This window comes from Somniosus microcephalus, chromosome 15, assembly GCF_052327205.1.
Source record: "Somniosus microcephalus isolate GS21.2 chromosome 15, FLI_Smic_1.0, whole genome shotgun sequence".
Lineage (NCBI taxonomy): Eukaryota > Metazoa > Chordata > Chondrichthyes > Squaliformes > Somniosidae > Somniosus > Somniosus microcephalus.
In genome coordinates, this window is record NC_141001.1 from 103,052,407 (window position 1) to 103,124,495 (window position 72,089).

Here is a 72,089-nt window from a genome sequence, read left to right on the forward strand (position 1 = left end):
TGATGCACAGGGCAGAGGGCGTCAGCGTAGGGCTGCACCTCCCCGCAGGAGATACCCCCAACACCGGGTTTACAAGCCGAGGATAAGCTTCCTCAACATGAGTGACCAGCAGTGCCAAAGGAGGCTGAGACTTCCACGAGAGGTAGTCGCTGACATCTGCACAATGCTGCACCAACACCTGGAGCCCAGAGGAGCGGGTGGACACTCCTTACCAGTGGCTGTCAACGTCACCACCGCACTCAACTTCTTTGCTTTGGGCTCCTTCCAGGGTCAGCTGCAGAAATCAGCGGCATCTCCCAGTCAGCCACACACACTTGCATCACGCAGGCTACCGATGCCCTCTTTGCAAAGGCGCACAATTACATCCACTTCTCCACGGATGAAGCAAGTGTAACCGTGCATACGGTTGGCTTTGCAAATATGGCAGGCTTCCTAAGGGTGCGGGGTGTCATAGACTGCACACATGTGGCCATTAGGGCAGCCCATCACAACCCAGCTGTATTTGTCAACTGGAAGGGAATCCACTCACTTAACGTCCAGCTGGTGTGTAACCACAGGAAGATCATCCTGCATGTTTGCGCAAAGTTCCCTGGCAGTTGCCATGACTCCTTCATCCTGCTGCAGTCTACTGTGCCTCAGCTCTTCAATCCGCCAACCCAACTTTCGGGCTGGCTACTTTGCGACAAGGGCAGTCCCCTGAAGACGTGGCTAATGACACTGATAAGGAGGCCATCAAACGAAGCTGAGGAGCGCTACAATGTGAGCCACATTTCCACCAGAAGCATCATAGAGCAAACTATCGGCTTGCTCAAAATGAGATTCCGATGCCCCGACAGATCTGGTGGAGCCCTGCAGTATGCACCAGCCAGGGTGTCCAGAATCATCATCACCTGCTGTGTCCTGCACAACATCGTACAGCAGCATGGCTTAGCGCTGCCTGAGGAACAAGTGGTTCAGCGCAGGGCCTCCTCGGAAGAAGAAGAGGACAAGGAGGAGGATGAGGAGGAGGCTGAGGAGTACAAGGATGAGGAGGAGGAGGCATGCCTTGTGGGGCCGGATGTGGCCAATGCAGCAGCACTCGAGCACATTGCTGGCCGTCACGCAAGGGATGCACTCATCCATGCCAGATTCGCGTAAGCTAACACTTCAACCACAGGTGGCTGGCACATGGCTATGAATGTGTGGACGACCTTCTTAACATGCCATACATCATCTCTCCAATAAACAGTGCTTTCCTATCAGTCTCATCACCATCATTACAAATGCAAGTCACCCTGGGCCCTCAATGTGCAACTTCCATTTCCCAGAACACATAGGCCAGAACTTCGACTGTTTGCCATCACTTTTGTTTAATATCATCACAAAAGGGCAGCACGGTGGCATAGTGGTTAGCACTGTTGCCTCACAGCGCCAGGGACCCGGGTTCGAATCCGGCCTCGGGCGACTGTCTGTGTGGAGTTTGCACATTCTCCCCGTGTTTGCGTGGGTTTCCTCCGGGTGCTCCGGTTTCCTCCCACAGTCCAAAGATGTGCAAGTTAGGTTGATTGGCTATGATAAATTGACCCTTAGTGTTAGGGGGATTAAATACGTGGGGTTACAGGATAGGGTGGGATATGTGTTGGTGTAGGGGTTACAGGGATCGGGTGGGATATGTGTCGGTGCAGGCTCGATGGGCCGAAATGGCCTCTATCTGCACTGTGGGGTTTCTGTGATTCTGTGATTCTGTGAAAAGGATGACAATTGAAAATATACAACAGAACAAAACACTCAAGTGACTACCCTCGTGACTATTTGTGTGTTAGCTTCCTCTTATGTGTGCTTCCCCTGTGGCTTCAGCAGATGTAGAGGCACCTTGCTCACTATCATTAAGGAAATAGTACTCGGTGAAATAATGGGATTAAAAGACAACAAGTCCCCTGGACCAGATGGCCTGCATCCCAGGGTCTTAAAAGAAGTGACTGCAAAGATAGTGGATGCATTGGTTGCAATATACCAAAATTCCCTGGACTCTGGAGAGGTCCCAGAGGATTGGAAAACCGCAAATGTAACGCCCCTATTTAAGAAAGGAAGGAGACAGAAAGCAGGAAACTATAGACCAGTTAGCCTAACATCTGTCGTTGGGAAAATGCTGGAGTCCTTCATTAAGGAAGCAGTAGCAGGGCATTTGGAAAATCATAATGAAGTCACGCAGAGCCAGCATTGTTTTATGAAAGGGAAATCATGTTTAACAAATTTGCTGGAGTTCTTTGAGGATGTAACAAGCAGGGTGGACAAAGGTGAACCAGTGGGTGTGGTGTATTTGGATTTCCAGAAGGCATTCGATAAGGTAAGAGCTTAAAGTAAGACTCCACATGAAATCTAAATGCGAGGGTTGAAAATCTATTCTGTCACCAGCTTCGTCTAATGCGCCTGTCTTTCCATCCTCCACTTCCAGCTCCTCACCACCTCCCACGATCTTGTGTGCAGCCTCCTCAGCACTTGTCAATGTCACAAGGGATGGTGTGCCTCCTCCTGTCTTCCCTCTCTTATTGTGGGCTATCTTTTCCTGCAAGGAGGGACACAAGTGGAGTTTCAGCGCGAGTGATGGAGTGACTGGGAAGAATCTATAACATTGAAGCTTAGAGGGAGACCAAGATGGAGTGCGGTGCCAAGAGGAAGCTGCCTCCCTGTGCGTTGTTAGTTGTTGTCATTGCATAACAGCGAGAGCAAGTGTAAGGGGTGTATAGTAGGATGGTGAAGTGATTCAGTACAGAGAGAGAGATTGATAGGTAAGGGTGCAAGGGAAGTAAGGGTAAGGTGGGATGTGGAGGAGCAGGCTTACAAAGCAGAGTGCTGGTGATGAGAAGAGAAGGGAAGCAGATTGAAGGTAAGTGTGATGTGGTACTCACTTTTGATGATCGTAGAAGATCATTAAACCGTTTCCGGCACTGGACCCATGAGCGTGAACAGAAAGACCTTGCGCTGACCTCCTCAGCAATGTGCAGCCAGGCTGCCTTTGTTTGCTGAGGAGGCTTCCTCCGGCCATTGGGAGGGAGCAGAATCTTCCTGCGCCCTCTTACTCCCTCCACAAGAGCATGGAGGGAGTCCTCATTAAACCGTGGAGCAGCCTTGAATCTTGCAGCACTCATAGTAGCCCGGGCCCATTCAAAGACAAGCAGAAATGAGAAATGAAAGGCTGAGGCTGCATGGGCCCCTTAAAAACAACTGCAGCAATGACGTCATCAGAGGCGACTAACAGACCCGATCCCACTGAATGGACTGGGCAGCACGCACAACGGGACTTAATAGGCCACTTAAATTAAAATCTGAACTTGAGAGCGGCTGAAACTGAAAGCGGGACCAGAACCCACCCACTAGGCAACGCGACTCCAACCCGCCTCCCCTATTAAATTCGCGGCCATTGATTCACACAGCGCAGAAGGAGGCCATTCGGCCCATCATGTCTGTGCTGGCTCTCTGAAAGAGGTATCTAACTAGTCCCACTCCACTTGCTTTTTCCTCATAGCCCTGCACATTTTTCCTTTTCCTTTTTGAAACTTACTATTGAATCTGCTTGGGCAGAGAGAAGAAAGCAAAATCTGGTGAGAAGGATCACACGCTCCTTACAGAACCCAATTTAATCGGAACAAAAATCAGTCGGGTTCTGTTACCGATGTGCAATCCTCCCTGCCAGATTTTCCTTTCTGCACTCTGCTCAAGCAATGCTTAACATCCAGATGCTAAAGATGAAAATCTACCCCCATTTGTTTAGTTTGTTGAGGATTGTTGGTGAAAGTCACCTATCACTGATAGTGACAATCATGGGATAATTTAAAGGGCAGTCGTAAGTCCCACTCCAGAGACTTGAGCACAAAATCTAACCTGACAGTCCAGTTCAGTACTGAGGGAGCGCTGCACTGTCGGAGGTGCCGTGTTTTGGATAAGACTTTAAACCAAGGCCTCGTCTTCCCCCTCAGGTGGATGTAAAAGATCCCACAGCATAATTTCGAAGAAGAATTCTCCCAGGTGTCCCTGGCCATTATTTATCCCTCAACCAACATCACTAAAATAATATAGGTTATCTGATCGCGATCACGCTTCTGTTTGTGGGAGCTTGCTGTATGCAAACTGGCTGCCGCGTTTCCTACATTACAACAGCGACTACACTTCAAAAAATACTTCATTGGCTGTAAAGGCTGGGACGTCCTGAGGTCATGAAAGAGGCTACATAAATGTAAGTTCTTTCTTTGTTTACTGCCCACTTTGCTGCCTTCAATTCGTTCCTCTGTTAGCTGCAGGATCACGCTGCGGCTGCAAAGCTAACATTGTAAACTACATTTTTACGCTGCAGTTGAACAGCATACAGTATTAGAAAGGGGCCATCCAGTGGATATAATTTATTCCAATAATTAGGAGATGTTTAAAGATGAGAAGAGCTCAGTGGAATTAACTGGCTTGCGTACCAGTTTGAAATTAGAGAGCAGATGGTGGTAACAAATTATAAGCATTTATCAGAGGAGAAGTGGCTTAAACTCTACCGTGGTCGGGTTACGAGTTCCTGGTCCTGCTGGCTACACCATTTTTAACTTCCTAATGTTTTTCTAATGAGCGAACAGGACAGCTGGGTCGTCACAAACAATAACAACAACAACAACTTGTATTTATATAGCATCATTAACATAGTAAAACGTCCTAAGGCACTTCACTTGAGTATTATAAGACCAACAATTTGACACCGAGCCACATAAGGAGAGATTAGGACAGGAAAGAGGTGGGTTTTAAGGAGTGTCTTAAAGGAGGAAAGAGAGGTAGCGAGGCGGAGAGGTTTAGGGAGGGAATTCCAGAGCTTAGGGCCTTGGCAACAGAAGGCACGGCCACCAATGGTTGAGCGATTATAATCAGCGATGCTCAAGAGGCTAGAATTAGAGGAGCGCGGATCTCTCGGGGGGTTTTGGGGCTGGAGGAGATTACAGAGATAGGGAGGGGTGAGGCCATGGAGGGATTTGAAAACCAGGATGAGAATTTTGAAATCAAGGCGCTGCTTAACCGGGAGCCAATGTAGGTCAGCAAGTACAGGGGAGATGGGTGAACGGGACTTGGTGCGAGTTAGGACACGGGCAGCCGAGTTTTGGATGACCTCAAGTTTATGTAGGGTAGAATGTGGGAGGCCAGCCAGGAGTGCGTTGGAATAGAGGTAACAAAGGCATGGATGAGGGTTTCAGCAGCAGATGAGCTGAGGCAGGGGAGGAGATGGGCACTTTTACAGAGGTGGAAATAGGCGGTCTTAGTTACGGCATGGCTATGTGGTCGGAAGCTCATTTCAGGGTCAAATATGACACCAAGGTTGCGAACAGTCTGGCTCAGCCTCAGACATGGAGAGGGATGGACTGCTAGGGAATGGAGTTTGTGGCGGGGACCAAAGACAATGGCTTCGATCTTCGCAATGTTTAAATGAAAAAAATTTCTGCTCATCCAATACTGGATGTCGGACAAGCAGTGTGTCAATTTCGAGACAGTGGAAGTGTCGAGAGAAATGGTGGTGAGGTAGAGCTGTGTGTCGTCAGAGTACATGTGGAAACTGACGCTGTGTTTTTGGATGATGTCGCTGAGGGGCAGCATGCAGATGAGAAATAGGAGGGGGCCAAGGATAGGTCCTTGGGGGACACCAGAGGTAACGATGCGGGAGCAGGAAGAGAAGCCATTGCAGGTGATTCTCTGGCTACGATTAGATAGATAAGAATGGAACCAAGCGAGTGCAGTCCCTCCCAGCTCGACAATGGTGGAGAGGCGTTGGAGGAGGATGGAGTGGTCAACCATGTCAAAGCCTGCAGACAAGTCGAGAAGGATGAGGAGGGATAGTTTACCTTGGTCACTGTCACAAAGGGTGTCATTTGTGATTGTGATGAGAGCCATTTCAGTACTGTGGCGGGGGTGGAAACCTGATTGGAGGGAGTCAAATGCCACAGGCAGCTACCTACTGAGTGACAGCTGATACCTGTGATGTATAAATATCAGAAGCAGGTTGGCTGTATGTGGGTGGAGCGAGGGCTGGGTGGAAGTGAGCAGCCTTGTACCGGGCATGGTGAGAGTGGCACAAGGACAGAAACATACGCACCTTGCAATACTAAAGAGGAGAGCGTGAAGATTGGATCTTGGCAGATCTGAAAAGGAGAGGGTAATAGAGTGTAATAGGAGAGTGCTCTGTTTTGTTTGATCTGAGGAGCAAAAGCAGGATAGTATAACTCAGTGCTACCACTTACATGCAGCACTCTAGAGTAAAGGCCAGTCAAACTGGCACCTGCAGATCTACAAAGCGGTATAACGGCAGCAATCATTTTTAATAAGCGGGTACTTTATTCAGTGTTTAGAAACAAGATCAGATCTGTTATGAACCTTACATCTGATGTGCGCCTGTTACTATGTTGTTCTCCCATTTAGGAGAGAACTGCCGATGGGAAAGAATAAAAGGAAGAAACCAGGAAATCTGTTTAGCAGAAAAGGGATTACCTGAGCTATGTTTAAAGATAAATATTGAAAAACTCTGTATAAATGTTTTTATTCATTCTTGGGATAGAGTACAAAAGGCAGGAAGTTATGATGAACCTCTATAAAACACTGGTTCGGCTACAACTGGAGTGTTGTGTCCATTTCTGGGCACCGCACTTTGGGAAGGATGTGAAGGCCTCAGAGAGGGTGCAGAAAAGATTTACAAGAACGGTTCCAGTGATGAGAGACTTCAGTTACATGGATAGACTGGAGAAGCTGGGGCTGTTCTCCTTAGAGCAGAGAAGGTTGAGAGGAGATTTGATAGAGGTGTTCAAAATCATGAGGTGTCTGGACAGAGTAGAGAGAAACTGTTCCCATTGGTGGAAGGGTCCAGAACCAGAGGACACAGATTTAAGGTGATTGGCAGAAGATCCAAAGGCAACATGAGGAAAAACTTTTTTACTCAATGAGTGGTTAGGATCTGGAATGCACTGCCTGAAAGAGTGGTGGAGGCAGACTCAATCATGGCTTTCAAAAGGAATTGAGTACCTGAAAGAAAAGAAATTTCAGGGCTTCAGGGAAAGGGCAGGGGAGTGGGACTAGCCTAATTGCTCTTGCATAGGGCTCGATGGGCCAAATGGCCTCCTGCTGTGCTGTAATGATTCTATGAGATGGGCCTCGCTAGCTAGGTCAGCATTTATTGCCCATGCCTAGTTGCCCTTGAGAATGTTGTGGTGAGCAACCTTCTAGAACCATTGCAGTCCATGTGGTGAAGGTTCACCCACAGTACTGTTAGGTAGGGAATTCCAGGATTTTGACACCGCGATGATGAGGGAGCAGTGATATACATCCAAGTCGGGATAGTGTGTAACTTGGAGGGGAACTTGGAGGTGCTGGTGTTCCCATGCACCTGCTGCCCATGTCCTTCTAGATGGTGGTGGTGGTGGTGGGTTTGGAAGATGCTGTCGAAGAAGCCTTGGTGAGTTGCTGTAGATAGAATGTACTGCAGTCATGTATATATATATATAAAGGAATGTAAATAAAGGAATGTAGACAAAATGTTATGGGATGTTATGTACATTTTATTTTAATTCACAAAAACATACATTTCTTATTGTTTAGTCACAATATGGAAGTATAAAATGAAACCTATGGAGGAAATGGCAGATTGATTCCATCAGCTGACACCAGCAATCACTTGTCTATTAAAACTGTTCATTAAGTACAGACTCGTCAAACCTTCACATGTAACTGCAAGTGATTTGTTTGCTTTTATTTATTAATCATTCAAGCAAAAAAAATACAACTTTAGTCCTCTATGAACACAGGTTCACTTAACTGAATTACACAAAACTGGAAAAAATGTATAAATATATGTACATAAATATAGTAACAAAATAGAAGGAAACACTGTATTCAATAAGTTAATGATAAATACCTTAGTAATGGTCAAGTGCTTTTTTGGGTGAATTCACAATCTCTTTCTTTCATGCTAAACTCCTTCAGATTCAACTCGTATATTTTACAACATCAGATATTTTGTGCATATATAATGTTACAGTTCCAGTTTGTGAGGTTTTTGTTATTAAAGTTGTTCCACGCTTGTCCCGGGGATGCGGCCTTTAAGTCCCTCTCTCACAACAGTAAGTTTCAACTGCACAATTCCTCCCCACTATTTTCCTCAGAAAGGTAATTTTAACTAGGTGAGGAGATTTAAACTGCACTCTCCATCTCCTCCAGTAGGAGACACAGGTTAAACTGCACTCACCATCTGGCAGAGAGAGTTTAAATTGCACCTTCCATCCTTCCTCCTAGGGTAGAGGTTTAAATTGGTGCCTTCTATCCCTGTTCCTCGGATAGAAGGTTTAAACTACACCCTCTCATAGAAGAGATGGTTTAAATTGCTCCCTCTATCCTCTCTTATAGGAGATGGCTTAAACTGAACCTACAATCCCTCTTCCGAGTACAGGAATTTTAAACAGTAGACTTCATCCCCATTCTTACAATAGGGGTTTACACTGCACCCTCGATATCCTATTGTACGATGAGAGTTTACACTGCATCCTCTATTCCTTTTCCCAGCAGAGGTGCACTTTACATGTGACTATAACATTGCAAACCCCAATGCTGCCGGCACATGCACTCATTCAGTCCTTCACTCTTATTGGAGTCAGACATTCATGATAAGAATCCCTTCTAAAATGAAGGGCTCAGGCACCAGAGTTACCCGCTTTAAAAGCTTGAAAGTGGCCAAACAGACTCTTGATAATCAAGACGCAGCACAGCACAGTACCTCTTCAGCTGGCGTGCAGAGCAAGGTAACAACGCCGCAGGCAGTCCCAGATTTAGTATCAAAAAGGTGCAGTGCAATCGTGGGTCGAAGAAAACGTATTCATCTGGCTTCATATGTGAAATCCAGAGGGTCCATGCTGTTGGTCTGAATGACTGAAGACGGGACCGAGTCGAGTTCGGAAGTTTGGCCGGAATCGTCGACGGGGACCGGTAGGAGTGGGAGCGTGTTCCGTATGGGCAGGAACTGAGAGAGCGGGGGGAATGCCCTGCCCCTTGCCTGGGCTCGCTGTCTCCTGCTGCTTAAGGACACGGCGGCCCCATGCCTTTCCGACCAATACAGGTTGTAGGTGCCAGACAGCAAGCGCTCTTTAAATGAACAGTCACCTTCATTGTATGAGAGCTATATATATATAAAAAAAGGAAGAGGGAGAAAATACAGAGAGAGTGATCAGCCAAAGCGTTTCCATTTATTCTCCACTGACAGCTGACAAAAGTGGCGCCCAGGGGCTGCCATGTGGCAGGTCAGTGAACCCTGAGGTCAGTAACCCACAATAGAGCTGCTGCTGGTGCTGGGATGCTCAGATAAGGAGTCATTGCTCCAGACCATTAGGTAATTGTTTGGAGAAATCATTGGTAAAGTGAGCGACAACCTCCTCCCCACCCCCCAGCACTGCAATTGCTTATCTCGGTGCAGGGTCGGTGAATTTGCAGCATTTTTTATGGTCAAACAGAAGCAAGCTCAGATAGAAGTGAGGACTTACCGAGCCGAGGAGCCTGCCGTCGCTTCCCATGCACAGATAGCGGCCGCTGTGATAGCCTTTAATCGCCACCACTCCCGGGGCCACTGCCCTGATCTCAAGAAGACCTGGAACACAAACGCAACCGGTCAACGCAGGCGAACACTCGGTGCAAATTCCTTAATTCCTGCAGCTTCCGAAGCTCCGGTTTCAAAAAGTGATTTTGGTCGATTCCCGGTGTAAAACCGATTCTTATTTCTGAACGGTATCGTTTTAACTTTTTAGTTTTCTAATTCGAAGTGTAAAACTGAAGCTGAACCTTTCGCGGTCATATTCAAACATGCTGGGAGAGGGGGAGGGGTTGTTACAAAGTTGGATTTAAAAAAAATTAAGTCATAAAAAAGAACCGATAGGAAAGAAACTTTCTGATTTTACAGATCTTGGGGGAAAGTTAAGCAGTTCTGTGACAATCCTCACCTGCTCCCCTCCCCAGCATGTTAAAGTTAGCATGCATATCATTAAAACTTGGGAACAGCCCCACACACACACACACTTACAAAGGTACCGCCCTTTAACTGTGAAATTAAGGAGCAATTTAGCCCAACAAATTTCAAATGAACAACAATCTGAGAGACACCTTTTCAACACAGCACATCGAAAGCCAACCCCGTTGCTCATCCCCCACACCGCTCTCTCTTCCCCCTTTCAAGAACTCACCTTGAAAGTTGTCAACAGCAAAATAAAATGTAAAACAAATCGTCACGTGTGGCCGCTGCCTGGGTTATTTTGTAAATATCTGATTGCAGCTGCTTGCTAAAAGCGCCGATATTTGTGCGATCCACGCCAGTTCGCTTCCTGAAGCCAGATTTCATTCATTGTAGAGGTGGAAATCTTAATATTCCCTTTCCCCCTCCCCCCCCCCCTAATCTGTGTACTCTTTTGATAGGACCAAAAAACAAATTGACTGTAAATTAACAAAACTTCAAATAAAACTTAACAAATCCCCAGTCTGTGTAACACTAAATAACCCCCCCCCCCCATGATAATCCAATTTGTTGAAAAGCTACCAACCAGTCTTTTAACAGAACACATATGACTTACTGTGTGAGCTCCGTTGGCCGCTGCCGTCCACCGTGCCATCCTCATTGATCCGCAGGTGGTAGCTGAGAAAGCTGCCTTTGCCGGATTTGGTGTACAAGTGCGTGAACCTCACGGTTTGATCCCAGCCAGAGTTCACATGCGGCCCGGCATCTGGCAAAGGCATCGAGTGCCCCACCATTGCAAAGGGCAGCCCGGCCAGCAGCACAGCGGTGTACAGCCTGCTCACCGCCGCCCACATCTTGAAACGGTCCAGCAGGTCGAGGGACATCTCCCGGCGACTCCTGACAAGAAAGAGACTTTCAGTGGCAGCGACAGGCGAAACCCGCTTTCTCTGATCTCTTCCCCCTAATGCACTGACTTACAGACCTGGGACTCAGCCTTTTAAAGGTTCCAATCGTTATCAGTAAAATCGATACGCCTGCTCCCAAAAGAATTATTTCAAATTCAGTCACAATAGTATTTTTTTTAAACAAAACGCCCGCCCACGCAAGTATTGTACATTGATTGCATCATAGAGTGCCAGGGATATCCCAACCTTGAGCAACTTTTTTTTTTAGCATTACCAACACCTGCGCTGTAGTTTATCTAAAGAAAAAAGTAACGGTCGTAAATGCTGCGACCTGCGGCAAAATCCCAATTTATCGAGACACTTGCGGGAGAGAATAAAAACGACACAACCCATTGCAATAATCAAGAGTTTGTGTGTTAATATTTTGTGGGGCATGTGTGTTATGAAACTAGTATAATAATCCGAATGCTTCATTCTAACGAGTGGGTTTCGTGAGGTTACTATTGGACAAGAAAACACTGTGAAAGTTTAATTTCTGCAAGGGGTGGGGAGTGAGAATTGTTGATTTAGTGGAAAGCAAAAAAAAAGATGCAATAGTTTTATATATTTCTATTTTTTTTCCTTCCAAATATGAACACAAAATGATCCGGAAAGAAATCTGTAAATCCTTCCCGATTTTGTTCGTAAGTCGTTGCACTTTGTGGAGAGTAAGACACACACACACACTCTGGGCACTTTGTGAAAGACTCTTGTCAGACTCTTATTTCTCAACACAGCCTCCTGAGGGCGCTGTGTCACCACTCTGACAAAGTGGTGAAAGATGCACAGGTTAAAGAGGCAACGACCTCGGTGTGTGGAGCAATGTTGATACATTCTGACCAGGCTTTTCCTGTAGACAAAATTGTTTCTCCACCCCGTACTGTCCTTTTTTTTTTTGGTGCGGGGGAGGTGCTCCATTTCATCATATATATATATATATATATATATGTTCCATTGTTCTCAAGGATCGAAGACACTAAGGAAATTATGGCAAACATTAAACTTGAGATTTTCGTGCAAATTGTGTGTGTACCAAAAAAAAACCACACCGGTGAATACAAGCAGTGTAAAAGAAAAGCAAGTCACGTTATACGGTTTAAGCTTCTTCTCTTCCCTTGTCTCTGGTTTGCCTTTGATTCTTCTGTGTTCCTCTTTGATTTTTGTCTCTTCTCTTTGATTCTTAGTCTCTTTGCTTTTCTCCTTCTTTGTTTTGGTTTTCTTAGTCTCTGTCTCTTTGTTGGAGTCTCTTTTATCTTGCTGGCAGCCTTCTCTGTTTACATAGATCATCTTGTTCACTCAATGCCATTGATTTCCCCTTTCCTTCCGCTTGACCACTCTGTGCATCTGTCTCCCAAACCTGTGCCTCCCACTTGCCCACTCAGTACTTCTCCCTCGGATTCCCCCTCCCGAGTCCTGCCTCCTGCATCCATAATTGGTCTCACTCCTCTCCCCGGGCCTTTGTTCACTTCTTGACGATCCGGTCTGCCTGGGCATAAGGTGGATATTTCTCTCTCCATATGTATTAATGCTTTTGAAGGGCCCATCCTTTTCCCACCAGCAGCAGACTGAGATTTCTACCTCAGGAGATCTTTTCTCCAGCAACTTTCTCTATCCCTAACACATTTCCTGTAATTCCCCCACTTCTTCTGGTTCCAGAAGAGTTCATTGATAATCAGGACAGACTTCATTAATATTTTGGACATGTTCTGCCTAGGATGCATGGCAATGCATGATATCCATTTAATTTTTAAAATATTTGTTCACAGGATGGCAAGGCCAGCATTTATTTCTCATCGCTATAACTGAATGGCTTGGTAGGCCATTTCAGAGGATGGTTAAGAGTCACCCACAGTGCTGTGGGTCTGGAGTCTGGTTAAGGGCAGCATATTTCCTCCCTAAAGGACATTAGTGAACCAGATGGGTTTTTATGACATAACAACAGAAAACGCTCCAGCGGATTTCCAGCATCCGCAGTATTTTGCTATCGTATATGGGTTTTTATGACTATTAGCTTTTTATTCCAGTTAATGTAACTGAATTTAAATTCCCAAGCTGCCGTGGTGGGATTTTAACTCATGTTCCAACACCAAATCATTAGTCCAGGCCTCTGGATTACTAGTCCAGTAACATAACCACTATGCTACCGTACCCTTAATATGACAGCATGTTCATATTAGACAACTTTAGCTTGACAGCACTTGTAAACTTGCACCAAAACATCCAGCTCATTTTCACTCATTTTAAAAATATCTCTCTCTAATTTCACCCCCCCCCCCCCCCCGCTTCACTTGAAACCTCTTGCTGGGGTGTGGTTCCACAGGTGCTGCCCATCCTTAGGTACATGGCCCACCTGGTCATGCTTCATGTTTGAGTCTAGGTAGTACATAGAAATTCATTGAGGTTACAACACAGAAACAGGCCATTCTGCTCAACCAGTCGGCATGGACTGGTTGGGCCGAACGGCCTGTTTCTGTGCCGTATATCCTATGTAGTTCATGTCAGAGTTAACCTCCATGCACGCAAACAGTTTTAATCACATTTACCCACTCTGCTCCCATATCCCTTTTCATTCATCCACCTATTCAATCTAATCTTGAATTGTGATTACTGTCAGATTATTTGACTTGAAAGTGTTCAGTTTGAAAGAAAGAAAGACTTGCAATTATATACTGCCTTTCATGACGTCCCACAGCACTTTACAGCCAATGAAGTACTTCTGAAGTGTAGTCACTGTTGTAATGTAGGAAACGCAGCAGCCACTTTGCACACAGCAAGCTCCCACGAACAGCAATGTGATAATGACCAGATAAACTGTTTTTTGTGATGTTGATTGAGGGATAAATATTGGCCAGGACACCAGGGATAACTCCCCTGCTCTTCTTCAAAATAGTGCCATGGGATCTTCTATGTCCACCTGAGAGGGCAGAGCCTCGGTTTAACATCTCATCCGAAAGATGGCATCGCTGACAGTGCAGCACTCCCTCAGTACTGTACTAGGGTGTCAGCCTAGAATTTTGGTTACAACCTTTTGACTCAGAGGCAAGAGGGCTACCAACTGAGCCAAGACTGATGCACTTTGGCTCAGCATTCCTGTCTCTGAATCAGAAGATGGTAGGTAGAAACCCCAGTCCAGGATGTGAGAATTTAATCTCAGCTGGCAATTGAGTGCAGTACTAGGGGAGTGCTGCACTGTTGGAGGTGCCATCTTTTGGATGAGATACTAAACCAAAGCTCTGTCTGCCTGTTCAGGTGGATGTCAAAGACTTTATGGCCAGGAGCTCTACCACTGTCCCAGCCAAAATCCCTATCCCAGGGAACTGAAGCCGATAGTAGTGCTCCAGATTAGTCATACATCAGGTGTGGACAAAATTGGCTTTGGCTGTGATACCCCTAAAATCCAATAACCTAATAACACTCATTGTCTAGGCTCATGCTCATGAGGCGACAGGCACTCATGCAGTCTTATTCCAGCATGGGACAGCAACTTTAGGAAAGGAGGGAAGAAAAAACTCTGTAAATACTATTTGATGTTAAACTTTGAGAGAAGCTATCACTACAAGGGCCCTAGGTTCATCTTGTGAGTGAATGACACATCAACCACTGATGCATTTGAGGCCAAGCAACAAATTCATTCCTATTGATTATGTGAGACAGCTAGAACGTCTGACTGATGATGTCTGCGAGCATAGAAGGTGGTGATTGTGAACTTTGTAAGTAGCAGTTGATAATAGACCTAACGTAAGCTAACTGCTCAGCCAAGTTACGTTCTATGATGATAGCAAAATAAAGGGTTTCGACCTGAAACGTTGACTCTATTTCTCTCTCCACGGATGTTGCCTGGCCTGCTGAGTTTTCCCAGCATTTTCTGTTGTTATTACGTTCTATGATGCTAGGATGTAATATTGCTAGGCAGGTGGTGTAAGCCACCTACATGATATTGAAAAGAATTTCAGGGGCCTTAGAACTCTAGGCAATCTTCTGCTGTCCCAAAGTGTAGAGCGAGACAGGCTGAGAGGATAACTTCTGATCCAAATGATTGCTATGTCGATTCATGTTTTACAGGTACAATAACAGGCAACATCATCCTGTTGTGAGTTGCTGCTAGAGGATCCTGCAACTGATTCAATAGCCTTCTGGTCTTTTTTCCTGGCTATACTATTGCCTTGGATGTAAGATGTTGAGTCTTCTTCTTTCTCTGCATCTTCTTCATCGCCTTTGTTTCCCTCCTCAGTTAATAGATGGCATCTTCTTCAGAGAAAGAACTGCGAATGAATCATTGCTGTAAATATGAAAATATGATTTTGGAACATATGACTGATGAATAAGTCGCGCAAGTGGACCACACCTGGTTATACTATTGCCTTGGATGTAAGATGTTGAGTTTTCTTCTTTCTCTGCATCTTCTGCACCTGGGTGGGCATCCAGGCCAGGGAAATGGCCTGGACCTCTGAATATGGGTGAATATTGTAGGGGCTGGGCACCCTGTCCACCCCCAGATAGCTGGTGGGTGCTGAGTTTCTGGCAGGCTGGAGCAGGCAGATGCCTGAGATACACCCATAGTAGCATGTGGTCTGCCAATACAACAACAACAACAACAACTTGTATTTATATCAGTCAAAAGAAATGCGGTGGGGTCAGCACTGGTGTGCGTGATCTCGATGTAACTGCCAGGAGGCAGGCCTGAAGATTCCAGGGCCTTTTTATTTTGGTGCGCGAGCAACACCACAGCAGGTGACCTAATTTAGAAATAAATATAAGTTACTAAATCGTTTATAGAGATGGACAATGAAAATGTGTTCATCACTAAACAATTTAGTAATTAATTTTCATTTCTAATTTATTTCATCTGCTGTGTGCTGCTTATGAACAAATTACCAGTTAGAATCAGATTTAACGATTCCTTTGGCATGCAATACTTGTGGGAGAATTAACAGCATTCGCTGTTATTACCCCTTTGAAACTGACGGCAACTTCAGGATGGAGCGCATGCGCATCTAAACGCAGAAATCCTGAGGTTGCAGTCAGTCATTCACTGCTTCAACACTGGCTGCGCTGTGCCATCCCCCCCGCCCCCCCCCCCCACCCACCCCCCCACTCCATCATAGCTGACAATCAGTGTTAGCAGTGAAATCAGTGAAGCTGATGAAAACGTGGGCGTTTCCACGGTAATATCACTGTTAAATACCCCACTAAATCTTAAGCCTTGTTGGAATAGGTGTAACTAGGGTTTTAACAGCGTATTGACTGCTAAACATTATGTCCCCGAAAAACTAATTTAAATTTTGTAAAGTGTCCAGTCTCTCCATTATGATTAAAATTATAATTTTTTAAGAAACTTTATAAACAAGTTTGTTCATGATTATTTTAGGTTCTAGCCTATCCCCACATGAGAGCCCCAATCTTTGTTTTGCTCTCTGTAACATTTTTAGAACGTCAGGATAAAAGCAGGTTCTCGTTTCCTGCTCCCCTGTCTGTGAAAATTCTGCATTGTGATTGGCTGCTTAGCCAGCTTGTTGACGTTGCAGCTGATCGCGGTAGGGAATACCCACTGTCAAATGCTGCGATCTCCTATGCGTCAAAAAAAAAGCAAACTTCTCGCCGCAGAGATCGCGAGACCTCCGTGGGCAGCTTTGGTCAGGGCCAGTGGCAAAAGCCTTTGCTTCGCAAATTCCGTGCCAAAATCTTTATCTGCGGAACAACAGATAAATGTAACCCCACTATTTAAAAAAGGTGGTAGAGAGAAAACGGGGAATTAGAGACCGACCTCGGTAGTGGGGAAAATGCTAGAGTCCATTATAAAAGATGTAATAGCAGAGCATTTGGAAAACAGTGACAGGATCGGACAAAGTCAACATGGATTTACAAAAGGTAAATCGTGCTTGACTAATCTACTGGAATTTTTTGAGGATGTAACTGGTAGGGTAGATAAGGGAGAACCAGTGGATGTGGTGTATTTGGACTTTCAGAAGGCTTTCGATAAGGTACTGCATAAGAGATTAACGTACAAAGTTAAAGCCCATTGGATAGAGAACTGGTTGGCAGACAGGAAGGAAAGAGTTGGAATAAACGGGTCTTTTTCCAAGTGGCAGGCAGTGACTAGTGGGGTACCGCAGGGATCGGTGCTAGGACCCCAGCTATTCAAAATATATATAAATGATCTAGACAAGGGAACTAGATGTAATATCTCCAAGTTTGCAGACGACACAAAGCTGAGTGGGCGTGTGTGCTGTGAGGAGGATGCAGAGAAACCCCAGTATGATTTGGACAGGTTGGGTGATTGGGCAGATGCAGTATAATGTGGATAAATGCGAGGTTATCCACTTTGGTGGCAAAAACAGGAAGACAGATTATTATCTGAACGGCAATAGATTGGGAAATGAGACCTGGGTGTCCTTGTGCACCAGTCGCTGAAGCTAAGCATGCAGGTGCAGCAGGCGGTTAAGAAGGCAAATGGTATGTTGGCCTTCGTAGCGAGAGGGTTTGATTACAGGAACAAGGATGTCTTGCTGCAGTTGTACAGGGCCTTGCTGAGACCACACCTTGAGTACTGTGTGCAGTTTTGGTCGCCTTATCTGAGGAAGGATGTTCTTGCCATGGAGGGAGTGCAGCGAAGATTCACCAGACTGATACCTGGGATGGCAGGAATGATGTATGAAGAGAAATTGGGTCGATTAGGCTTATACTCGCTAGAGTTTAGAAGAATGAGAGGGGATCTCATTGAAACTTATAAAATTCTAACAGGACTAGACAGACTAGATGCCAGAAGGATGTTCCCGATGGCCGGGGAGTCCAGAACCAGGGGTCACAGTCTAAGGATAAGGGGTAAGCCATTTAGGACTGAGATAAGGAGGAATTTCTTCACCCAGAGAGTGGTGAACCTATGGAATTCTCTACCACACAAGGCAGTTGAGGCCAATTCATTAAATATATTCAAGAAGGAGTTAGATATTTCTTAAGGCTAAAGGGATCAAGGGATATGGGGAGAAAGCAGGGACGGGGTACTGAATTTGGATGATCAGCCATGATCTCATTAAATGGCGGAACAGGCTCGAGGGGCCAAATGGCCTACTCCTGCTCCTATCTTCTATGTTTCTATGTAACATGGACACCAGAATAATTTTAAAGAACTCTCTTGAACACCCAAGTGAATGGAATCTCCTGTGTCACCGGTTAAGGTTTCCGTCCAGTAAAGTCTGCTCCTCAGTAAAGTTGAAGCTGTTCCCTCTGCGCCAGTGCTTATTCCAGTCCATGGTTCCATTCCTTTTGGGAAAATAGTTGCAGTTTCTTACTCTCCTTATGTGTGAGTCACTGATGCTAAGTCGTGCACCTTGATTTTGGGAATAATTCGGTTCGATATTTTTCGCAACATGCAACAAATTTCCAAAGTCGTTTTGTGTCACACGAGTTTATGCGTCAACAGTTGATTTAGCTACATGTCGCCACTACAGCACTCTAAAGGGGCTTGGCAGTAATAAAAGCACGAAGCTGGATTCAGCAAAGAGCTTGCTCTGTAATACCCTCTCTACAATATAAACACCTTAGCATGAAACATTGCCATCACATTTCCGTTTCCGTTACCAATCTGTTTGGGAAGCAGCTAAAGTAAAGCAGCTTTCCTGAATAGAACAAAAAAGGAGCTTATCTTAATTCCTATTCTATTTTTCCCCAATTAAGAATCTACCATTAAAACAAGAAAGACTTGCATTTATATAGTGCCTTTCACAACCTCAGGATGTCCCAAAGCGATTTACAGCTATTGAAATACTTTTGAAGTTTAGTCACATTTGTACATGTGTACAGATTTTCTGTTGCATGATTTCTTCAAGCTTTTAGTTGTAATGGAGAATTTTTCAAAATACAAAGTAATTGGTTCACTCACTTTTGTTTGGTATAGACAGTTAATAGGCCAGAAGTCATACTCTGTACTAGAGCAAGTACTTTCGTGTAGTGGTTATGGTGCTAAAATAGCTACTTGGAAGTCATAAGTTCATATCGCAGGCTACGACATTACATTTAGCAAATCTAGTAATTGTGGGCTGCCACCAACAAGAATAACTATGAAAGCTGTTGGTTTGTTGTAAAATCCCGACTGGTTCACTAAAGTCCTTCAGGGAAGGAAATCTGCTACTCCTCTACCTGGTTTGGCTTGCATGTGATTCCAATCCACACTTAGTGGCTGTCTTCTAATGCCCTTTAAAGTGGTCTAGCATCCACCACTTTCTCCAAGCAATTAGGAATGGGCAATAAATATGGCCAACATCACTGACATCCTGAGTAACCTAGGCTGTGAATGCGATAACATGGTTAATATGGCCAAAAGGGTTGCTACTTTGAAAGGAGTTAACAGCAAGCTATTCAGTTACAGGAATGAATGCAATGGAGAACTTGGAATAGGATGTACAATTTCTGTACCACTGAATCCACAATCTACAGGATAAAATGCTCAAAGTCTATGATTGAAGTATAATAAGAGATTGCTGGTTTCCACACATCTAGTTCACTATTAATTATCCACATATCTAACCCATTATTAATTATCCTCATGTCTAACCCATTATTAATTATCCACGTATCTAACCCATTATTAACCACCCACCTATCCAACCCATTATTAATGTTCAGAAAAATCATAAATCAGCAAAAATATAGGCAATGATTTGTTGATTCTTGGTTGGATTCATGACAGTTTACATTTTTATTTCTTTTAGTAAAGTTGCTGGATTGTGGATAATATTCTAATGGTACGTTGTTGGTACATGAAATTTAAATAAAAGCATTTAACTCTCTTGAACAATTTAGTAGGTCACGGCTTATTGCCAGTCAGGGCACTGCCTAAAGGGATGCAGTGCTCCTAATTAACCTTTTGTACAAGTTGTAGCTTTCATTAAATGCAAGCATCATGCCACTATTGTGGAAATCAATGTGGATGGGATGGCATTTCTGATGTGAAGCTATTGACAGCTGGACAGGCAATTGTTTTTTTTAATGTGTTTTCCTGAGAATTTCACAACAGCAAAGGGCAATGGGTCTCTGGTCAGTGTCCCCATCCACATCAATCCTCTTTGGAGCCACTTGCACGCATGCTTGTTAACACACTATCAAAGATAACACACTATCAGCAGCCTGGGGTTAAACACCAGCGGGTAATGGTCTGTTGTATGAATTTGTCACCAGCAGCTAAAGATGATTCAACTTGACAAGCTTTAGTATAATACTTGATCTAATAGGCTTTCAGTCAAACATAATGAAAAAGTGAGATTTGCACTGATCCCTAATCAGATTGACCAACTAAGGAGTCATTGTTGATCAATTAAAGGCCATTTGAAAGAAAAGGTACACAGCAGAAAAAGACCAGAATGGGAAGCTAAGCAGGTTCTACAATGAGGCTACATTGAGCCAGGCTCATGACTGGATTATAAGAGTTCAAGTCCCAAAGGTAACTTCAGAACATTAATAAAAAGGTAAACAGGGTTACAAAGGGTTGTTTTATCTGTTTGTTTGCTTAGAGTGAATTTGGCAGCAATCATGAAGAAGCCATGTATTTAGATGGTGTTTGGGCACTCTTTTATGGTAGATGTTGCCAAGCACTAAAATGGAGATCTCCAGTGCTAAGGCCTAGATAAGTTTACAGCTTTTGGGCTTATTATTACTGTTAGCCCATAGAAATGTGTGATTTATTTAACTTCAATAACTTTTCCAGGTTTATTTTAATTGCTGCCTGTGACTCTTGTGGCTTCATAGCAACAGTTTTGATGTAGAATAATGAAAGGTTTAGAAAATTATTAAAAATAAGTTTGTTGTGGGTTTCTACAATGCTTCTCAGTCCATCAGAACCCTTCTTTATTCTTACCTATAATCTAGTTTATAGTAGCAGGTGAAAGTATTTTCCTCTGTGTTGTACGTAATCTCCAAGACTCTCCCCCATTATGTGCTGGAACTGTGAGTGGTCAGCTGACAGATGAAAGACAAGAGACTTCACTCAAGATGAATGAAAGGGTATCCAAATGCTGCTGTAAACTTTGTAAATGTTGTTTCATGCACAAAGACAGAGATAGAAAAGGCCTTCCCTCACTTCAAAGCACAAAGAGGAATATTTAATACTTATTACTTTAAAAGCAAAGTTGCTGTTAGCCGATACTCTGCAACTTCAGTCACTGTACAGAGCAAAGAGAAGCTAAAGCACATGTTATGAGAGGTCAGGTTCAATGTACCTGTCAGCATGCCATGAGTTTCACTAATACCACTTCCGATTGGTCAGAAGGCCCATACAATCTATTATTTTCAATAGTAAAGGTTATTTAGTTAATATAAGACTAATATTGATTAGGAATAACCATGAAGGAACATGGAAGAGAAGTTGGTAAGTTATAGATGATGGTGAGCCGTCCTGTATTCTTTTATGAAAAGAAAAAATAAAGAAAGACTTGCATTTCTATAGCCCCTTTCATGACCACCGGATGTCTCAAAGCACTTTACAGCCAATGAAGTACTTTTGGAGTGTAGTCACTGTTGTGATGTGGGAAACACGGCAGCCAATTTGCGCACAGCAAGCTCCCACAAACAGCAATGTGATAATGACCTGAAAATCTTTTTTTTTGTTATGTTGATTGAGGGATAAATATTGGCCAGGACACCGGGGATAACTCCCCCGCTCTTCTTCGAAATAGTGCCACGGGATCTTTTACATCCACCTGAGAGAGCAGACGGGGCCTCAGTTTAACGTCTCATCTGAAAGACAGCACCTCCAACAGTGCAGCACCCCCTCAGCACTGCACTGGAGTGTCAGCCTAGCTTTATGTGCTCAAGTCCCTGGAGTGAGACTTGAATCCACAACCTTCTGACTCAGAGGTGAGTGTGCTACCCACTGAGCCACAGCTGACACTTATGCGCAAATACTGCATGCATTTGTTTGGATGAAGTTATTCTTCTGGTAAGTGCATATATGGCTCGATATTATATTTCAATAATAAATTTATTGATGTAATTTTTTTGAGGTATTTTAGTGTTTGAGCAATAACGTCTTTGGTGTTTACTTTGAAGTTTGTCTATCTTCACTGAACATCAACTGTTAGATAGGCCTGGATTAAGCCACCATTAAATCAGCTAACAGAAACAAAGCCTCATAAATGCCAATAGAGGGTATGAACACACGCACATACTGCAGATACAGGTTCTGCGGCACATCAAAGTGTTTGTTTTTGTGCCACACACATTGCTCTGAATCTTCACTCCACATTGACGATGGTACAGTAACATCTCACTGAGAAGAATTGCCACAAAGCATTTACATTTGATAAAATTCAGTGAAGGTTTGTCAGTGAAATATAAATGTCATGCATTTACAATAACTTGACTTTCTATAGTGCCTTTAATGTAGTAAACCTTCCCAAAGCGCTTCACAAGAGAAATATCAACAAAATTTGACACCGAGCCACATAAGGAGATATTAGGACAGGTGACCAAAAGCTTGATCAAAGAGCTAGGTTTTAAGGAACGTCTTAAAGGAGGAGAGAACAGCAGAGAGTTTTAGGGAGGGAATTCTAAAGCTTAGTGCCTAGGCAGCTGAAGGCATGATTGAAAATGATAGAGCAAAAGAAATCAGGGATGCGCAAGAGGCCAGAATTGGATGAGTGTTGTAGGGCTGGAGGAGTAGATTTAGTGGAAATATTTTTATTATTTAACCTTATGGGACAGGCTGGATGGACCAGTAGGTCGTTTCCTGCCTATCATTTTTCATATGTTTGTATTAAACATTGTGAAAGTCAGAAGGGTCAAAAGCAGTTGATTTGCATGTAGTTGTGTAGCCAGAATGTACTATCAACCAGGTTTATTGCCCCCACTCCCCCGCCATGAGTTAGACCACTTTTTGATCAATTGAAATGCTGTGTCGTACATGAATCCCAGTCAATGTACAACATTATAGTCTAGATATTGCTGTGCTGATATTAGGATATGAATACCTAAACATTCTTTGCTACTTTAACGGAGACATTAACCAATTTATAATGGAAGTAAAATAGCAGACACAGGAATGCGATATGAACACGTTAAGCTGACAATATCTGTTGATATTGTCAACAGTAATTTTCAGGCTGATGTGCGTGCCTTCCATTTTAGAAATGTTCTTAAGGGTTAATGTACTGGCATTCATAACAGCTGACTACCCAGAGACTATTAGCAGGACCTACATGACATCATTAGTTCTGTTTGATCATCTGGGTGGCTGTTGTTATCTATGCTGGCGTGATTGAAAGTAATTTGTTTGCGATGCACAATCCAATGTCCATTTGGGAACCTTGCTGCTTGATGATCCACATCTGCTCCAGGGCAAGGACTGCATGCGGCACCATTAACATCAATTAAGATAAAGACTCCCTTCAACAGGTACTAGAGGCTACGGCGAGTAACAGAAACTGCGTACACTTTTCCATTGTTGTGCTGCCCCCTTCACCCTGAGCAAGAGTTAAAAGCCCTCTTCAAAAGCAATTTGTCAGCAATAACAAGCTTTGTTTCCCTCTTGCAGAGAAAATCTCAGGAGATCAATCTGAATGACTATCCGTTTGTGGTGGCATTTTGTTACATTTATCTTATTAAAGGAGGAAAACTCAATAAAAAAAACAATTTACACCTGGTCATTAATGGCAAAAATGAACCATGTGCCAAACCTGAGAAAACAAGGGACGCATGACTTATGAAGGCCCATCACACTTAATGGTTTATTTCTCTGTAAACTAAAAGAACATCTCACATTTATATAGCATCGCTCACAACCTAAAGATGTCCCAAAGCGCTTTACAGCAAGCGTTTTTGAAGTGAAGTCACTGTTGTAATGTAGGAAATGCAGCAGCCAATTTATGTACAGCAAGATTCCACGAGTGGCAATGTGATAATCAGCAGATAATCTGTTTTAGTGATGTTGGTTGAGGGATAAATATTGGCCAGGACACCGGGAAGAACTCCCCTGCTCTTCTTCGAAATAGTGCCGTGGGATCTTTTGCGGCCAGTTGAGAAGGCAGACGGGGCCTCGGTTTAACGCATCATCCGAAAGACGGTGCCTCTGACAGTGCAGCACTCCCTCAGTACTGCACTGGGGTGTCAGCCTAGATTATGTGCTCAAGTCTATGGAGTGGGACTCCAACTCACAACCTTCAGACTCAGAGGCGAGTGTGCAAGTCCTGTGGCTCCCTGATGGCTCGGTGAGTTTTATCCAGCGAGTAGCTGAGCCATACAGACAAGGAAGGTCCCAGAATACATCCCTGGTCTATACTGAGTTAGCTGATGTCAATTGAGGCAATGGTAACGGCACTACAATTAGCTTCAGTGTTCCTGGGCTAGGAAGAGGAATATCAGTCACGGCAATGAGTTCTGATTGTGATCGAGTACCCTCTATTGAAAGTGGGCGACAACAGGTTCATGCTCTGCTTTGATGTCTCCACAGTAAAAGAGCCCGACATTGACTGTCAAAGCTCACAAATGAATAATGGCCAATTAAGTGAGGTACAGCAAGGTGACTAGTGTTTATGCAGCAATGAGCATAGGGAAAAAAAATTGGTGGACAAAATCCAAAACCTTTTTTTTGCTTATGAACTACCAAGATCTCCGACAAGAGCAGGTCAGAGACTGGGTATTCTGCGACGAGTGTCTCACCTCCTGACTCCCCATAGCCTTTCCACCATCTACAAGGCACACGTCAGGAGTGTGATGGAATACTCTCCACTTGCCTGGATGAGTGCAGCTCCAACTACACTCAAGATGCTCAACACAATCCAGGACAAAGCAGCCCACTTGATTGGCACCCCATCCACCACCTTAAACATTCACTCCCTCCACCACCGGCGTACCGTGGCTGCAGTGTGTACCATCTACAAGCTGCACCACAGCAACTCGCCAAGGTTTCTTCGACAGCACCTCCCAAACCTGTGACCTCTTCCACCTAGAAGGACAAGGGCAGCAGACGTATGGGAACACCACCACCTGCAAATTCCCCTCCAAGTCACACACCATCCTGACTTGGAAATATATCGACGTTCCTTCATCGCCGCTGGGTCAAAATACTGGAACTTGCTCCCTAACAGCACTGTAGGAGTACCTTCACCTCATGGACTGTAAGAAGGCGGCTCACCACCACCTTCTCAAGGGCAATTAGGTATGGGCAATAAATGCTGGCCTTGCCAACAACGCCCACATCCCAAGAATGAATAAAAAGAAATCCTTTGGTCTGTCTGTTGATGGTTTTTTGTCTTCTCTTTTCTTCCATTTACTTTGCTAAGCAGGCTCATTACTGGGACATGATCGTATAGAATAGTATTTCTACATTGCATCATACAAAATGTAGTACAGCGAATCACATTCCCAAATTTTGACTTTCACCTTGGTCACATGACAGCCCACTGCCACAAATGGACTTCCTTTAGCCTGAACTATTTTACATTTACGTTCAGTGGACAGGTAACTGTAATTTGCATTAGTGAGAAAGTTTTATCTCTGAGATGAAGAGAAATTTCTTCACTCAGAGGGTGGTGAATCTTTGGAATTCTCTACCCCAGAGGGCTGTGGATGCTCAGTCGTTGAGTATATTCAAGACAGAGATCAATAGATTTGTGGATACTAAGGGAACCAAGGGATATGGGGATTAGGTGGGAAGGTGGAGTTGAGGTAGAAGATCAGCCATGATCTTATTGAATGGCGGAGCAGGCTCGAGGGGCCGAATGTCCTACCCCTGCTCCTATTTCTTATGTTCTTAATTATATTTGTTTGTGAAGGTCCCATTAAATGAATATGCCTTTTACATCAAAATAAAAAAGGATACTAAATATCATTCCATGAGATATGATTTTTATTTCTGGGGGTGAGACTGATTGTAACCAATTTCCAACGTTGTTACTTGTGAGTTACAGTCAGTCTCATGAGAGGAAATAAAAAATGTATTTCATGTGGAGGCAGTGGGTTTTCTGTTGCTAAAGTTGCTCCAGTGGTATATGGATGTTGAATGTGTTTGATTAAAATTTGTTTTCTGCTATTTTGGCATAAAATTAATGCATTGATGCCTCTGCTAAAATAACAGAAAAAGGCATTTCAGACACATGTGCCAAGTGTTCATACATAGGTTAGTGTCCCACAGAGTAATTTCACGGCCATTGTGTTTGGGGGGGGGGGGGGGGGAGGGGGTGGGTTTAGACATTAACTTCTTTAAGGATCTCAAAATTTCCTTAAGCTAGAAAAGTGGAGAAAACCATTCAGTGGCATCACCAAACCACTGCGACATAGCAACTGTGGTAATGTAGGAAATATTTCAACCACATGCAGACGGATATAAGTACATTGACAAATGCTCTAGACAACTGTGGGACTGAGTTGCTACAGCATGTTGCCCCTTTAGTTGAGGTGATGCATACACTTGTGAAATTTAATCTCTTCCATACTTTGCCATATCGAAGACCACCTTGAAGGGAATGTTGGACATCATCTCATGCACCAGAGCAAACAGCTGTTTTAGAACCCCAATCAAAATTCGTCATCAACTGGGCGGAGCATGCACCATTCAGTTTTTTCCAGGTCTATGGCGGCCTAAGCAGTGGTCCTTAAAGGGACCTCTGGAGGCCACCCACAAAAAAGTTAAGTAACTTATTTATACTTTCATTTCTGTGGAGCCAGGAGGAGCAGGTGCCTCCGGCTGGTCCCACAAGAATACTGCAGAGCGCTGCCGGCCTGGACTCACCCGCACCACACCTCCCCACCTCCGGTTTGCCTCCTCCAGCAGCTAACTGCAGGCCAGCTCGGCATCGGAGCTGGCCGAATTTCATAAGGCCCCGATTGGCGTCCACAGCTTGCCGGCTTTATGAAATTGAGGCCCAATTTCCAACAAGCCTCGGATCAACACCTTCGGGCGTGCCTTCCATTTGCAACGTCCCTTTCATGCCGATTTTGACGCTACTCCAATTTCTCAGCAGTCGTTTCTGTATAATGCGGTGATGTAACATTTCCAGCAACTTTGACGTGATTTTAGAACTGTGGGTCAGAGATGTCTCCTGCCAAGACACCAAGAATTAGTGATTCAGCGGTGACGATCCTGGTGGAGCAGGTGAGGCTCCAGGGATAGGTCCTCTACTCAAATGGCAGAAAGGTGCCCAGGCCAAATGCTGCAGCAGGGCTGGAAGGAGGTGGCTGAAAAGGTGAACACTAGAAGCATCATTCCCAATACATTGGTACAGTGCCGGAAAAAGTTTAATGACCTTCCCAGGCCAGCAAAGGTGGAAATGGTGGCTTGCTATCTCATTTTCTCAGGATAATGATTTGCCACACCACAACCTACCTCCCAAGCACTCCAAACACTTCCCTCCCCCCTAAGTGCTTTTCCGCCAATCATAATAGGATACTGCACCAACCTTCCATCCCATTATAGTCACACACTCACCTAGTGCCCTAAGAACAGTCATTCTGCTTTTACCTGGTAACAACTCGAAAGCATTTCATTCTTCTGTTAATTGCCTTCACACTGGAGCCACTTTATTTTGCACATTATTTTGCTCGTAACTTGCTGCTTCTCCCTCTCAACATGCTCCCTATATGAAGCAGCCTCAAACATCTGCACAACCCTTACCAAGAACCACACACTAACTCACTCCCACTCTTCTAGTGGGACACGCTCGCTCGCAACACCAGAGCGAGGAAGGCTCCATACAAACCTTCAGTCAGATAGAGGAGGAAGGCGTGGATGTAATTGAGGTAGGCAGGCGTGAAGCATTGGCGATGTTGCGGCTGGTTAACAAGTGCAGAACCACTACCGGTGGTCACAAACCAGCTGGACAGGAAGGGAGTGAAAACCTTTGCGGGTTTATGAAGGTGACAAGTTCATTGGCAGGAGCCCTGAAGGCCACATGGGTGCAATCAATGGCACTTGTGAAAATCCTGCAATATCTATAAAACCCACAGTCCATTCCTGCTGGCTCCTGGGATCCATGGGGAGGAAGAATAGTTCATTAGCCCTCACATAAGAGTGCACCTGTGACCTGATGTATATTGTCAACATATATTGCATATGCTTTCAGCTGCAGTCTGAAATTATCCTTATGCCTTGAAATTCAGGGCTGTGGTCACCTTAACTTTCACAGGCAATACAGTACCCTAGACACAAAAGGCATCAAGGGGTATGGGGAGAGAGCGGGAATATGGTATTGAGATAGAGGATCAGCCATGATCATATTGAATGGCAGAGCAGGCTCGAAGGGCCGAATGGCCTACTCCTGCTCCTATTTTTCTATGTTTCTATGTTTCTAAGTACCAGCTGTGGTAGATTTCATGGGAACATAGGAACAGCAGTAGGCCATTCAGCCCCTCGAGGCTGTCCCGCCATTCACTTAGATCATGGCTGATCTGTAGCTCAACTCCGTTAAGCTGCCCTGGTTCCGTAACCCTTAATACCCTTACCTAACAAAAATCTATCAATCTCAGTTTTGAACTTTTGAATTGACCCCCAGCCTCAACAGCATTTTGGAGTTGCAGCAAAGGCGTTGCATTCATACAGCACCTTATCACATCCTCAGGATGCCCCGATGCTCTTCATGTTCAATTCATTATTTTTGAAGTGCAGCCACTGTTGTTTCATAGGCAAACGTGGCAGCTAAGGTCCCACAAACAGCAAATGAATGAAAGACCAGTGAAGTTATTTTTTGCTGCTATTGGTTGAGGGCTAAATATTGGCCAGGGCGCTGGGAGGACTCCCTGCTCTTCTTCAAATAGTGCAATGTCATCTTTTACGTCCACCTTAACAGGCAGACAGGGCCTCAGTTTAACATCTCATCTGAAAGATGGTACCTCCAACAGTGCGGCACTCCCTCAGTACTACACTGAGCTATCAGCCCAGATTATGGGCTCAACTCTGGGGCCCACAACTTTCTGACTCCAAGGCGAGAATGGTATCGGGTGTACCAAGCTGGAAGTTAGCCCCCAACATTTGCTCAAAAAGAGTAGTACGCGATTTACAATAAAGAGCCAATCACTGCGGCATATATGGAAATTGCCAAAACGTGTGCATGCCAACAATGTCACAGAACAGAATGTACAGAAGGCGAATTAGCTCGAATGTCCACTTGAAGTTGTTGTTTTGACCAGTCCCATTTGTACATTTATTTCACTATAATGGCCCGGAATTTGCGGTCAGGATTAAAACTGACCGCCGCTGCAGAAATCCTGAAGTTGCGGTCTGTCATTCACAGCTCCGACACAGGCTGGGCTGTGCCCCTCCCCTACAGAACCGGCAATCAGTGTAATCACCCAATTCATTGAAACTGACGGAAACTTCAGCTCTTCCGCAGTAATTACACTGTTAAATTCCCCACTAAAAGTTAGACCCTAAGGAATTAGGTGTAACTGGGATTTTAACAGTGTATTAACAGGTTAAGGGTCTGAAAAACTAATTTAAATTTTACGCAGTGTGAAATCTGTCCATTTTTAATAAAAATTAACATTTTTAAGAAGCTTTTTTTTTAAATTTAATTTTTTTAAAGTTTCTCCATCTTTATTTCAGGTGTGCCTTTTCCCCATGTGAGAACCCCAACCTTTGTTCTGCTCTCTCTAACATTTTTTTAAAAAGTTAGAATTTTAAGGGCATACTCACTTCCTTGTTCGCTGTCTGTGAGAATTCCGCTTAGGCAGCTTGTTGACATCACGGCAGCTCGCACTAACCTCCGTTGATTTGAATTGAAGGTCGGAAAACCCAAAGTTCTCGACACCGGGATCGCGAGATCCTTGTGTGAAGCGCACTTCAGGGGGCCAGCGGCGAACGCCTTCGCTTCACCGCTGACCACAAATTCTAGGCCATTATGTTAAGTAAAGAAAGGACTAGCTTTTATATAGCACTTTTCACGATCTCAGGACGTGCCATAAGAACATAAGAAATAGGAGCAGGAGCAAAGTGCTTTTCAGCCAATGGGGTACTGCTGAAGTGCAATTACTGCTGTGATGCAGGAAACGTGGCAGCCAATTTGTACACAGCAAGGTCCCACAAACAGCAACGAGATAAATGACCCATTAAACTGTTCTAGTGATGTTGGTTGAGGGATAGGGAGAACTCCCCTGCTCTTCTTCAAAAGAGTGGCATGGGATCTTTTACAGCCACCTGAGAGAGCAGGCGGGGTCTCAGTTTGACGTCTCATTCAAAAGATGTCACCTCCGGCAGTGCAGCACTCCCTCAGTACTGTACTTGAGAGTCAGCCTAGATTATGTACTCAAGTTTCTGCAATGGGTCTTAGAACCCACGGCCTTCTGAGTCAGGGGTGAGAGTGCTACCCACTGAGTCACGGCCGACAGAATTGCTTTTTTTTATCTTCTTGTTAGCATTGAGGGACAAAAATAATTGATGACTCTTTTTAATTATCAGACATTTGTATAAAAAAAAAACAATTTGATTAATTACCAAATTAGTTATTGTGACCATTGCCCAAAAACAAATGTTGCAATCCTTTTTTTTTCCTGATTACATTCGTGTGAGCGAGCCCCCTCTAAACAACTCAGAACAACTGGGGCCAGCCTTCTCTGAAGCGGCCTCTTTATGATCCCATTATGAAATGGAATGCTGATTAACTCCAAAAGAACATTTCTTCCAGGTGCACTCAATATACATATTTAACCGCCACCGGCACCAATCAGAAGGTAGGGTAAGTTTGAACATGTATCACCAGATCTGCACTCACAGCCGCACTGCGCTCAGTAACTTAGATGTACTTGCAGCAATTTTTTATTTCAATGATGATAAAATAAAATATAATGATACTTAATAGTCTTTTCTGAAGTTGAATAGTTGTTTTATTGCCCATATTGTCTGGCGGAGTTGTTTATATGTGTGATCATTAACTCTTGTAATGAGAGGAGACAGTTTCTCATGGGTCAGTTGCAGATCAGGTATACATGTGCACAAATGGGTGGAACAAGCTCTGTGTCTTTGATAAATTAAATATGAAATTTTCCCTGAAGCGCCTTATGAAATCTGGCTCTGGCAAGCAGCCAATGTGGTAGCATATTCTACAATTATACCAGGGCATGCTGCAGGATTGACATTGACAATGACTACACCTTATCTGATCTGTCTTCAATGCAAGTTTGTTATTTATAGCTGGTATGGATAAAAAGGTTCTGTTTATAGCATTTAACTGGGACATAATCTTACAATTTGAGCTAACATGTTAAGAAAACAATCCAGGAAAAACTATCTTTCACAAAAAGGGTTGTGAGAATGTGGAATTCACTGTGCATGAAGACCAGAGATGCAAAGTAAATTGAGGTGTTTAAAAGGGAGATATATACTGGCTTGGGAAGAAATGGCATTAAGGAATATGGAGAAAACAGCAGCAACAATAACTCATGTTTACATAGTGCCTTTAATGTTGAAAAACATTACTGCGGTGTAAGGAAAAACGGATGTTACTCCAAAGAAAGAGAAGAAAGAGTGGTGACCAAAAGCTTTGTCAAAGAGGTGGTCTTAAGGAAGGTATTAAAGGAAGGCAGGGAGGTGGAGAGGGGCAGGAATTTAGTGAGGGAAATTCCAGAGAGTGACATCTGTGCAGCTGAAGGCATGGCTGCCAGTGTTGGGGCTATGGGAGGGGGAATGCATAAGAAGTTGGAGTCAGAGGAATGGAAGGTTTGAGGAACGGATTGAAGCAGGTTACATAGATAAGGAAGGAGAAGGCCATGGAGGTATTTAAAAACCTTATAAAGAATTTTAAATTAAAGTATCTGGGGGCTCAGAAGCCAATATAGGTCAGCAAGGACAAGGATGATGGACAAATAAGACTTGGTACAGGATAGAATATGACCAGAGGCTGGGTTGAGCTGAAATCTATGGATGGTGAAGGATGTGAGGCCAGCAAGGCAAACATTGAAGTGGTTGTGTCTGGAGATGATAAAAACATGAATCATGGTTCTTCAGCTGAGGCTGAAATAAGCAGGGAATTGATATTAAAAAGATTGGTTAAAAAGTTTGCCATAGCCGATGAAGATGGTAGAACGAGCTTGATGGAATGAATGATCTACTCCTCTCCCTTTGTATCCAGTCAAGTTATGTCAGAATAGTCCAGTCGAAGTTTCTCAAGGGGAGCAAAAAACAGTAATGTAAAAGTAATGTGGATATTATAATGTATGTGACAGTGATGCACAGAATTTCTGGACCAAGACTGGTTGCATTGTAGGACCAAATCACTCCAGCCATCTTTTTTTTAATATTTGTTCATGGGATGTGGGCGTCGCTGGCAAGGCCAGCATTTATTGCCCATCCCTAATTGCCCTTGTGAAGGTGGTGGTGAGCCACCTTCTTGAACCGCTGCAGTCCATGTGGTGAAGGTACTCCCACAGAGCTGTTAGGGAGGGAGTTCCAGGATTTTGACTCAGCGACGATGAAGGAACGGCTGATATATTTCCAAGTCAGGATGGTGTGTGACTTGGAGGGGAACATAAGAACATAAGAACATAAGAAATAGGAGCAGGAGTAGGCCAATCGGCCCCTCGAGCCTGCCCCGCCATTCAATAAGATCATGGCTGATCTGATCCTAACCGCCAATCTACTATCACAGAACCATCTCCTGAATCTAACAGAATTAGACACACGAAATAGGAGCAGGATCAGGCTACACGGCCCCTGGGCCCGCTCCGTTACCCACAGGGCCATGACCGATCCGAACCTAGACTCATGTCCAAATTCCTGCCCGCTCCCCGTAACCCTTAATTCCCTTTACTTCTAGGAAACTGTCTATTTCTGTTTTAAATTTATGTAATGATGTAGCTTCTACAGCTTTTTGGGGCAGCATATTCCATGGACCTACCACCCTCTGAGTGAAGTAGTTCCTCCTCATCTCAGTTTTGAAAGAGCAGCCCCTTATTCTAAGACTATGCCCCCTAGTTCTAGTTTCACCCATCATCGGGAACATCCTCCCCGCATCCACCCGATCCAACCTTGGGGGTGGTGGTGTTCCCATGCGCCTGCTGCCCTTGTCCTTCTAGATGGAAGAGGTCGCGGGTTTAGGAGTTGCTGCCGAAGAAGCCTTGGCGAGTTGCTACAGTGCATCTTGTAGATGGTACACACTGCAGCCATGGTGCGCCAGTCATGTAGGGAGTGAATGTTTAACGTGGTAGATGGGGTGCTAATCAAGTGGGCTGCTTTGTCTTGGATGGTGTCGAGCTTCTTGAGTGTTGCTGGAACTGCACTCATCCAGGCAAGTGGAGAGTATTTCATCACGCTCCTTACTTGTGCCTTGTAGATGGTAGAAAGGCTTTGGGAAGTCAGGAGGTGAGACACTCACCGCAGAATACCTAGCCTCTGACCTGCTCTTTTTGCTGCAGTATTTATGTGGCTGGTCCAGTTAAGTTTCTGGTCAATGGTGACCCCCCCAGGATGTTGATGGTAAGGGATTCGGCAGTGGTAATGCCGTTGAATGTCAAGGGGCGGTGGTTTGACTCTCGCTTGTTGGAGATAGTCATTGCCTGGCACTTGTGTGGTGCGAATGTTACCTGCCATTAATCAGCCCAAGCCTGAATGTCGTCCAGGTTTTGTTGCATGCCGGCATGGACTGCTTCATTATCTGAGGAGTTGTGAATGGCACTGAACACTGTGCAGTCATCAGCGAACATGCCATTTCTGATCTTATGTTGGAGGGAAGGTCATTGATGAAGCAGCTGAAGATGTTTGGGCCTAGGACACTGCCCTGAGGAACTCCTGCTGCGATGTCCTGGGGCTGTGATGATTGACCTCCAACCATCACAACCATCTTCCTTTGTGCTAGGTATGACTCCAGCCAGTGGAAAGTTTTCCCGCCGATTCCTATTGACTTCAGTTTTACTAGGGTTCCTTGATGCCACACTCGGTCAAATGCTACCTTGCTCTCTAGGGCAGTCACTCTCACCTCACCACTGGAATTCAGCTCCTTTGTCCATGTTTGGACCAAGGTTGTAATGAGGTGGGGAGCCGAGTGGTCTTGGCGGAACCCAAACTGGGCATCAGTGAGCAGGTAATTGGTGAGTAAGTGCCGCTTGATAGCGCTGTTGATGACACCTTCCATCACTTTGCTGATGATTGAGAGTAGACTGGGGCAGTTATTGGCCGGATTGGATTTGTCCTGCTTTTTGTGGACAGGACATACCTGGGCAGTTTTCCACATTGTCGGATAGATGCCAGTGTTGTAGCTGTACTGAAATTGCTTGGCTTGAAGCGCGGCTAGTTCTGGAGCACAAGGCTTCAGCACGACAGCTGGGATGTTGTCGGGGCCCATAGCGTTTGCTGTATCCAGTGCTATCAGCCGTTTCTTGATATCACGTGGACTGAATCGAATTGGCTGAAGACTGACTTCTGTGATGGTGGGGACCTCAGGAGTAGGCCGATATGGATCATCCACTTGGCACTTCTGGCTGAAGATCTAATGCTGCGGGTACTGGGACTTGGTTGGTGAGCATTGTAATCCAACAAAAAATGAATTTTACTGCCTCACTTGCAATGCTGTGTATATAGATAATGTGGAGCTCTACAGATGCGTAAACCAATTCATGTTCAGATCAGTTGCCATAAATTACTGTTATACATACTACAGATTATGCATCCATACCATGCAAAAGGTGCATCAAATTGAAGAAAAATCATCATTACAACTGGCTCTTAACCAAAAAAAAATTGTAAAATCACACACAGTTAGTGCCAATGTGGTTAATGTGGTTCAGGAATAGCAGGTGGATTTTCCTGTAATTATAATGTTTAGAACTAGGATTTTGAAAAGGAGAAGTCAGGTCTGAACACGACAGGGATTTGACATATTGAATACCTGGTTTGTAATTAGCGTTGGCACAGTAGGCTATGCTCTCGAATCCTCCAGTAGCACACCAACTTCTGTCGCTTTACTTGTGTCAATATAGCTCTGTTTGTATAGGGAAAGAAAGACTTGCATTTATATAGCGCCCTTCACAACCTCGGCACCTCACAAAGCACTTTACAGCCAATGAAGAACTTTTGAAGTCTAGCCACTGCTGCCATGTAGGAAAAGCGGCAGCCAAGATCCCACAAACAGCAATGAGATAATGACCAGATCATCTGGGGTTTTTTTTTAGTGATGTTGGTTGAGGGATAAATATTGGCCACGCCAGCACTCTGAGGAAAAAACATTGGACCCAGCAGAGCAAGAAGCACTCTGAAAGAAATGTACGAAATTAAGCAACTGGGGCATTTATTCGCTGGTTTTGAATCCTTTGAATGGTTTACAATTTAGATATACTTGGGATTAGATGTTAAAAATAATCCAACATTTGAAGATGAGAAAATCTGGACAGCACTTTCAAAACTGGGAGTGTTCCACAAAGCTCAACAATGTAATGTTTTCTTTTTCTTACCTATTTTCTTCCCTCCAGACGGGTTTGACTGTGAATCGGTTCCACGGGCAACGGTCTCCGTTCGGTATCTTGCCCAAATGGCCATTATAGTAAAGGAGCAATTTTCCCGATTGTGGCTCCCAACACAGCGTTGTGCACCATGGATTTCAGACCTTTAGCATTGGCAGTCATCAAAGTCAATGCTGAATCCATAGGATTACATCGGATATACGGCACAGAAACAAGCCATTCTGCCCAACCAGTCCATGCCGGCGTTTATGTTCCACTCGAGCCTCCTCCTGTCTTTCCTCCTCTAACTCTATCAGCATAACCCTCTATTCCCTTCTCCCTCGTATTCTTATCTAACCGCCCCTTAAATGCATCTATACTGACATGAATCAGTCATTCATGAAAGAAAGACTTATGAAATAATACTGAGTGGCCTGCGGGTGGCGCTGTCCAGGGAAAGTATAAATACTCGGGCATGGGCCCAGCTTGCGCAGGACATTCTTAACAGGAACTAGTGAAGGACACAACTAGACCTTCATAGAAACATAGAAGATAGGAGCAGGAGTAGGCCATTCGGCCCCTCAAGCCTGCTCCGCCATTCAATGCGATCATGACTGATCATCCAAATTCAGTACCCGGTCCCTGCTTTCTCCCCATACCCCTTGATCCCTTTAGCCTTAAGAAATATACCCAACTCCTTCTTGAATATATTTAATGTATTGGCCTCTACTGCCTTCTGTGGTAGAGAATTCCACAGGTTCACCACTCTCTGGGTGAAGAAATTCCTCCTCATTTCTGTCCTAAATGGCCTACCCCTTATCCTTAGACTGTGACCCCTGGTTCTGGACTCCCCGACCATCGGGAACATCCTTCCTGCATCTAGTCTATCCAGTCCTGTCAGAATTTTATACGTTTCAATGAGATCACCTCTCATTCTTCTAAACTCTAGCGAGTATAAGCCCATTCGATCCAATCTTTCCTCATACGTCATTCCTGCCATCCCAGCTATCAGCCTGGTGAATCTTCGCTGAACTCCTTCCATGGCAAGAACATCCTTCCTCAGATAAGGCGACCAAAACTGCACATAATACTCAAGATGTGGTCTCACCAAGGCCCTGTACAACTGCAGCAAGACATCCTTGTTCCTGTACTCGAACCCTCTCGCTACGAAGGCCAACATACCATTTGCCTTCTTAACCGCCTGCTGCACCTGCATGCTTACCTTCAGCGACTGGTGTACAAGGACACCCAGGTCTCGTTGCACTTCCCCTTCTCCCAATCTATTGCCATTCAGATAATAATCTGTCTTCCTGTTTGTCTCCATGTTGTAAAACAGTTGATTAAAGCTTTGTTTAGCGCTTAGACCAAGTGCTTAGTAGTTTTCTTACGTCATATACTATTTGCTTCAACCACTCCCTGTGGTAGCGAGTGCCACATTCTCACCACTCTCTGGGTAAAAAAGTTGCTTCTGAATGCCCTATTGGATTTCTTGGTGACTATCTTATATTGATGGCCTCTAGTTTTGCTTTTCCCCACAAGTGGAAACATTCTCTCTGTATCCACTCTATCAAAACCTTTCATAATTTTAAAGACCTCTATTAGGTCACCCCCTCAGCCTTCTTTTTTCAAGAGAAAGTATCCCAGCTGGTTCATCCTTTCCTGAAAGGTATAACCTCGCATTTCTGGTATCATCCTTGTAAATCTTTTTTGCACCCTCTTCAGTGTCTCTATATCCTTTTTCTAATATGGCGACGAGAATTGAGTCCAAGGATCATATCGTTCCGGGAGGGGGGCTGCTCACAGCAGGATTGTAAGAATTTCCTAAGTGCTAGTATGTTAAAGCTGCGCTCAGGCTGCGGGTTTAAATATCAAACTGTTTGACGGAAAAAACGCACAGTGGTTGAACACCTGGTGGCTTACAGCTCTTACAGAAAAAAGGACAGCTGTGACCTTCTTTTACTTCAGACTTCAGAAGGGAGTTTCAAAGGAATCAATGTTGCTAAACACATCTGGCCTTTAAATTACCTTTTTAACTTACAGTAGCTCTATGTTTCATTGATTTTATTTTTTAACACTCGAATGACACCGTTTCTTTGAATGAAAGACACTGGGGGGAAAATCGGTTGGTTTGCGCTTCCCATTAGTGCCTTAGGAGGGCACTAAGCAACTAGCGCCCGTGCGCAGCGATCTTTGCGCCACTCACAAAATTAACTAGACATTTTGCGGCGGCGCTAAACACTACCGCCGCGATCTCCTGCGCTGGCAGATCGTGACGTCAGTCGAGAGTGCAACGCCCCGGTAGCGCCCCGGACTGGATATTGAGTGGCGCCCCCTGTCTTACTGCCTGCCGCTAGCAACGACAGGTTGAGGGGAGCGTTTTGCAGTCGGGAAGGGACTGGGGGAGCGCTGTTTAAAGGCGACCGCTTCCTGCCTTTTTTTTGTCGGCCGAATTTTTGCACCACGCATTCTGAGTGAGAGAGAGAGACTGCAGGAGATATTCAAAGCTGTGTTGAGGAGTTTTGGGTACTGAGCAGCACTTTGCAGGTTCTTTCTGACTTGATCTTCCTTGCATCGATTTAGAAGAGAATATGGGGGCTGCACTCTGAGCTCTTTCCCTGGGTCTCTCCATTGTTCTTTCCAGCAGATTTGATGTCCAGGTCTCTCCAGGCCGAGATTCAAGGTTGCAATGAACAGGGTGTGGATGGAGAGCAAGATCGACCCTCCCCTTTAAGAACTGGCCGGCAGCAGTGTGTCTGTGTTCCATTGCTGACTGACATCACATGAGCTTCGCCAGCGCTCTGAGGTAGCGCCTCGCTCCTCGGCCTCTGCGCCTTAAGAGAGGTGTGCATCGCCTGATTTAGTGCTCCAATCACCTCCAGGGGCGATAAAAGCCAAGTTTGCAGTCGGAGGCGATAATTAGCGCCAGGCGCATATCTTTGTGACGGGCCGATAATTGCGCCCCAAATGGGGCGATACTGAATTTCTCCCCCACTGTACACAATGTTGATGCCAATCCCTCCTAATGAATATATCGGTAGTTTCATAACCTGCATGTAGGAGTGTAAACTTGTTTTTGGGATGGTGCATCAGGGCTTTGAAGGGGGTGCATGTGAAACTATGTCTGATCTCAAATGCACCAGGCTTCCCAGACTACATAAGAACATAAGAATTAGGAGCAGGAGTCGGCCATACAGCCCCTCGAGCCTGCTCTGCCATTCAATAAGATCATGGCTGATCATTGACCACAACTCCACATTCCCAACGATCTCCATATCCCTTGATCCCCCTAGAATCCACAAATCTATCGATCTCTGCCTTGAATATACTCAACGATTCAGCATCCACAGCCCTCTGGGGCAGAGAATTCCAAAGATTCACAACCCTCTGAGTGAAGAAATTCCTCCTCATCTCAATCTTAAATGGCCGACCCCTTATCCTGAGTCTATGCCTCCCAGTTCTAGACTCTCCAGCCAGGGAAAACAACCTCTCAGCATCTACCCTGTCAGTCCCCCTCAGAATCTTATATGTTTCAATGAGATCACCTCTCATTCTTCTAAACTCCAGAGAGTATAGGCCTAATCTACTCAATCTCTCCTCATGGGACAGCCCTCTCAGCCCAAGAATCAATCTAGTGAACCTTTGTTGCACCACCTCTAAGGCAAGTATATTCTTCCTCAGATAAGGAGACCATAACTGTGCACAGTACTCCAGTACTACCTGGAATCACAGATCTACACTCTCTTCCCACGAGAAATGAACAGATATTAGATTCATAGAATCATAGAATCATAGAAAGTTACAGCACAGAAGGAGGCCATTTCGGCCCACCGTGTCCGAGCCGGCCAACAAAGAGCTATCCAGCCTAATCCCACTTCCCAGCTCTTGGTCCGTAGCCCTGCAGGTTAGAGCATCCCAAGTGCACATCCAAGTACTTTTTAAATGTGGTTAGGGTTCCTGCCTCTACCACCCTTTCAGGCAGTGAGTTCCAGACCCCCACAACCCTCTGGGTGAAGAAATTTCCCCTCAAATCCCCTCTAAACCTTCCCCCAATTACTTTAAATCTGTGGCCCCTGGTTTTTGACCCCTCTGCTAAGGGAAATAGGTCCTTTCTATCCACTTTATCTATGCCCCTCATAATTTTATACACCTCAGTAAGTTCTCCCCTCAGCCTCCTCTGTTCCAAGGAAAACAGACCCAGCCTATCCAGTCTTTCATCATAGCTAAGATTATTCACTCCCGGCAACATCCTTGTAAATCTCCTCTGTACCCTCTCTAGTGCAATCACATCTTTCCTGTAATGTGGTGACCAGAACTGCATGCAGTACTCTAGCTGAGGCCTAACTAGTGTTTTATACAGTTGAAGCATAACCCCCCCTGTTGTTGTATTCTATGCCATGGCTAATAAAGGCAAGCATTCCATATGCCTTCTTAACCACCCTATCTACTTGGCTTGCTACCTTCAGGGATCTGAGGACATGCACTCCAAGGTCCCTTTGCTTCTCTACACTACTCAGTGTCATACCATTTAATGTGTATTCCCTTTCCTTGTTAGCCCTCCCCAAATGCATTACCTCACACTTCTCCGGATTGAATTCCATTTGCCACTGTTCTGCCCACCTGACCAATTTATTGATATCTTCCTGCAGTCTACAGCTTCCTTCTTCAGTATCAACCACACAGCCGATTTTAGTATCATCTGCAAACTTCTTAATCATATCCCCTATATTCAAGTCAAGATTGTTGATATATACCACAAAAAGCAAGGGACCTAGTACTGAGCCCTGGAAACAGCCTTCCAGTCAAAAGAACACCCATTAATCATTACCCTCTGCTTCCTGTCTCCGAGCCAGTTTTGAATCCAAATTGACATTTAGCCCTGGATCCCATGGGCTTTTAACTTCGTGACCAGTCTGCCATGTGGAACTTTATCAAAAGCCTTGCTAAAGTCCATATACACTATATCAAACACACTACCCTCATCTACCCTCCTTGTTACCTCCTCAAAAAATTCAATCAAGTTTGTCAGACACGACCTTCCTTTAACAAATCCATGCTGACTATCCTTGATTAATCCGTGTCTTTCTAAATGAAAATTTATCCTGTCCTTTGGAGTTCTTTCCAATAATTTTCCCACCACCGAGGTTAGGCTGACTGGTGTGTAATTACTTGGTCTATCCTTTTCTCCCTTTTTAAACAAGGGTACCACTTTAGCAGTCCTCCAGTCCTTCGGCACCACACCTGAAGCCAGAGAGGATTGACAAATGATGGTCAGGGCCTCTGCTATTTCCTCTTTTGCTTCGCTTAACAGCCTGGGATACACTTCATCCGGTCCTGGGGATTTAGCCACTTTTAAAGCTGCTAAACTCCTTAATACTTCCTCTCTCACTATGTTTATTTCATCTAATATTTCACACTCCTCCCCCCCATAGCAATGTCTGCTTCGCCCCTCTCCTTTGTGAAAACAGATGCAAGGTATTCATTAAGAACCCTACCGACATCTCCCGCCTCTACACACAGATTACCCTCATGATCTCTAATAGGCCCTACCCTTTCTTTAGTTATCCTCTTAATCTTAAATTATTTATAAAACATCTTTGGGTTTTCCTTGATTTTACTAGCCAAGAATTTTTCATGCTCTCTCTTTGCTTTCCTAATATAATTTTTAATTGCACCCCTGCACTTTTTGTACTCCTCTAAAGATTCTGGAGTATTTAGCCCTCGGTATCTGCCATACGCCTCCCTTTTTTTCTTTATCCTACCCTGTATGTCTCTAGACATCCAGAGGGCTCTAGATTTGTTAGTCCCACCTTTTTTCTTTAAGGGCACATATTTGGTTGGAACCCTCCGGATCTCCTCCTTGAATGCCTCCCACTGCTCTGACACTGATTTAGGAACATAGAAGATAGGAGCAGGAGTAGGCCATTTGGCCCCTCGAGCCTGCTCCGACATTCAATGTGATCATGGCTGATCATCCAAATTCAGTACCCGGTCCCTGCTTTCTTCCCATACCCCTTGATCCCTTTAGCCTTAAGAAATATATCCAACTCCTTCTTGAATATATTTAATGAATTGGCCTCTACTGCCTTCTGTGGTAGAGAATTCCACAGGTTCACCACTCTCTGGGTGAAGAAATTCCTCCTCATTTCTGTCCTAAATGGCACACCCTTTATCCTTAGACTGTGACCCCTGGTTCTGGACTCTCCGACCATCGGGAACATCCTTCCTGCATCTAGTCTGTCCAGTCCTGTCAGGATTTTATAAGTTTCAATGAGATCCCCTCTCAATCTTCTAAACTCCAGCGAGTATAAGCCCAATCAGCCCAATCTCTCCTCATACGTCATTCCTGCCATCCCAGGTATCAGCCTGGTGAATCTTCGCTGAACTCGTTCCATGGCAAAAACATCCTTCCTCAGATAAGGCGACCAAAACTGCACACAATACTCAAGATGTGGTCTCACCAAGACCCTGTACAACTGCAGCAAGACATCCTTGTTCCTGTACTCAAAGTCTCTCGCTACGAAGGCCAACATACCATTTCCCTTCTTAACCGCCTGCTGCACCTGCATGCTTACCTTCAGCGACTGGTGCACAAGGACACCCAGGTCTCGTTGCACTTCCCCTTCGCCCAAACTATTGCCATTCAGATAATAATCTGCCTTCCTGTTTTTGCCACCAAAGTGGATAACCTCACATTTATCCACGTTATATTGCATCTGCCATGCTTCTGCCCAATCACCCAACCTGTCCAAATCATCCTGGAGTTTCTCGGCATCCTCCTCACAGCACACACGCCCACCCAGCTTTGTGTCGTCTGCAAATTTGGAGATATTACATCTAGTTCCCTCGTCTAGATCATTAATATATATTGTGAATAGCTGGGGTCCAAGGACCGATCCCTGCGGTACCCCACTAGTCACTGCCTGCCACTCGGAAAAAGACCCGTTTATTCCAACTCTTTGCTTTCTGTCTGCCAACCAGTTTTCTATCCAAGTCAATACCTTGCCCCCAATCCCATGTGCCTTAACTTTACACGCTAACCTCTTATGCGGGACCTTACTGAAAGCCTTCTGAAAGTCCAAATATAGCACATCCACTGGTTCTCCCTTATCTATTTTACCAGTTACATCCTCAAAAAATTCGAGTACTTTAGCCAATCACGATTTACCTTTTGTAAATCCATGTTGACTTTGTCCGATCCTGTCACTGTTTTCCAACTCAGCTATTACATCCTTTATAATGGACTCTAGCATTTTCCCCACTACAGATGTCAGGCATACCGGCCTGTAATTCCCCATTTTCTCCCTACCACCTTTTTTGAATAGTGGGGTAACATTAGCTACCCTCCAATCCATGGGTACTGTTCCAGATTCCATCGAATGTTGGAAGATGACCAGCAATACATCTACTATTTCTAGGGCCACTTCCTTAAGTACCCTTGGATGTAGATTATCAGGCCCTGGGGATTTATCGGCCTTCAGTCCCATCAATTTCCTTAAAACCATTTCCTTACAAATACTGATTTCTTTCAGTTCCTCCCCTTCATCAGACGCTATGTTCCCCGACATCTCTGGGAGGCTATTTGTGTCCTCCTTTGTGAAGACAGAACCAAAATATGTATTTAATTGGTCTGCCATTTCTTTGTTACCCATTATAAATTCCCCTGATTCTGACTTCAAGGGACCTACGTTTGACTTCACCAATCTTTTTCTCTTCACATATCTATAAAAGCTTTTACAGTCAGTTTTTATGTTCCCTGCAAGCTTACACTCATATTCTATTTTCCCCTTCTTAATGAATCCCTTTGTCCTCCTTTGTTGAATCCTAAACTGCTCCCAATCCTCAGGTTTACTGCTTTTTCTGGCCAATTTATATGTCCTCTCCTTGGATCTTATGCTATCCCTAATTTCCCTTGTTAGCCACGGTTGAGTCACCTTCATTGTTTTATTTTTATGCCAAACTGGGATGAACAATTTCTGTAGTTCATCCATGCAGTCTTTGAATGCTTGCCATTGCCTATCCACCGTCAACCCTTTGAGTGACATTCCCCAATCAATCCTACCCAACTCGCGCCCCTCAGACCATCATAGTTTCCTTTATTTAAATTCAGGACTCTAGTCTCTGAGCCAACTACTTCATTCTCCATCTTAATGAAGAATTCTATCATATTATGATCGCTCCGACCCAAGGGGCCTCGTACAACAAGGTTGCTAATTAATTCTTTCTCATTACATAATACCCAGTCTAAGATGGCCTGATCTCTGGTTGGTTCCTCAACATATTGGTCCAGGAAACCATCCCGTAAACACTCCAGGAATTCCTCCTCCACAGTATTGTTACTAATTTGGTTAGCCCAATCTATATGTAGATTAAAGTCACCCATGATGACTGCTGTGCCCTTATTGCACGCTTCTCTAATTTCCCTTTTAATGCCATCCCCAACCTCCGCATTACTGTTTGGAGGTCTATATACCACTCCCACTAACGTTTTCTGCCCCTTAGTATTTCTCAGTTCTACCCATACAGATTCCACATCATCAGAGCTAATATCCTTCCTTACAATTGTGTTATTCCCTTCTTTAACCAGCAATGCTACCCCACCACCCTTTCCTTTTAGCCTATCTTTCCTGAATATTGAATACCCCTGGATGTTGAGTTCCCAGCCTTGGTCACCTTCAAGTAGCTGTTCCCAGTCCACTGTGGCTAAATCTCCTCTGAGCTTAGCAAAATTTGCTTTTTCCCAATATAGAATTTTTATTCCTGGTCTATCCTTGTCCTTTTCCATAACTACCTTAAATCTAACAGAATTATGGTCACTAGCACCAAAATGCTCTCCCACTGATACGCTTTCTACCTGCCCAGCATCATTCCCTAAAAATAAGTCCAGAACCACCTCCTCCCTTGTTGGGCTTGCTACATACTGGCTAAAAAAGTTCTCCTGGATGCATTTTAGGAATTCCGCAGCTTCTATACCCTTCACACTAATTTTATCCCAGTTAATATTGGGGTAGTTGAAATCCCCTTCTACAGGTATTACTGCCGTATAGTTTTAGCACTTCTCAGAAATTTGTCTACATATTTGTTCTTCTATCTCCCTCTCATTGTTTGGGGGTCTGTAGTACGCTCCCAGCAGTGTGATCGCTCCCTTTTTGTTTTTCAATTCGACCCATATGGCCTCGTTTGATGATCCCTCCAACATATTATTCCTCCTCACAGCTGTAATAGTTTCTTTAATCAATACCATGATCCCCCCTCCCTTTTTACCCCCCTCTCTATCCTGTCTGAAAATCCTGTAACCAGGAATGTTGAGCTGCCATACCTGCCCCTCTTTCAGCCACGTCTCTGTAATAGCTATAATATCATAGTCCCAAGTATCTACCTGTGCCCTCAGCTCATCTGCCTTGTTCGCTATACTCCTTGCATTGAAGTATATACCAATTAGTACAGACAAACCTCCTTGTTGATTTCTATCTAGCCCTTGATTCCTCTCTCCTTCCAATTTACTTTCTACGCTTTTGTTTTCCAATTCCAGTTTTTCTGCCCTCCCTATTGACTCTATACTTAGGTTCCCATCCCCCTACGAAGCTAGTTTAAACTCTCCCCAACAACACTAGCAAACCCTCCCGTGAGGATATTAGTCCTGTTCCCGTTGAGGTGCAATCCCATGTCCTCTCAGTCACAAAACCCCATGTCCTCTCTCAGTTTACTTGACTTAACAAATGAGCCAAAGGTACCAGAGAACACTGATACCTCCTCCAAAGGTATACTGATGAAGAAATTGATAGACATTGGGTCAACACTGATTGGATCTGCATATGATCAACTTAAGTGCTAATTGGTGGGCAATGCATCTTTCTTTTTACAATAGAAATGAGAAAAAAGTAAAACTTGCATTTATATCACACCTTCAGTCACTGTTGTAATGTAGGAAACGTGGCAGCCAATTTTGCACACAGCAAGCTCCCACAAACAGCAATGTGATAATGACCAGATCATCTGTTTTTGTTATGTTGGTTGAGGATTAAGTATTGGCCAGGGCATTGGGAATAACTCCACTGCTCTTCTTTGAAATAGTGCCACGGGATTTTTACATCCACCTGAGAGGGCAGACAGGGCCTTGGTTTAACATCTCATCTGAAAGACCTCTGACAGTACAGCACTCTCTCGCGTGTCAGTCTAGATTTACGTGCTCAAGTCTCTGGAGTTGGGACTTGAACCCACAACCTTCTAACTCAGAAGCAAGTGTGCTACCCACTGAGCCACAGCTGACACTGAGCATCGAGTTAAATGCGCTATGCTTGGTTTTTGTTCCTCTGATCATGTGTGACATCTTTTTCAGAGGGCCATGATAACCCACAACCAGAATAAACTGAATTCATTAAAGTCAAGTCTAAAATTCAGACAACTTTGGATATGGAATCAGGTTCAAGTATTACTCCTAAAAGGCAAGAGAAAGAATGAAATGGGGTGAGATAGGTTTCAAAATAAACTATTATTGTAGTATTAAGTTTATTAAGACACAAATCAGGTATAACAAGAGTTAGATGCAGTTAGTTCCCGCTACACTGTCCTGATAATGCTGCTCTATATCAAACTCAAGAAGAGTCAAATGATTCCACTTCCAAATTGTGATATCAGGATCATTAAACTCCAGGCCAAAAGACAAAATGTAGCAACAATTCCCATCCAAAAATAGCAGCATATTGATTGGTGTTCTCTCTGTCCTACTTATCAAAATCCTGGCTCCACCCTGTCACAGTTTAGCAGTTATATATCACATTCATCCTCCATTCCCCAGACTACCCATGAGCAATGGCACTGGACATCAACTAGAAATAAGCCCTGGTTTTGCTTGATCTGTGGATGATGCAAGCTAGTCCACAATGCACTGAGGTGATTGGACACAAGCTAGTCCACAATGCACTGAATAGATTGGACACAAGCTAGTCCACAACGCACTGAGGTGATTGGACACAAGCTAGTCCACAACGCACTGATGTGATTGGACACAAGCTAGTCCACAATGCACTGATGTGATTGGACACAAGCTAATCCACAACATACTGAGGTGATTGGACACAAGCTAATCCACAACACACTGATGTGATTGGACACAAGCTAATCCACAACGCACTGATGTGATTGGACACAATATTTTATTTCATTTTAAATAATGAGCATAAGCTCCCAGCATACCTTTGACCTTGCAAGGCAGCTAGTCTAATGGGAATGCACAAAATCTGGCCAGCAGCTCAAATGTAAAGGTAGGCACAGCCTTAAAGGTAAGTTGCGACATAGGGGAGCAAATATTGTTTCAAGTCTTTACAAACGAAACAGCAAAATCTTTCCTTTAGCATCCCAGTGGTACGTTCCGTAGAAACTCCGTTTGAGGCGCATGCCTCATCGTATTTATGTTCCACTGCTGTTCAGCGTTTTTCAGTGGGATCATCGTCATCAGCCGTAGTTGCAGAGGATTACCCTGGTCTCCCAGCTGTTTATCTGAGCCTTCAAATAACATGGGCACCATGGGCTACCGCATAATGAAAGCATCATGGGCATTTACTTGCATTATGATGCTCCTATGATCAGACACCACATGAACATTCATGGAATGGAAGTTCTCTCTGTTGATGTTGGCACTGGGATCGACATGAGGAGCCCTGTTATATCGGGAAAAATAGGGACATTGGCAAAGGAGGAACTGACGCAAATCAATATCTCTAAGGATATGGTGTTAAGGAAGCTAAAGGGATTGAAGGTGGACAAATCCCCAGGGCCTGATAACATGCATCCTAGGGTACTGAAGGAGGTGGCCCTAGAGATAGCGGATGCACTAAGGATGATTTTTCAGAATTCATTAGACTCGGGAACAGTGCCGATGGATTGGAGGGTAGCTAACGTTACCCCACTATTCAAAAAGGGGGGTAGGGAAAAAGCAGGTAATTACAGACCTGTAAGCCTTACATCAGTTGTGGGCAAAATGCTGGAGTCCATCATTAAGGATGAAATAGCGGAGCACTTAGCAAATGGGGACAGGATAGGACAGAGTCAACATGGATTTACAAAGGGTAAATCGTGCTTGACTAATCTATTGGAATTTTTTGAGGGAGTAACTGGTAGAATAGATGGGGGAGAGCCAGTAGATGTGGTGTACCTGGACTTCCAAAAGGCCTTCGATAAGGTCCCACATAAAAGATTAGCATGGAAAATTGAGGCTCATGGGATAAAGGGGAAAGTTTTGGCGTGGATAGGGAACTGGCTGTCAGATAGAAAACAGAGAGTTGGAATAAACGGCTCATTTTCTGAATGGCAGGCAGTAACAAGTGGGGTACCACAGGGATCTGTCCTGGGCCCCCAGCTGTTCACAATTTACATTAATGACCTGGATCAGGGAGTCGGATGCAGCATTTCCAAATTTGCAGACGACACTAAACTAGGAGGGGGGGTGGGCTCAGAGGAAGAGACCAGGAAGCTCCAGAGCGATTTGGACAGACTGGGCGATTGGGCGGATAAATGGCAGATGCACTATAATGTGGACAAGTGCGAAGTTATCCACCTTGGGTGCAGGAACGGGAGGGCAAATTATTATTTAAATGGCAATAGATTGGGAGAGGGGGAAGTACAGAGAGACCTGGGTGTTCTTGTACACCAGTCACTGAAGGCGAGCATGCAGGTGCAACAGGCGGTCAAGAAGGCAAACGGTATGCTGGCCTTCATAGCAAAAGGGTTAGAATACAGGAACAGGGATACCTTGCTGCAGCTGTACAGGGCACTGGTGAGACCACACCTCGAGTACTGTGTACAGTTTTGGTCGCCTCATCTGAGGAAGGATGTTCTTGCCATGGAGGGGGTGCAGCGGCGATTCACCAGGCTGATACCAGGAATGGCGGGAATGACCTATGAGGAGAGACTATGTAGTTTAGGGATGTACACACTGGAGTTTAGAAGATTGAGAGGGGACCTCATAGAAGTGTATAAAATTCTGACAGGTCTAGACAGACTGGATGCAGAAGGAATGTTTCCCTTGGCGGGTGAGAACAGAACTAGAGGACATAATTTAAGGATAAGGGCTAAACCATTTAGGACAGAGATGAGGGGGAATTTCTTCACTCAGAGAGTGGTGAACCTGTGGAACTCATTGCCACAGAGGGCAGTGTACGCCAGCTCATTAAATATATTTAAGAGGGAATTAGATATATTTCTACGGGCAAAAGGGGTTAAGGGTTACGGAGAGAAGGCGGGGACGGGATACTGAATTAAAGGATCAGCCATGATCTCATTAAATGGCGGAGCAGGCACGAAGGGCCGAATGGCCTACTCCTGCTCCTATCTTCTATGTATCTATGTATCTATGTATCCACATCTACTATGCCCTGTAGTCTTGGGAACCCTGCTAGCTGATTCAAATTTTGTACCCAGTCCAGCTGATGTCTCCTGTCCACAGAGAAAGAAGACAACGATGTAGATCCTTACAAACATTACATATTGTAATTTGCTTGATACATCCATGGGCCTTCCAGAAATCCTCAATGCCGGCTTGGAACAATCCAGTAGCTAAAAGCCTAATGCTGTCATATCCTGTTGTAGAAGTTGTTTGCAGGTCAGTAACAGACTTCCTTGTGAAGCGGAGGTGGCAAAGAAAGGTCCCCTCTGATATTGAGGGAGTGCTGCACTGTCGGAGGTGCCATCTTTCGGATGAGACGTTAAACCGAGGCCCCGCCTGCTCTCTCAGGTGGACGTAAAAGATCCCGTGGCACTATTTTGAAGAAGAGCAGGGGAGTTAGCCCTGGTGTCCTGGCCAATATTTATCACTCAACCAACATAACAAAAACAGATCATCTGGTCTTTATCACAATGCTGTTTGTTGGAGCTTGCTGTGCGCAAATTATCGGCCACATTTCCTACATTACAACAGTGACTACACGTCAAACGTACTTAATTGGCTGCAAAGAGCTTTGGAATGCCTTGAGGTCATGAAAGGCGCTGTATAAATGCAAGACTTTCTTTCTCCACAAAATGCAGCACACTGCGAATTGGGCATATGAGTCTGCAGGCTCAATTTCCTGACATGCTTCACTCTCAGTGAAGCTCCACACTACCAGCCAGGCCTCGCAGAGTCGGGGCCTATACTGAATTTGCGGTGCTACATTGCCGCTAATGGAAGCTCCTGATTGACATGAACCTGACGGTGGAAATGGGGCGGTGCTGCTGCCGTTGACAAGCCACTATAGCAGCCGGATTTGGCCGACATCCCAAGCAACAGTCGCACCATTCATGATAACATCAGGACAGTGGCAATATGGCAGTGAAGGTAATTCCCACCGTTAGAGGGACAAACAACGAAGCTGAGGCTTTTCAGCCGGGAAAAGTGAGGACCTTGTATAACCAGAGGACACAGATAACTGGCAAAAGAACCGGTGTGGGGAGAGGGGTGGGGTGGGGTGGGGGGAGGGGGGTGGTGGGGGTGGTGGGAGAGGAGGTGAATTTTTCTATTATGCAGCCAGTTGTTGTGATCTGGAATGCTCTGCCTGAAAGAGTGGTGGAAGCAGATTCAATAGTAACTTTCAAAAGGGAATTGGATATATGCTTGAAAAGGAAGGTTCTGCAGGGCTATGGGCAATGTCCTGTTAAGTTGCACAGCCACGCAGCCGCGCAACATCTGGAGGTCCCCCGCCGGCTGCTCACCGGTTTATAAATGGAAAAAAACACGCATGCGTGAGAATTTGAATGGGCCATGCGGCCCGTTAAAGGGGCCGTGTGCCTCCCCCCCATCCCCCCCAAAAAATGAGAGGGAACATTGGCTATGGTGAAAGAGTGGGGTAGTGGGACTAATTGGATAGGCACAGGCGCAATGGGCTGAATGTCCTCCTTCTGTGTTGTAAGATTCTATAATTCTATGAACCTACTTAAAAGGACAGAGAAAGTAAACCCAGAGCAGTACTTTCAGTTAAGCCAAGACTACAGGACAATAGGCCACAAGTTCAGGGTCACAAAGTGCAAATTTAGGACAGGAGTCAGAAGCTATTTCTCTTTGTGCTGAGGGTGAGCAGCAGCTGGGACGAGTTACCGAGGAAGGTGGTCAAGGCCAGGGCACTGGCCTCATTTTAAGCACCAGCTAGATGCTGTAATGGGAAGATGGCATGGTTGGTATTCTGCAAGGGGGAGGTCAAATGAGCCTTATCCTGTAAACTTATGATGAGCGCAAAGTGGGCTGTTGGTGAAAGTAGAAGTCACCGTGTTTCTTTGGCTGCCAGTGGGCATGGCTAGCTGGCATGCTCCTGATAACTGGTGTGCAGCCAGCAAAGTGGTTCCCCGATCCCTGACCTGTGCAGACCCTGCCCAGCCAGTAGAGAAAGCATTATAATTGAAACATCCACAGTATTTTGCTATTATAATTGAAGTGTAATAGTTGGAAACTGTGACTGTAAGAGGATTATGTCCATGCCTTCATTCTAAAGGGGATCCAGCAGCTGTATAAATCACCCCGCCGTATAAATGCGGCATCTTCTTTGCACTGGGACTAAAAGTTGTTAATGCAGGAAGACGCTTTGCAATATAACTGAGCTGTATAATAGGTACAATTTACTGTGGGAAAACAAAGAAGTCACCCTAACCTTTTTATATACAATCTAATACATAGCGCTGATCACCAATGCACAACGACAAACTGAGAAAATTGCCAGCAGTGTGCTAATGAATGCATTCATGATGTGTGCATATGAATGGCGAGAATGTCGTTACCCATCCACTTCTTCGGAATGTGACCAGTCACCTAAATGCAAATTTCCCCAGACCTTCTAAACTGCTTTATGGTGGCATATCTATAAGGTTATTAAGGAATGTATCATTTCATGAGTGCTTTTTCACTGCAATGTAATGGCAATGTGTTCAGAGATCACAGGTGTAGCACAAATTTCTTGATCACTGGATTTCTGTGATAGCTTAGCTCAACTGGTAGAACGTTTGTCTCTGAGTCTAGAAGGTTGTGAGGTTCACGCTCCTACCCCAGGAGTAGGACACAATGCAATACCAAGGGAGTGCTGCCTTGTGGATGATAAGTTAAAACTGAGTACTTGTCTGCCTGTTTGAGTAAGCTTAAAGGAACCCATAGAACTCGTTGAGGAGCTGGCAGTTCTCTCTAGTGTCTTGGCCAATGTTCAACCCCTAACCAAAAACAGAAGGGCTGAATTGTAAACTTATCTGTTTTCACCACAGTGTCCTTACTGTGTGTTTCCAGCGTTTTTTGTTATTGTTGTAGATTAATACATCATTTAATTTCTTTCTGTGGGACCTTTGCTGTACACAAATTGGCTGTTGTGCTTGCATACATAACAGCAACGATTACACTTAAAAAAATGTAATTCATTAGAGGTGAAGCACTTCTGACAACCTGAGGACACGATAAGTTGTTATGTAGTTATTATTTTAATAAGCAGATACCTTTTTGTAACCAATTAGCTTTTCCTTTAGCCTTAGAGGTTCAGGTTCCCTGGGAGAAGCCAACTTATACAAGTCTTAGGGAGCTCGGGATACTGCAACTTTAGGACAGTTTTGTGCTACCATCTTGAAGGAATGTGTGACTGAGAATCAGAACAAACAATCTGCTGTGCCTACAGGTGGCTGCATATTAACAAGTGCTTGGGATGGAGGTCAGCTGTCCAGTGTCTATTAGGTCTGCGTGAACAGGGAAGTGAAAGCAAATCATGTGTGAAATGTAACTTCTCCCCCATTGTGATGTGTGTTTGTCTATGCTCCTAACACATTCAATTCAATTACCAGCAACACATTCTGTTTAGCAATTGAAGAAATGTTAATTTGCTTGAATTGTCTGGTGACTTCAAAGCCGTAAACCATTGAACTAAGTGTCCTGTGTTGCCGAAGTCTGGATTGGAAGTTGCCATAATTTTAGTCATTTTAGTAGCCATTTAATCCAGTAACAAACTTGGACCTAAAAATCCACGGGGGCCATTTACGCTGGTGTTGCACCCTAGAGATGGAACGTCCACCTGATAGTCTTCCCAGTACCGACAACAACAACAACTTGCATTTATAAAGCGCCTTTAATGTAGCAAAACATCCCAAGGAGCGTTATCAAACAAAATTTGACACCGAGCCACGTAAGGAGATATTAGGCCAGGTGGTCAAAAAAGTAGATTTTTAAGGAGCGTCTTAAAGGAGGAGAGAGAGATAGAGAGGCGGGGAGGCTTAGGGAGGGAATTGGACACCACCGTAAATTGTAGAGTCAGCTCATTGGCTGTTTATTAGTTGGTGTTGGCTGAGCGTCACTCCCATGTAACACGGAGGTAGCATGATGGGGGAGGTGGGGAAATTTAAAGAGCCGAGAATGGCTGAAGATTTCAGCAGTGGGTTGGGGAAGCAGCAGGTAGTTAGTGAACCTTTTGCCCGACTGACTTTGCTGTGTAGTAGATGGCTTGTGTGAGTTTTTGTGCCACTTTTAATGCATATCTTCAACTGAAGGACCTGGCAGAGATATCCAAAGAAGGGAGCAGGGCGCCGGAAGGAGACAGAAAAGAAGGGCGTTCTAAAGAAGGCCGACCTTCTAACCTTCCTGGATGAGATGCAACTAAAGAGGTAAGGCTGCTGAGTGTCCATGGGAAGAAGCCACAAAAAAGTGTCTCACGTGCCAAGGGTGAGAGAGGTGGCAGTGACACTGAGTGCCACCTCTCTCACTCCCCAGAACTGGAGACCAGTGGTGGAAAAAGTTCAACGACCTGTCAAGGAAAGGCAGAGCAACACTCCAGCCACTCTACCTTTCTCTTCCCCGGGCACCATGGGCATTGTTCCCCTTCTAAAATTATTAGCTGCACAAATAACCCTTCACGCCTCACTGTAGGTAAGAGGTTCACTAACTCTGAATCTGACACGATATGTGTTACCATCTCCCCTAACAACAATTACTTGCATGCAAAATCTCAAAGCCCCTACCTCCGCTTTAACAGCAGGTCTGTTACATCACTTGTCTGATGCAACCTGGGTGATAGCCCTCAAATATTTGCCTTCTCCTAATTCACTCAATCTTTTTTTAATTCATTTTTTTATGGGATGTGGGCATCACTGGCAAGGCCAGCATTTATTGCCCATCCCTAATTGCCCTCGAGAAGGTGGTGGTGAGCTGCCTTCTTGAACTGCTGCAGTCCGTGTGGCGAAGGTACTCCCACAGTGCTGTTAGTTATATAGAAACATAGAAACATAGAAGATAGGAGCAGGAGTAGGCCATTCGGCCCCTCGAGCCTGCTCTGCCATTCAATGAGATCATGGCTGATCATCCAAATTCAGTACCCTGTTCCTGCCTTCTCTCCATATCCCTTGATCCCTTTAGCCTTAAGAAATATATCCAACTCCTTGAATATATTTAATGAATTGGCCTCTACTGCCTTCTTTGGCAGAGAATTCCACAGGTTCACCACTCTCTGGTGAAGAAATTACTCCTCATCTCTGTCCTAAATGGCTTACCCCTTATCCTTCGACTGTGACCCCTGGTTCTGGACTCCCCGATCATCGGGAACATCCTTCCAGCATCTAGTCTGTCTCGTCCTGTTAGAATTTGATAAGTTTTGATGAGATCCCCTCTCATTCTTCTAAACTCCAGCGAGTACAAGCCCAATCGACCCAATCTCTCCTCATACGTCATTCCTGCCATCCCAGGTATCAGCCTGGTGAATCTTCGCTGCACTCTTTCTATGGCAAGAACATCCTTCCTCAGATAAGGCGACCAAAACTGCACACAATACTCAAGGTGTGGTCTCACCAAGGCCCTGTACAACTGCAGCAAGACATCCTTGTTCCTGTACTCAAACCCTCTCACTACAAAGGCCAACATACCATTTGCCTTCTTAACCGCCTGCTGCACCTGCATGCTTACTTTCAGCAACTGGTGCACAAGGACGCCCAGGTCTCATTGCACTTCCCCTTCTCCCAATCTATTGCCATTTAGATAATAATCTGCCTTCCTGTTTTTGACACCAAAGTGGATAACCTTGCATTTATCCACGTTATATTGCATCTGCCATGCTTCTGCCCAATCACCCAACCTGTCCAAATCATCCTGGAGTTTCTCGGCATCCTCCTCACAGCACACACGCCCACCCGGCTTTGTGTCGTCTGCAAACTTGGAGATATTACATCTAGTTCCCTCGTCCAGATCATTAATATATATTGTGAATAGCTGGGGTCCAAGGACTGATCCCTGCAGCACCCCACTAGTCACTGCCTGCCACTCGGAAAAAGAGCCGTTTATTCCAACTCTTTGCTTTCTGTCTGCCAACCAGTTCTCTATCCAAGTCAATACCTTACCCCCAATCCCATGTGCCTTAATTTTACACGCTAATCTCTTACGCGGGACCTTATCGAAAGCCTTTTGAAAGTCCAAATACAACACATCCACTGGTTCTCCCTTATCTATTTTGCCAGTTACATCCTCAAAAAATTCCAGTAGATTAGTCAAGCATGATTTACCTTTTGTAAAGCCATGTTGACTTTGTCCGATCCGGTCACTTTTTTCCAAGTGCTCTGCTATTACATCCATTATAATGGACTCTAGCAGTTTCCCCACTACCGATGTCAGGCTTACCAGTCTGTAATTCCTCGCTTTCTCTCTACCACCCTTTTTGAACAGTGGGGTAACATTAGCTACCCGCCAATCCATGGGTACTGTTCCAGAGTCGATCGAATTTTGGAAGATGACCAGCAATGCATCTACTATTTCTAGGGCCACTTCCTTAAGTACCCTAGGATGTAGATTATCAGGCCCTGGGGATTTATCGGCCCTCAATCCCATCAATTTCCCTAACACCATTTCCCTACAAATACTGATTTCTATGAGTTCCTCCCTTTCATTAGGGAGTTCCAGGATTTTGACCCAGTGACAATGAAGGATCGACGATATATTTCCAAGTCAAGATGGTGTGTGACATGGAGGGGAACTTGAAGGTGGTGATGTTCCAATGCGCCTGCTGCCCTTGTCCTTCTAGGTGGAAGAGGTCGCGGGTTTGGGAGGTGCTGCTGAAGAAGCCTTGGCGAGTTGCTGCAGTGCATCTTGTAGATGGTACACACTGCAGCCACGGTATGCCGGTGGTGGAGGGTGTGAATGTTTAAGGTGGTAGATGGGGTGCCAATCAAGTGGGCTGCTTTGTCCTGGATGGTGTCAAGCTTCTTGAGTGTTGTTGGAGCTGCACTCATCTAGGCAAGTGGAGAGTATTCCATCACACTCCTTACTTGTGCCTTGTAGATGGTGGAAAGGCTTTGGGGAGTCAGGAGGTGAGACACTCGCCGCAGAATACCTAGCCTCTTACAGAAGAAATGTGTGCACAATGCGCGTGAAAGATAGGGCATCAGAAGGGGTGGGATGGCTGTCGGTGTAGGGACCAGGTGCTAGGGTTTGGATGATCAGCCATGATCTCGTTGAATGGCGGAGCAGGCTCGAAGGGCCGAATGGCCTACTCCTGCTCCTAGTTTCTATGTTTCTATGTTTCTAAGGGGCATTTCAAACATCAGAGTCTGGGTCACAATACTGAGCTCCTGGAGAAGCCCTCTGCTATAGCTGTGGGAGGTCAGTTGGACCATGCAGATGGCAAGTTAGTGGGTGCATACGTACACAATCTCCGTGGCACCCCTGTGCACACAGCCAGAAGGTTTCACACCCTCTCTATCTCCTGAGCCCCAAGGATGTTATGTCCATTTATTTTTAGTTAATGTTTTCCTTTCCTGCAGATGTATCACAGCATTAGAGGGAGGGGGCAGATGATAATGATAATGAGGAGGAGGGCAGAAATTCCCTCCTCATTGAATATGATGATGACAATGAGGATGATGGTATGAGGAGCAGGATGCTGAGGAAAAGAATGCACACCAGTCCCTAGACCAAGATCCTGCCCCTATGTTCCTTTGCCACAACCCCCTCATAGTCACCCCCTGCAACACCTGCTTTCTCACTCCCATACACCAGCTCAGATACTGTCACCCGGGAAGGGGGTGGGGGGGGGGTGCGGTGGCGTAGAATTGGACAGTGTCATTAAAAATGTGGCACCAGGCGATTCGCAAGACACAAGGGACCTGGAGGAGTGGGGAGTGATTGAGGATGTGGCACCTTCCCAGCGGAGGCTAAGGTGAAGGCTGCCCTTGGCTTTAGAATCATGGAACCCAGATCTCATGGGTGCTCACCTGAAAAGAAGGCTATTTGAGGAACATCACAGCTTTGTGCAGGCTCTGAGATCAGTCCCGAGGACATGCGCAAACTGACAGGTGTGACTCTGGAATCTACAGCCCTCATTTGCAGTGCCATTAGCACCTTCACCTCAAGTCCCACACCAGAGATTTGAGGCCAAAATCTAGGCTGAATCTCCAGTGCAGTACTGAGGGAGTGCTTCACTGTCGGAGGTGCCGTCTTTCAGGTGAGACGTTAAACCAAGGGACTGTTTGCCCTCTTAGATGGATGTAAAAAAATCCCACGACACTATTCGAAGAAGAGCGGGGGAGTTCTCCCTGGTGTTCTGGCCAATATTTATCTCTATATAAACGTTAAAACAGATTATCGCACACAGCAGTTTCAACAGATTACACTGAATTACATCGAATTTACAACTCAGGAACAGGCCATTCGGCCCAACTGGTCTGTGCTGATGTTTGTGCTCCACACGGGCCTCCTCCCACCCTACTTCATCGAGCTCTATTAGCATAACCCGCTATTCCTTTCTCCCTCGTGTTTATCTAGCTTCCCCTTTAATGCATCTATGCTATTCGTATCAACCACTCAAGTTCCACATTCTAACCACACTAAAGAAGTAAAGAAGTTTCTCCTGAATTCCCTATTGGATTTATTAGTGACTGTCTTAATATTTATAGCCCCGAGTTCTGATCTCCCCCACAAGTGGAAACATTTTCTCTATGTCTACCCTATTAAACTCTTTCATAATTTAAAGACCTCTATTTGGTCACCACCCAGTCTTCTTTTTTCTAGAGAAAAGAGCCCCAGCCAGTTTTAACTAGACAGCATTGTCTTTATTTCTACATTCTTGGGTTTCCCTATTCACGAGGAAGAATATGAGAAGCATATGGCGAGAGGCGGATAAAATCTTTCCACAGAAATAGAGGTCACTGTTCAATACTGTACATTCACCCCAAAATGTCTTCATTGGTTAAAGAAAGAACTTGCATTTATATAGCACCTTTCACATCCTCAAGATGTCCCAAAGCACTTCACAGCCAGTGAAGCACTTTTTAAATGTAGTAACTGTTTTGAAGCAGTAGTCAATTTGAGTACAGCAAGGTTTCACAAACAACAATGAGACAAATGACCAAATTTCCCTCTGCAGCTCCCGTGCAACCAGCTCACCGGCTTTTAAATAGGTATTTTGAAGGGGACATGCAGCCCCTTAAAGGCTGCGCACCCAAAAAAAAATTAAAGGGAACATTGTAAATGACCAGCTGGTGTTTTTTTCCAGTGGTGTTGGTGGAGGGACAAATGCTGCTCAAGGCACTAGTAGAACTTCCCTCTTCTTCAAATGGTGCAGTGGAATCTTTTACTTCCACGTGAGTGGTGGACAGGGCCTTATTTTAACGACTCATCTGAAAGACGGCCCCTCCGTCGGTGCAACACTCCCTCAGTACTGCACTGAAGTGACAGCTTAGATGATGCTGTTGAATCCCTGAAGTGCGGCTTGAACCCAACACCTTTCTGAGTTAGCGACAAAGACTGCTACCACTGAGCTAAGGCTGAAGCACAGCAAGCTGTGTTGAAAGTGGCCATTCTTCAGTGGGGGGAGGGACTTTTGGCAAACTGTTTTTGTTTGGGGAGTGGTAAAAGCTTCTCCTGGCAATCCATTGGCAGGATAGGCGCACCAACGTCAGTGTTCTTGCTCAGGCCAACATACCCAGCATCGAAGCTTTGACCACGCTCGATCAACTCCGATGGACGGGTCACATTGTCCGCATGCCCGATACGAGACTCCCAAAACAAGCGCTCTACTCGGAGCTCCGGCATGGCAAGAGAGCCCCAGGTGGGCAGAGGAAATGCTTCAAGGACACCCTCAAAGCCCCCTTGAAAAAGTGCAACATCCCCTCCGACACCTGGGAATCCCTGGCCCAAGACCGCACAAAGTGGAGGAGAAGCATCCGGGAAGGCGCCGAACACCTTGAGTCTCTTCGCCGGGAGCAAGCGGAAGCCAAGCGCAGGCAGCGCAAGGAGCGCACGTCAACCCAAGCACCCCACCCACCCACCCCTTCAACCACCGTCTGCCCCATCTGTGACAGAGACTGTAGGTCCCGCATTGGACTCATCAGTCACCTGAGAACTCATTTTTAATGTGGAAGCAAGTCATCCTCGGTTCCGAGGGACTGCCTAAGAAGAAGAGAGAGAAGGAGAGCGAGCAGCAACAGGAGTCGACCCAGACCGGGAGGAACGGCCCGAGCCAGTCAAAGAGGCGAGTGGAGAGGTAGGGGTGCCGGATCGGGTCGGGCCTGGAGAGCGAGCAAGCCCGGGGCCTGAAATCCGAGAAACTCCGGGGTCGGAGAGACTCGGCCGGGCCGGGACTGCACAGCCGAGCCGAGGGGCTGGGACCAGGGCAGAGGCCCGGAGAGCGAGCAAGCCCGGGGCCTGAAAACCGAGAAACTCCGGGATCGGAGAAACTCGGACAAACACCGGGCCGGGCGGGGACTGCACAGCCGAGCCGAGGGGCTGGGACCAGGGCAGAAGCCCGGAGAGAGAGCAAGCCCGGGGCCCGAAACCCGAGAAACTCCGGGGTCGGAGAAACTCGGACAAACACCGGGCCGGGACGGGACTGCACAGCCGAGCCGAGGGGCTGGGACCAGAGCAGAAACAGCCTGAGACCGACGCGAGGAGAGAGAGGAAAACTCCGGGTCCGGAGGAAAAAAGCTATACCTAGATCTACCTAAATTTAGTTAACCTAGAAAAAGAACAACAAACCCGAAGAAAAAAAAAAAAGAAAAAAAGAAAAAAAAAAAAAAAAAGAAAGAAAAAAAAGGAATAGAAACCAGAGAGAAACGATAAACAACCCGAACCAGGAACCTGTGAGAGAGAGAGAGAGAAACTTTTAAGAGCAGCTATATCAAAGATGAACCCCTGAAAAACTCTCAATTTTGGACCTAAAAGTGGGATAAGGTGGAACACGACACAAAAAAGAGAAAAAAAGTTATCTACCTGAGACAAAACAAACGACTACAATGAGCAGGGAAATGAAATATCCTGAGCAATGCACAAAAAATAAAGCAAAGGAAAAACACAAGGACATAACACTAAAAAGTAACCCAGAGGTCCTCTACGTTGACTATACCACACACAAAGGGATTAAGACGAAGAACAACCTCATATTCTACACCGACTCCATTCCCTCATGGAAGGAGACTTTACAAAAATACTACGCATACGTCTCCAGCGAAGGTATTGGCAGTGGAGGCAGACTGAAAATATGTAAAGATGGAAATCTAGATAAAGATGACCCCCTGCTAACCATAAGCTACTACAACAAAAAAGGAAAGATCATGATACAGGGGAATGTAGAAAGTCTGGACTCCTTCGAAAAGGAATTCCCCCAGCTGAAAACTAAGGCAGACACAAATAGGACCAATGGACAGGAGGCAAAAGAGAATCGAACAGAGGATGATGAGAGCCAAGCGGAGGAAGAAGAAGAGAGTCCAGCAGAGACACACACCTCCCTGACCATCTCCACCCCCCCCACACCTCTCAACGCAAACAAACTGCTGAAAGAGAGTCTGTCCAAACTAGAACTCGAATTCAACGAATACAGAGAAACACAGACCAAGAACTGGACGGAGGAACTCAAACAGCTGAAAATGGAAAACGAGTCCACCATCCACAATCTGAGAAAGACCGTAGAGGAACAAATAAATAAGATCCAAGAACTCCATACCCAACTAAACAAAATGACGGAGGCCGTAGAAAGGCTCAGCAGGCAACACAAACCTCTTAAGGTCCAAAAAACAACACACACAAGGACACAGAACCCGTCGGATGCCACCCCACACGAGGACACACCGAAAGCCACAAACCCCGCTCCTGCCACACAGCTCACCACAGAAACCCAGCCAACAACCAGCCCTCAGTCGAGTCCTGCCCAGACTACCGCTACCCAGTCCTCACACACAGGGACGCAGAACCCGTCAGATGCCCCCCCACACGAGGACACACCGAAAGCCTCAAACCCCGCTCCTGCCACACAACATATCCCAGAAACCCAGCCAACAACCAGCCATCAGTCGAGTCCTGCCCAGACTACTGCTACCCAGTCTGAAAAACCAGCCCCTCAGGCGGTCCTGCTGACCGACTCCAACGGAAAGTTTCTGGACCCCCAGAGGCTGTTCCCAGGTCATCAAGTCCTGAAAAAATGGTGCAGCAACACAGAACATGCAATGAAGATCCTGAACAAAGAATCCCTTGGAAGCCCCAAATGGCTTGTGATCCACACAGGCACAAACGACCTACGCACCCTACGGGAAGGCACTGCTAGGGCGGTGAGCAGGATGGCGGAAAAGGCCAGCAAGGAATTCCCCGAGGCGCGGATCGTGATCTCCACACTACTGCCCAGAAAGGACACCCCAGCCTATATAATCCACAACACCAACAGGGAGATCGACACGAGATGTTCTGTCTTCCCCAACGTCTACCTGGCCCATCATCCAAACATCAACACAAGGGACCTCTATGACGAAATACATCTACTCAAACAGCGGATGTGGGTCTTTGCAAAAAACCTCATAAACACTGCCAAAAGACGCAGCCCTCCCACCCCCTCTACCATTGGGAGCCGTAACCCAAACAGGACCACCAATGTCCCCCACCCCCCTTTACAAAACCAACAACAGAACCCAAGACCCCCCTCTAGACCACAGACTGTAGACCAAGAACTGAGAAAGATCATGACGATGCTGAACAGCCTGATAGAAAGCCGGAGAAATTATTAATATTGTTATTTATCATTATCATTATTGTTATCTTATCAGTATTATTACTACTATTAGATAGATATATGTGCATGCCTCATGAAATTTATACTAAATCATCATTTAGCATTATAGAAAATAGTGTTTCCACACTCATCCCACAAAATAGGTCCATTTTATTTCGTTTTATTGAACTATATAAATGCGTTCTTTCCACATAAGCTGCTGGAATATCCAGGGCCTCCGCTCCTCAACTTTTGGGATGAAGAGTACAGACCCTGAATTCCTAAAAGCTATAAAAGACATTGATATAATTGTGTTAACAGAAACATGGTGCCAAAAGGACATGCCGACCCACTGTCCCCCAATGTACCATGAAATTATTGTGCCTTCAGTAAAGAACATTAAGACACGCAAGGGCAGAACCTCCGGGGGAATCCTGGTGTGGTATAAAGGAGAACTGAACAAACACATCTCACCGATAAAACAGGGAAAATCACACGTATGGCTAAAATTAGATAAAAATATAGGAATAGAAAAAAACGATGTTTACTTATGTGCGATCTACATACCTCCAATAGAATCGCCATATTTTGAAGAGGAGATATTTGACACTCTCCACATGGAAATCAGCCATTTCCAGGCCCAAGGAAAGGTGCTACTATGTGGGGACCTAAATGCAAGGACAGGATGTGAACCTGACTTCATAGACCCACAGGGCAACAACCATGTGTTTGGCCAGACCCCTCTATATGTCACACCAGCCATCGCAAACCGAAACAACCTCGATTGTGAAATAAATAAAAGCGGTAGGGAGGTAGTGCAACTCTGCCGAGCCTTAGGCCTGTACATAGTTAACGGTAGGTTCAGAGGGGACTCCTTAGGGAGACTCACATATTCCTCAACTCTTGGGTCTAGTGTGGTGGATTATACAATCACTGACCTGGACCCCTGCGATATCAACGCATTCACTGTCAGGCAGCAATCCCCCCTCTCAGACCATAACCAAATAAATGTGTACCTTAAACTTTCTGCCCAAACTACAGACACAAAAAAGGAACCCAGTAAGCTACATAAAATAAACCAGACATACAGATGGGCCCCAGACAGTGGAGATAAATTCATCACAGCACTAAATTCACCTGATCTCACAAGTAAAATTTCAAAATTTAAAGAAAATCTATATGAGATCACCAGAGATGGGGTAAACATGGCCATAGAGGATATAAATATGATCTTTCATGAGGCAGCTGTAAAAGCCGACCTCGTGAAACAGAAGAGGAAGAGTCACAAAAGACAAAATAAAAATAAGAAATGGTTTGACCACGAATGCAAAAATGCCAGAAAAGACCTGAGAAAAATATCAAACCAAAAGCATCGCCAACCAAACAATCCGGACCTACGTACTAGATACAATGAAACCCTCAAAAGATATAAACACACCATTAGGAACAAAACACAAAACTATACCCACAAAATACTAGAAGAAATTGAAAACTCCACCAACCCAAAACAATTCTGGGAAATGTGGAATAACCTGAGTACAACACAATTGCAAGCATTACCAATCCAAGATGGCGACATCTGGAGAACACATTTTGAAAACCTCTACAAAGACATCCCAATAAACGAAACAAACCCAAGTCAACATCAGGTCACAGAAAAACTCCACACATTAGAAGCAACAATCAAAGACAACCAAAACCCTCTAGACTCCCCAATCACATGGAAAGAAATGGCCACAAAAACAAAATCTCTCCACCTAAAGAAAGCCTGTGGCCCAGACAACATCAAAAATGAAATGCTCAAGTTCAGCAATATGGAGATGCAGGGTGCGGTACTCAAATTATTCAACATCATATTACGTTCAGGCTGTTTTCCCGATATCTGGTGCCAAGGACTAATCTCCCCCATATATAAAAGCGGAAACAAATCAGACCCAAATAACTACCGCGGCATCTGTGTCAACAGTTGTCTAGGGAAGTTATTCTGCAGTATTCTAAATAGTAGATTACTTGATTTTCTTAACAAACATAATATCCTCAGAAAAAACCAAATAGGCTTTCTTCCAAAACACCGCACCGCCGACCATATCTATACCCTTCACACCCTCATTGAAAAACATATACACCAAACAAAAAATGGGAAAATATTCGCCTGTTTCATCGACTTCAAGAAAGCCTTTGACTCTATATGGCACGAAGGGCTCTATTATAAACTTCTTCAATGTGGAATAGGGGGCAAAGTCTATGACCTTATTAAATCAATGTATCTGAAAAACAAATGCGGGGTCAAAATTGGAGACAAACGCACCGATTTCTTCACCCAGAGAAGAGGCGTCCGGCAGGGCTGCAATTTGAGCCCGACCCTGTTCAACATATACATAAATGAATTAGCAGACATGCTGGAGCAAAGCGAGTCACCAGGTCTCCGTCTCCTAGATGGAGAAGTGAAATCCCTGTTCTATGCGGACGACCTGGTTCTGCTGTCTCCCACAGAACAGGGATTACAGCAACAACTAGACCTACTCGACAAATACTGCCAAAATTGGGCTCTAACAGTAAATCTAAAGAAAACCAACATCATGATTTTTCAAAAAAGGCCCAGATGTCAGGAAAACAAATACCAGTTTACCCTCAGTGATATCACTATAGGACACACTATGAGCTACACCTACCTTGGTCTAACTATTACAGCATCAGGGAGCTTCAGCATAGCAGTGAATGCACTAAAAGAAAAAGCCCGAAGAGCCCTATATGCAATAAAAAGAAAATTCTACAACATCCAAATCCCAATCAAAATCTGGCTCAAAATATTTGACAGCATAATCCTACCCATTGCACTGTACGGTAGTGAAGTATGGGGCCCGCTAAATCACCAAAGCTACACTAAATGGGAAAAACATACAATAGAAGCCCTACATGCAGAATTCTGCCGAAGCATCCTTCGCACCCAAAGGAAAACGCCAACAAATGCATGCAGAGCCGAACTAGGCAGATACCCACTGATAATAAACATCCAAAAACGAGCACTAAACTTCCTAAATCACCTCAAATCTAGCTCCCCAGACACCCTTCATTTCAAAGCCTTTCAGACCCAAGAGCTAAACCCAGAAAAGAGTCCCCTGAGTCAGCTGCTACGGAAACTAAGTACTCAGCCGGACCCTGACCAGCCCCAGACCAACACAGCCGCCCAAACACCAATCCGAGTGAACCAAATCATTAAAAAATGCAAAGAAACCTACCTGGAACATTGGAACAAAATAACCGAAAGCCAAAGCAGATTAGAATGTTACCGGGCCCTAAAAAGAGAATATAAACTGGCAGACTACCTCACGACCATCAGAGACACAAAACAGAGACAGACCCTCACCAGGTACAGACTAAGCGACCACCAACTGGAAATTGAAAAAGGCAGATACAAGAAATCCTGGCAGCCTAGAGAGAATAGAATATGCGATCAATGTCTGGCTGGCGAGGTTGAAACAGAAATGCATTTCCTCCTAAAATGCGAAAAATTCAACACATCAAGAAACATATTATTCAACAAGCTAAGCCAAACAACCCCAGATTTCAAGGAATTGGATGATCTGTCAAAATTGAGATTAGTCCTAGGAGAAGGAGACAGACCATACCTTGGGGCCAAATATGTAACAACATGTCACAACCTGAGGACTGTTTAAAATTAAGACTGTTTAAAATTAATATTGAACGTACCAAATGAAGTACAAAGACTGTTTAAAATTAATATTGTTTAAAAGTAATATTGTATGTACCCAACAAATGTCAAATCGATTGACACCTACAGAATGTTGGAAAACTGTACCTTTTTGCTATGTAAGCTTTGGCAATATGGTTCTCTGTAAACTTTCATGCCAATAAAGCATTTTAATTGGAATTGGAATTGGAATTGGTAAAAGCTGTGCACAGCTCATTTTCAGTACAGTGCTATCACAGACAAGCAAGCTAATAATACATTTTGACATGACTTACATAATTGCATCATGCTCTTGAAAACAAACAAAGAGCTTTGCCAAGTGCCTTTTAAATCCTGATGACACTTCCCCTTTAAAAGTTATTTTCTTCGTAGACTTTCTTGTTGCTGGATAATCCTAAACCCACTGATCGTGCGAATGATTGATTAAACAAAACTGTATTCTGTGTCTAATTAGAGCTGATTAGTTGGATGCCCTGCCAGCGAGAAATCATTAGTCTTCATACACTGCAGCTGTATTTGTAAAGAGACACAGCCAGTCATTCTTGCCCACATTCAATCTCTGGTACACATCTAGGTGAACACAGAACATGAGCAAATGGGCCTACAGGTTAATTCGGGCCGGCACGAACTGAGCTCGGGTAACGGACTCTACACCCGAATGGGTAAGCCCGAAGTGCAACTGATACTGGGCATAAGTATATAATAAAAATGTACCTTTTCAGTGTCCACTAGTTCACTCAAATCTAGCTTCATACATGAATTAAAAATAAATCAAGTCCAGATGTTATTGGTTCTCTTCCGTAAAACTAATTTCCTTTATTCGCCATTAGCTATGCTGCTTCTGATTCGCCACTATCCTCACTGGTATATATGAATCAGTATTCCAATAAAATTTGGCATCAATTCGCCTCTGGAGGATCTGACCCAAAATCGCCAATGTGGGTAAATCTAGGTTTACATCACAACTTATTCTTACAGCTCAGCAAGATTTATTATTGTCATGGAGTCATGTCAAAGGCTTCTGGTACGCTGGATTAACAATAACAACTACTTGCATTTAGATAGCATCTTTAATGTAGTAAGACATCCCAAGGCGTTTCACAAGAGCATAATTAGACAAAAAAATTGACACCAAGCCAAAGAAGGAGGCATTAGAAATAAAAACAGAAAATGCTGGAAATACTCAGCAGGCCAGGCTGCATCTGTGGAGAGAGAAACAGAGTTAATGTTTCAGGTCGATGACCTTTCATCAGGAGGCATTAAGACAGGTTGACAAAAGCTTGATCAAAGAGATGCATTTTAAGGAGCATCTTAAAGTAGGAGAGAGAGGCAGAGCGGTTTAGGGAGGGAATTCCAGAGCTTAGGGCCAAACGGTTGTAGGCACAGCCGCCAATGGCAGGGCAAAGGAAGGGGGGTGCACAAGAGGTCAGATTTAGATGTATGCCGAGGTCTTGGATGGTTGTAGGGCTGCCCGTAGATCAGTGGGTAGCACTGTCACCTTTGAGTCAGAAGGTTGTGGGTTCAAACTTGAACACATAAATCTAGGCTGACAGTGCAGTGCTGAGGGAGTGCTGCACTGTCAGAGGTGCCATCTTTCAGATGAGACATTAAACTGAGATCCTGTCTGCTCTCTCAGGTGGATGTAAAAGATCCCGTGGCACTATTTTGAGGGAAGAGTAGGGGAGTTATCCCCGGTGTCCTGGCCAACCAATTCCTCAATCAACATAACAAAAGCAGATTATCTGGTCATTATCACAGTGCTGTTTGTGGGAGCTTGCTGTGCGCAAACTGGCTGCCGCGTTTCCTACATTACAACAGTGACTACATTCTAAAAAAAGTACTTCATTGGCTGGAAAGCGTTTTGAGACATCCGGTGGTCGTGAAAGGCACTATATAAATGCAAGTCTTTTTCTTTCCGGAGGAGGTTACAGAGATAGAAAGGGGTGAGACCATGGAGGGATTTGAACACGAGGATGAGAGTTTTAAAATCAAGGCGTTGGTTGTATATAAAAAATGGATTTAAATGTTATACATCTTACAATATTAATTGGGCTATACTGTACAGGTTGAAACTAGTGTGGGTTACTGAAATTGGTACTTAATGACATCAATCTGCTGGCTGTAATTTGCTTTTCTAAGAATACATTTTGGAAGATAAGTGAAAGATCAAAGGAATACTTATATTGCAGGACAGTCTGAATTCTAACTATAGTGTCAGAAGGCTGATGTTTGTTGTGGCAAATCATTCTCCCTTATCCTATGTATTGATCCTACACATGTTTACTCACACACACTAATGTTTTATTGAGTATTGCAGTTCCCCTCATTCACACAGTGTGATACATGTCAAGGAATGTAATGTGGTGTTGTTTGAGTCTGTTTATCTATACAGTTTACAAATGGATTGCTAATTACATTACCATAGCAGCACAAATCAGAACCTTTGCAGTGCGAAGACAATTTGTAAGTGTGAAAGGTTCTGCAAATTAGTTTTTGTGCTGTGCCTATTGAACAACAGTGCTTTCTTTCAGCTATGAGACATAATGATGTGTATTGAATTTTCATTGTAGTCTTTTTTTACTGACTATAGTTAAATATTCTGAAACAATTTGGCATAAAATCTAGTAAAGGAAAAATGTCTTTAATTTTACACATGGAGAAAAATACACATTATGATCGCAGATTAAAGTTATATATGGATTCTTCTTCTTAGGCAGTCCCTCGGAACTGAGGATGACTTGCTTCCACATTAAAAATGAGTTCGCAGGTGACTGATTAGTCCAATGTGGGACCTACAGTCTCTGTCACAGGTGGGGCAGACAGTGGTTGAAGGGGCAGTAAATGATCTTGCTGAGAAATATGACAATGTATTTTAGATAATATAATATAATATAACCTGGTAAAACAAAGTAATAAAAGGTCTTCTTGTTGCATACCAAGGTTACAATCAGAATCGTATTAAACACCCCCTTTATGTCCGACAATGTAAAGTTACGTGAAAAATTTGCTCAGCAAAATGGCATTCATTTGTAATGGTAGGAGAAGAATGCAAGACACAAGTTTAAATCAAAAACTCAAACATGAAAGCTTGAAAAAACCTAAAACTGCATATATATTACATAGAATTTACAGCACAGAAACAGGCCATTCAGCCCAACTGGTCCATGTCTGTGTTTATGCTCCACACGAGCCTCCTCCCACCCTTCTTCATCTAACCCTATCAGCATAACCTTCTATTCCTTTCTCCCTCATGTGCTTATCTACCTTCCCCTTAAATGCATCTGTGCTATTCACCTCAACCACTCCCTGTGGTAGCGAGTTCCACATTCTCACCACTCTCTGGGTAAAGAAGTTTCTCCTGAATTCCCTATTGAATTTATTCATAACTATCTTATATTTATGACCCTTAATTTTGGTCCCCCCACAATGAAAGCATCTTCTTTACGTCTACCCTATCAAAGCCCTTCATAATTTTAAAAACCTCTATTAGGTCATCCCCTCTGCCTTCTCTTTTCTGGAGAAAGAGTCTAGCCTGTTCAGCCTTACCTGATAAGTATAACCTCTCAGTTCTGGTATCATCCTTGTAAATCTTTTTAGCACCTTCTGCAGTGCCTCTATATCTTTTTTATAACCTAGCTATCTATAATATATGAAATACTTTACATCTGCGTGCACTTCCTGTCAACTTTTTCCATTACGCAAATTGGTTACCGCGATTCCTGGGCTGATAAGTGGCAAGTAAAATTCACGCCACACAAGTGCCAGGCAAATTTTTAAAAATTACATTGACTACACTTCAAAAGTACTTCATTGACTGTAAAGCACTTTGGGACGTGCTGAGATCATTGCTATATAATTGCACGTTCTTTCTTTCCATTATAAAACTGTCTAGGTAACCATATCATACTATAACTGCATCCACCTACCCACCCCACCTCCCCCCACCCCCCAACCCCCGGCCAGCTGTTAGAGGCACTGCAGTGCCATCAATGTCAGGAAGATGTAATTACAGCTTGGCAAGTTTACATAGGTAGTTTCCATTATAAATGTGGACATAGAAATATATGATGGAAATATAAAAATAAGGGCAGAATGTATGACTTCAAAATGGAGACAACATTTTCCTCTGTGTTTTCTCATAACCCCCGACCTCTAACCCCTCTTCAACAAAAAACTGAAAACCGGCAGGAACTCTGCAGTTTCAGGTAAATTTACTCTCATGGCAGAATGAAGCCATGGTGATTTTAACTGCCAAGCCTCATTAACATGCCACTGGATGATTTTATGCCTGGAATACTTTTGTCTTGTGGGTGTTCATTTCTATTCTGTGTAAACCTCCTCAGTTACATGATACATGGCCTTTACTTTTGACAATTTTTCACTTATGCCAACATGTATTCATTGAAAAACAATGTAACAGCATTAATAAATAACGAATGTAATATTAATGAAGTTAAAAATGTGCTTAATTTGAATATAAATGATTCCATCGGAATAATGAAAGCATCCTGACTATCAAATAACTGAACTGTGAGTTAACATAATTTCATAAAACGTTAAAAAGTTGAGTAAAACTACGGTTTATAAAATTCTCATTTATTCACCTCTGTTGTGTTGTAACATTTAAAGTTAGTGAAATGAATGAATGTTAAAGAGTTGCAATAGTCTGCAGTGTCTGTGATGTTTGTGAATCGCTTTGCTACTTATCAAACTAAACTTTTGCTCATTCTCCCTGCTTTTGTCATTGGTAAAAGTCAATAGTTTTGTTCACTGTGGAATGGATAAGAAAACAAGCCAACTCAAACTATACATATGTATGGAAGAATTTTTTTCCCCTGAATAGTACACACAATACTTTTCAACAGAGTTGAAGCATCTCACACATTGTCCCTTACCAAAACAATGTGTAATAGCAATGATTCAAAGAGTGGGGTTGGCAAAGAATTTACCAGATTTTTTCCCCTGCTTTTTGCCTTTCCCAGGTGATTACATGGCTGCGGGTGGAGGGGGTGGGTGGGGTTGGGGGTGGGGTGGGGGGAAGGGGGCGGGTGCAGCGGTGATGGATGGTAGAACGTGTCTAGTCATGATGCCCCAGGCATTATGAGTTTGGGGCAGGTTTGATGGACAAGCTGGTCTTTTCCTATCCGTCATTTTTATATGTTCGTAATGAAGGAGTCGACTTCTTAATAATGTTTGCTGCACTAAGTAATAATAATTATATAATAGCAGACACTTAGCGGGGAGTTACAAGCTAATAAATCCATTAAGGGTTCAGATATTTGATAGAGGTGTTCAAAATCATGAGGGGTCTAGACAGAGTAGATAGAGAGAAACTGTTCCCATTGGAAGGGTCGAGAACCAGAGGACACAGATTTAAGGTGATTGGCAAAAGAACCAAAGGCGACATGAGGAAAAACTTTTTTACACAGCGAGTGGTTCGGATCTGGAATGCACTGCCTGAGAGGCTGGTGGAGGCAGACTCAATCATGGCTTTCAAAAGAGAATTGGGTTAATACCTGAAGGAAAAAAATTTGCAGGTCTACGGGGAAAGGGCGGGGCAGTGGGACTAGCTGAAGTGCTCTTGCAGAGAGCCGGCACAGGCTCGACAGGCCGAATGGCCTCCTGTGCTGTAACCATTCTATGATTCTATGATTTCAACTGTGTTGTAAAGCAGTGTATGGTTTTGGGAAGCAGTGATATGTTATTAATTGTTACTAGTGGGTTTCCAGTGGCTTTGCCCATAGAACGTTAGGGCAAATCGAATTTCTCTGTCCGCCTGTCCTACTATCATGATTTAATTTTAAATAATGTCCAGATTTGCATTTTCTATGCCATTTGCTATCTTATTCACCTGTGTAACCAGTCACCTCTCACTTGCCTTCTTTCAAGGCTGAAACCCCCCCCCAAGTTTCTCCATTCTTTCCTCGTGACCCAGTCCTCCAATGTTAGGAATCAGTCTCATGGCTATTTTCAGGTCTGCCTCCAGGGTTTCAGTGTCTCCTTTGTGTCACAGTGACCAGAACTTATGATGGATACAACAGGAAACCAATAACTCATTAAAACTTAGAAAATCATTTCTTTCAGATTGATAATTTTTGTTCTTTCTCCTTTTCACACTTAAAATGTCAAGATTAGGTTTTGAACCTGTTACTGTTAATAATATCAATGGTGTGGAGATGCCGGTGTTGGACTGGGGTGGACAAATGTAAGAAGTCACACAACACCAGGTTATAGTCCAACAGTTTTATTTGAAATCACAAGCTTTCGGAGCACGTCACCTGACGAAGGAGCAGCGCTCCGAAAGCTTGTGATTTCAAATAAAACTGTTGGACTATAACCTGGTGTTGTGTGACTTCTTACAATAATATCAATAACAACACAATTTCAGAAAATACTTCAAAATTACTTTTAATTCATACACTGACACAGGTAAAAGATAAGCTTTCATTTATATAATTCCTTCCAATGTGCACAGCACATACACCACAATATTAAACATTAGCTGTATAAAACTACAGACACATTCCAACAGATTTAAAGCTTAAATATCACATGACAACTATATCAGGTAATACTTTAAAAACTCAATGCCTGTACATCCCAAGGCATAACTAACAGACGTGCAAGGCAACTGGTCAGTTTAGAAGGTTCAATCAACTTTGTTCTCGCTGACCCACTGCTGTACCAAGTATCTGTTCAAAATGCTGTGCTAACCTTGACCCAATCCAAAATAGCAGCATGGAAATGAAGTATTAGTTGATAGAGAATGTGCAAGTTTTGCAACAGCATAGGTTCAACAATCATTTTGAAAATATAATTATATAGTTCTGAGAATAATGTGCATGGGCATAGTATCAGAGTGCTAATGCTGTCTGAAAATAAAGGATTTATACTAAATCGTCCTGTAAAAGTGACACAGACTAAATATTGAAATGAAAACACCACGGCAAAGGGCAAGGCATTAATGCATCTTTTTTTCTCACACATGCTTATGGACCTGTTCTGTATTCCCAGCATTTTCTGTTTTTATTTCAGATTTCCAGTTTTTTTTAAACTCACTTTACTTTTATTCATTTCTGATGAATGAATTATCTCCAACAAGATTCTCATTCCCATTGTCTCAGTTAGGATTTGAACCTTAAGTTTACATTAGCTGTGCCAGAAGCAAG

The 72,089-nt window shown here is 44.3% G+C and overlaps 1 protein-coding gene across 1 annotated transcript; it reads right to left on the reverse strand.

The window, feature by feature from the left end:
- Window positions 1-7,532: 7,532 nt before the first annotated feature.
- On the reverse strand, window positions 7,533-29,768 carry fgf19 (fibroblast growth factor 19). The gene is made up of 4 exons (XM_086008494.1): window positions 29,540-29,768; window positions 10,596-10,876; window positions 9,519-9,622; window positions 7,533-9,157 (listed from the first exon to the last, which is right to left on the reverse strand). Exons 2-4 carry the CDS (start codon window positions 10,861-10,863, stop codon window positions 8,858-8,860), a joined length of 672 nt encoding a protein of 223 aa, XP_085864620.1. The 5' UTR covers window positions 10,864-10,876; window positions 29,540-29,768; the 3' UTR covers window positions 7,533-8,857.
- Window positions 29,769-72,089: the final 42,321 nt, after the last annotated feature.

Coding starts and splice junctions, on each gene's coding strand:
- fgf19 (XM_086008494.1), bottom strand. CDS start 10,863: ATGTCCCTCGACCTGCTGGACCGTTTCAAGATGTGGGCGGCGGTGAGC. Junction 9,623..10,595: donor CGGCCAACGGAGCTCACACA/GTAAGTCATATG, acceptor TTTGTGTTCCAG/GTCTTCTTGAGATCAGGGCA. Junction 9,158..9,518: donor ACGGCAGGCTCCTCGGCTCG/GTAAGTCCTCAC, acceptor ATATATATATAG/CTCTCATACAATGAAGGTGA.